Source organism: Podarcis liolepis, assembly GCF_965112155.1.
Source record: "Podarcis liolepis genome assembly, contig: HAP1_SCAFFOLD_105, whole genome shotgun sequence".
In the NCBI taxonomy this organism is placed as follows: domain Eukaryota; kingdom Metazoa; phylum Chordata; class Lepidosauria; order Squamata; family Lacertidae; genus Podarcis; species Podarcis liolepis.
Genome location: NW_028148703.1, coordinates 1 through 51,209, shown reverse-complemented (window position 1 = coordinate 51,209; position 51,209 = coordinate 1). Strand labels below are relative to the sequence as shown.

The 51,209-nt window shown below is 48.7% G+C and overlaps 2 protein-coding genes across 2 annotated transcripts; both read right to left on the bottom strand.

Moving 5' to 3' along the window:
• Positions 1-7,196: 7,196 nt before the first annotated feature.
• On the bottom strand, positions 7,197-9,524 carry LOC310699094 (leucine-rich repeat-containing protein 26-like). Its single transcript, XM_083520711.1, has 2 exons — positions 8,635-9,524; positions 7,197-7,558 (listed from the first exon to the last, which is right to left on the bottom strand). Exons 1-2 carry the CDS (start codon positions 9,317-9,319, stop codon positions 7,287-7,289), a joined length of 957 nt encoding a protein of 318 aa, XP_083376837.1. The 5' UTR covers positions 9,320-9,524; the 3' UTR covers positions 7,197-7,286.
• Positions 9,525-10,429: 905 nt separating this feature from the next.
• On the bottom strand, positions 10,430-47,602 carry LOC310699093 (uncharacterized protein). The gene is made up of 32 exons (XM_083520710.1): positions 47,370-47,602; positions 46,201-46,277; positions 45,378-45,532; positions 43,419-43,549; positions 42,873-42,997; positions 41,732-41,902; positions 40,906-41,013; positions 39,822-39,968; positions 38,455-38,865; positions 37,348-37,585; positions 35,502-35,719; positions 33,801-33,989; positions 31,688-31,872; positions 28,364-28,556; positions 27,603-27,757; positions 26,395-26,501; positions 25,579-25,703; positions 24,343-24,687; positions 23,671-23,816; positions 22,415-22,493; positions 21,631-21,849; positions 20,051-20,194; positions 18,623-18,789; positions 18,024-18,136; positions 17,100-17,218; positions 16,756-16,916; positions 16,296-16,408; positions 15,339-15,463; positions 14,705-14,923; positions 13,565-13,669; positions 11,907-11,996; positions 10,430-10,694 (listed from the first exon to the last, which is right to left on the bottom strand). The coding sequence occupies exons 2-32, from the start codon at positions 46,271-46,273 to the stop codon at positions 10,543-10,545; spliced, it is 5,028 nt and encodes a 1,675-aa protein (XP_083376836.1). The 5' UTR covers positions 46,274-46,277; positions 47,370-47,602; the 3' UTR covers positions 10,430-10,542.
• Between the last annotated feature and the right edge of the window lie 3,607 nt (positions 47,603-51,209).

The following is a 51,209-nucleotide window of genomic DNA, read 5'->3' as shown; positions in this document are numbered from 1 at the left end:
TGGAGAAGGTGCTAGGCTCATTTCCTGGCATCTCTAGCAAGGAAAGGCTGTCATCACGCAGGGGGGCACCCATAATTCACAAAGCTAAGCGGGGTCCAGTATGGTTTCAAACTGGATGGGGGACTCTATTGCAAAGGGATGGACTAGATGGCCCTCCCAACTCTTTGATTCTATGAACTGCAGTTAATTCCTTTTGGAAATTAAAGGGACAGAACTACCTAAACTGTACAGAAATGTATTCATGTGTGTGACTACAGTGGCAAGAATGTTGCTTGCCCAAAAATGGAAAGAAGAAGAAGTCCCAGCAAAAGAAGAATGTTTACAAAAACTTATGGAATATGCATAAATGGCAAAATTTGCCAAAAAAATAAGAAATTAAGATAACAAGCTTTTTATAAAAGAATGGAAATGGTTTATTGAATATTTACAAATAAACTGTAAACAGATAAGAACATTGGCAGGATTACTGTAATAACCTGCAGTCAGATCCCAATGTTTCTGCAACCTGGGGGCTGCTTCTCCACATGTGCATGTGGCAAAACCCAATCAAATACTTCTGGGTTTCCACTTTCACATCCTGAAGTTTACGTAACCAGAGGGTTACGTAACCGGAGGTACTACTGTATATGTTCAAAGTAGATGAATAAATGAGCAAATTAAGTTAATTTGTATACAGTGGTACCTCTGGTTGCGAAAGAGATCCATTCCGGAGCCCCGTTTGCAACCTGAATGGAACCCACCCCATGTCTGCACACGCATGGGTCACAAGTCGCCGCTTCTGTGCATGCGCATGACATCATTTTGCGCATCTGCGTGTGCACAAGTGGCGAAACCCAGAAGTAACCCTTTCTGGTACTTCCGGGTCGCCGCGGGACGCAGCCTGAAAAGACGTAACCCGCAGCGTTCACAACATGAGGTATGACTCTATGCAGAAAATGTAAAAAATAAATTTAGGGAACCGCAGAAAGAGGGGGAAGGAAGTCAAGTTTTGAAATGTTAATAGGATTGTAAAAGTATTGAAATGTATAAAATGGAAAATTATATATATTAGATAGATGATAGCTAGATAAACTGCAGCAGCAGGGTGGAGCTGGCACACTGCACATGCTCAGGAGCACTGCCAAACTCTATGATAATATATGATATTTATATATATGAGCTATATATCTCATTCAAGTCCAAGGTTTACGTCCCAGGAGCTCCCCGTGTGTGTGTGTGTGTGTGTGTGTGTGTGTGTGTATTAGGAATTGCACTCAATGTTCTCCAGAGGAGACAAAGATTCTTGCATGGGAAGGGCTCCTCTTTAGCAAATGTAGTACACTGCAGAGTGGAATTCACTCTGGTCAGTGACTGAAACAAATTGATGGAGTCACTGATTGATTGATTGATTGATTGATTCAGCAGAGTGGAGCTAGCACACTGCACATGCTCAGGAGCACTGCCAAGCTCTATGATAATATATGATATGTATATATATATATATATTCAGGTCCAGGGTTTAGATCCCAGGTGCTCCCCGTGGAGCTCTGGCTGAAAACAGATCCTCCTTCTCCCCTCCCGCCTCCGCTCAGCACCCTGGCCAGCTCCTTCCCCCTCCCCCCCCCCGTTGCCTCCCCTCCTGCTACTTCCGGGTTCTCCCCGCCGGCTCGCGGGAGGGGCGGGGCCGGAGAAGGAGGGAGGGAGGGAGGGCAGAGCCCGGCGAGGAGCGCCTATATGAGCGCCTGCGCAGTAGCGCTGCGGGCCATTCGAGGGATGGTGAACGGAGTCGTGTCCGAGCTCAGTGAGTAGCGGCGCCGGGAGGCAGGTGGGGAGAAGGGAGGGGGAACCGGTGCCTTCCGGCTATGATCTCGTAAATAGATGTGTGCATTTATGGAATTTTTAATTGCACATTAGTATCCAATTATTGTGAATAATAAGGTAATGGTAAAGGAGCCCTGGACGGATGAAGTCCAGTTAAAGGCGACCATGGGGTGCGGCGTTCATCTCACTTCAGGCGATTCCATTTTTTTACAAAAAGAAGTTGTATTGATTTCAAGAAGGAAGGAAGGGGCTGTTGCAGAAAACTTAGCTTTCTTGCCACCCCCGGCCTCTTAAAATAAAACTTTCTCATTGTGGGTTGGGGGGTAAGGGGTTTGAACTGCTTCTTTGTCCCTTCCCAAGATTAGCAGAATAGCAAGGGGAAGTCGTAAGCATTTTCTTAATTTACAGACGGGGTACAGGTTGCAGAATTTTAGTTACCATACACAGATTTTATTTTTTTTCAAGTGGGTCAGTAAGAACCCAACCTTGACTCTTGAAGGGCAGACTAGTCAAGAAAGGCTGCCCACAAATGTACAGATTTCGTATGGTGCTGCCATTGTTCCTTTCTCGGCTTCCAGCCTTCGAAATACAGTGGTACCTCAGGTTAAGTACTTAATTCGTTCCCGAGGTCCGTTCTTAACCTGAAACTGTTCTTAACCTGAAGCACCACTTTAGCTAAAGGGGCTCCTGCTGCCGCTGTGCCGCCGGAGCACGATTTCTGTTCTTATCATGAAGCAAAGTTCTTAACCTGAGGTACTATTTCTGAGTCAGGTTCTGTAACCTGAAGCGTATGTAACCAGTGTAGAACCAACCATTTCTTTCTGTCCTCGGCAGGATCCAGCTGTGCAGAATCTCAACAGCTAGCCGGCAACTGTGGCAACCCTAAGCCACCTCCCTCTCCATCCAGCTGCGCAGAGTGATGATTGGTTGGCCTTTCTTACGAAGCCCTTTCTCAACCCCCATCAAGCTGTAGAGTGTTGATTGCCAGGCCTTTGTGGCAGTCAGCAAACCACACATGCCTTCTTGCGCAGAGCACTGTTTCGACTTCTTCCCAGACATCCAGTTTATTTCTCTTTAAAAAGGCGCTGAACACAGGAAGTTGCCTCCCTCTACTGGTCCGTCTAGCTCAGTATTATGAGCTCTCCCGGGTTTCAGGCCAGGAATCTTTCTCACAGCCCTGCCTGGAGATGCCAGTGAAGGTTGAACCTGGGACATCCTGCAGGCAAAGCAGAGGCTATTCCACTGAGAGCCCTTCCAATGGAATGAACCTTAACTGGATAAACATACTGTATACCTGAAGCTTGGGGTGGGCGTAGATCAAAAGCAAGTTCAAAAACCAGCACTTCATTCAGGGCCTGGCACATGCTCCAAAGGAAAAGTAAAGGTTGGAGGATCAGAGAATTGGAATGGGCCCAAAGGACGATCTAGTCCAACCCTCTGCAGTGCAGAGACTGCAGGGTGAAAACACACGGGCTCTCCTTTTAATGGCTGCATTCTCTGTTTTGTGTCTGCAGAGCAATTATTATTCTGCTCACTAAATTATTGACTATGGCCAGTGAATACCCACTCTGCATAACTGTTCAACACACACACAAAACATAAATTCTGTTCTTGGGTCCATGAGATGCAGTAGTGACACAGCCCTTGCTTGCTTCCCACCTGGGATGTACCTGCACACCTTTTTACAAGTGGGCTTTTATTTTTAGGTTTTCCGTATCCACATTTACCTTTTGTCCCACTCTTTCCAGGCACTGATCTGTGCTTTAACACACCGTGTCTGAGCATGGTTTCTGCTTTGTTTTGCCCTGAGCTTTCCCCACAAAACCCTGCTCTTTAAATCTGGATCAGAGCAAATGTCAATTCAGTTTTTACTCAGATTGCTGTTTGCTTTACGATTGAGCTTTAAAGAGCAAGTTTTTGCAGGGAAAGCTCCCGAGCAAAAAAAGGGAGGGGGCATGGAGCTTTAAATCACAGACCGTTCCTGGAAAGAGAGGAGAAAGGGTCATGTGTATAAGCCCTTATATTGCACAGATGGACTTCGGAAAGTAAGGAACTGAAGTGCCTTCTGAACTGTGACTGTCTGGAAAGAGAAATGTTTGTGTGTTAGTGTTAACTGGCTGCCAGCTAATGTAGCCAAACCAGTGCAGCAGGGCCTTCGTACAGGGCTGCCTGCCAAACTCTACTGTCTGCTGTCCACATTCGTTTCTGACTCACCTCTAGTTGTCACACCCAACTTGCTGCAACTTTAAGTCTCTGTTTCCCCAAGGATAGCTCGGGGAGTGCCTGACGCTTCCTAATGTCGGCATTCAAAGTTTCTGAAACTTCAGGGAGAATGCCTGAATATGGCAAACTGAAGTTTTTCATCCAGAAGGCTCAGAGTCAGGTGACTGGAGGTGGGATGACGATGAGTGGTCTGAGGAGAAGAGGGAGAAGACTGGAAGGAGGAGGGGTTGGAAGCTGAAGGGTTAACAGGGTTTAGTAAGCAGGAAGAGAGCAGTCTAGAATCAGAGGCTGGAGAGGAGGCAGGCCAAGATGCATGGTGAGGCAGACTGCTGAAGAAGCCAGGGAATTTCCCCTTCCTGCTGGGACCAGCTCCACACCCTGAAGAGGTCAGAGCAGAGAGGGGCTGTGTGCAAGCAGTTTGTGACTGCTTGGGAAAGACCCTGGAGAGGAGGAGCCTTAGGAAGTTCTGGGAAGGCAGGGACCCCCTCACAACTGCTTTGTTGGAGCAAGACCTCCTGGGAAGAGTTGCTGGGACCACTAGGCCTGTGCCGTTTCGGTTTCTCGAATAAGGAGTTAACTTCACTGATACCGTGCTTTTCTTTGATAGCTGACCTAATGCTTGACTCTAGCTCCTGACAGCTACTGCTTTTAAAACGGCAACCCTAAGAACACCACCTGTCCCACGGCATGTGCTGGAGTGGTGTCAAGGTCGAATTGCAACAGCTGCAGGTGGTGTGAAGCAGAGATGGGAACCTGCAAAGGAGTTTGTAGCCATGAGCTGACAGCTGCATGCAGCTGAAGGACTAAGCAGGAGGCAGAAACAGGGAGCGGGTGAGATAGGCGTCCGGGAGGCAGATGGCAGGGACTAGAAACCTGGAAGTGTAGCTTTTCGCCACAAGGGTGCCCCTAGTTTGAATGGTGAGGCCAAATTTAGCTTGCTTTGCCTGAAAGGAAGTGAGGTGGCATCTTATCCTACCCTGCTGCATTCTGACCGCAGCAGATGGCTCAGACAGAGGAAGTGCTGTGGGGCCTGGGAGTAATACACAGCAGGAAGTGAAGCAGGACTGGCAATCTGGGCCACAGTGTCCCTGTCCTGGTTTCAGCTGCTATATACAAGACTTCTGCTGCACGGATGCTGTTGGCTGGCCTACTGACAGCACCTCTGAGCATGTGCAGAGCAAAGTGGACCGTGTTTTATTACTTTAAAACTTATCACATGGGAACACCCCTTCCTCAATAAATTGACAATTAATTTTAGGGAAATAGCAAGAATGCACCACTTTTCCTGGCTCTGGGAAACATGGGAGCCTGTCGTTTCCCAGGGTCAGATTATTTCCCCATGTAGCTCAGCATTGCTTACTCTGCCTGGCAGTGACGTTTCTCAGTAGGAAGCAAATTTCCTTTTGCATCACCAGCTTTAGATGCACCTCTTTTCTAGCAACCAGTGAATAAAGTGAACTTCCACCCCAAGCAGTAGAATTCTAGGCAACTGTGCAGCAGACAGGTGGGAATGTGTGCGGAAGAGTAAGATTCTGTCTCTGGTTACCCATTTGGGGGGGAGCAGCCTTTCATGGGCCCAGCTGCAGGCTGAAAGGGGTCAGCAGCTTTCCACCCCTCCCAAGTCACCATGGGAGGCATCCAGTAGACACCTCTATCTCTACCACCAGACTAGGCACAGCATCGACCCACATCCCCATCTAAGGAGCTGAATTGGCACCACATACATGCCTGCCACATCCATCCTCTCCCCTCAATATTTGTTCAGACCCTAAAGCTCTCCTAAGTGCAACAGAAACTTGTGCAGAGGTGTGTGCTGGCTCAGGCCTCACTGTATCCTTCCCGTCCTGAGAAGCCAGCCCACCCAACCAGCCATCTCCGAGTCACAGATTTGGGTGTGCCACAGGATTGGTTGCTGATCTCTGTGTTCGAACCCTACCTTTTGCTGCAGGCTTGCAGTTATTGGGCGAGTCACTTCCTCAGGGGCTTATGAGGCATCATCTCAGAACACTTGCTGTGCCACGCAAAGAGGACAAGTGCCAAGGAGGTTTCTTAAACTGAAGAGAATCAGGTCTCAGACGAAGGAGGTGGCCCAGCAGCTGATAGCTTTATAGCATGGGTAGGCAAACTAAGGTCCAGGGGCTGGATCCGGCCCAATCGCCTTCTAAATCTGGCCTACGGATGGTCCGGGAATCAGTGTGCTTTTACATGAGTAGAATGTGTCCTTTTATTTAAAATGCATCTCTGGGTTATTTGTAGGGCATAGGAATTCGTGTGGTTTTTTTTCCCTTTCAAAATATAGTCCGGCCCCCCAGAAGGTCTGAGGGACAGTGGACCGGCCCCCTGCTGAAAAGGTTTGCTGACCCCTGCTTTAGAGCGCTAGCTGGAAGCTGATTGGCTCCCCCTGACCTCTGCTGTGCTAGCGGCTGCAAAACACACTCTAGCCAGTGATGGTGCTGACACGCAGCAGAGCAGAAGAAGGGTGCTCAGCACTGCCTTTGCCCACAGCTGCAGGTGTCAACACTGCTCCACCCAGTCACATTTCTATTGGCAAGAACATGAAAAGAGCCCTGCAGGATCAGGCCAGTGGGGACCCATTTTGTCCAGAATCCGTTCTCACCTTGGAAAACCCACAGGCAGGACCTGAGCACACGGGCCTTCTCTCTTCTTGTGGTTTCCACTACCTGGTATTCAGAAGCATTTAGTGCCTCCCAACTGTGGAGGCAAAGCTTAGCCATCTCGGCTCATAGCCACCAATAGCCATGAATTTGTCCTAACCCTCTTTGAAAGCCATCTAGGTTGGTGGTCATCACTGCCTCCCAATGGAAGCGAGTTCCACAGTTTCGCTCTGTGCTGCACGAAGAAAAACTGTCTTTTGCCTGTCCTGAATCTTCCCACATTCAGCTTCATTTCTCTGTGCTGGCTATAATTTCACAAACTTCTAGCATGTTACCTTTGACTCAAGGCCGGCTTGTGATCTTGGAACTGAGCTGGTGGGGGTCACTTCTTCCAGGGTCAAAGGGTGGGGTAGGAGGAAAGGTCCAGAAGCCACTTGCTGCCACTTGACTGCAAACCTGCCTCCTGCTTTCTAGCTGCACACCCACACTCTTACCCAAGGCTTTCTCACGTTCCCATCCAGGTAAACCCTCAATACCACCAACAAACCAGGAGTAACAGTGACCCACATTGCAGGGCCACAGCGTAACCACACCATAGCGACTGAGGGGGAGCCATCAAAACAGTGGCAGTTTGGAGGTGCAGCTTGGCTAGCGAGGACTGCGCTCTGCACGCCTTGCCAGGGCTCCTGGCCGGATGGACGACACCTTGAGGATCTTTACTTGGGCCACTGCTAGCGAGCCGAAGAGGATGCAGATGCAGATGCTGGTTAAGAAGGTAGACGGGCCAATGAGCAGGAAGAAAGCATAATCTTTTACATTCAGCCAGGGCTCCCGGCAGTGAGCAAAGGACTCGTTCCCAATGGCAGCGATGGGATGTTGGGTGAGCTGTGTGGGGCGTTTGCAAGAGACAGAGTCCACCTCTGGAAAAGGGAGAGACAGAGACTCAGGGCAAGGCTGTGGTTATTGCATGGGGATGTTGGACCAGAGGATTGCTAACCAACAAGCACAAACTGGTTTAAGCTCTTAAGCTGCCTGACAAAGGAATTAACGTGGATTGCTTGGAGGTTGCTTCTGCTAGGACCTTTTAGGGAGACCAAGGCACCTGCTGTTCTAAAGTTAGCCAGAAAAGAAATCAAAACAGCAGTTCCATGTGGTGCATAACTTCCATAAAAATCCATCAATATGTCTTCTACATGATTAATTGCCAAACTGGACCCCCCCCCCGGGTGTCTGGCCGGGAAGGAATCTAATTTAGAAATAAAGATTGTATCCAATTTTAGTCCTACTCAGAGGAGACCCACTGAAACTAATGTACATGGCTAACTTAGGTTCATTTGTTCCAATGGGTCTGCTTTGAACTTTGTTGGATACAACCCTAAATGAACAAACAGATGGTTAGTCATTTCTAAAGGAGCTGATGGTGCTATAATAAAAGCCAGTTGCGTCCAGCTGCCCTGCTTCACCCACCACACACCATGTATTCTTTTTGGCAAGCTGCTTGGGGAAACTGAATCCTCCCCCTAAAAAAAATTGTTATGGCTCCAATTTATTTATTTGTTTTGAGAAACTGTGTTCACAGACTTGTATTGCTGGAACTTTGAAGGGCAGTGGAGATAACTGGTAATAAAAATTTCAACCACTTTGAGGTTTTCTACAGTCAAGCAGTACAGTCAACTCTTATCTTACATGAGGGTTACATTTCAGGGATAGTGCATAAATCCAAAATTGTGTAGAGTCAAAACACGAGTGCTGGTGGAAGCTGGTGGAATTGTCAACATCATTTTTTCCCCCAGACACCCGTTTTTTAAAAAAAGATTTAAAATATTTTTTTGCCAAGCGTATAAAGCTAAATGTGCACAAGTTAAATGTGCCTAAGTTGTGGGTCTACTGTTTATAAATTTCATGAAATAAAACAATAAATAAAGGTGATCGTTGTTGTTAAAGCCACCAGCTACAGGTGAGCTTTCCAACCCCTTCCCTGTTGAGTCCTGCTCACCTGGGACTTTCTCCACGTTGTCAGTGAGCCACTGGTAGAGGGGCTGGATGGCGCAGGTGCACCCCCAGGGGTTGTTGTGCAGCCTGAGGAAGTGCAGGGAAGGCAGGTTGCTGAAGAGGTCGGGCGAGAGTGAGACAAGTGCATTGCCCTGCAGAAACAGAGACTCGAGGTGGGGCAAGGAGCTGAGCAGCTCTGGCTCCAGCGTCAAGAGCTTGTTGTTCCCCAGGTTTAGCATCCTCAGCCTCGGCACGGGGAGGAAAGTACTGGGTTGCAGGGCAGCCAGGTAGTTCCCACTCAGGTCCAGTTCCCGCAGCTCACTAAGGCCAGCCAGGGCCTGGGGGTGGATGACCCCGAGGATGTTGCTCCGAAGGCTCAGGTGGCGCAGGGCACCGCCCTGGACGACAAAGGTGCGGTTCTGGAGGGTAGCAATGCGGTTGTAGTCCAGCAGGACGGTGGTGGCATTGGCTGGAAGGTCCTCCGGCACCCAGCGCAGCTTGTGTTCCATGCAGTTGATTTCCCCAGAGGTACAGATGCAAACAGCTGGGCAGGCAGAGCAGCTGGGGGATGGGTAGAGGAGGAGGAGGAGGAGGAGGAGGCGGGTGAAAGTGGCAAAGGTCTGAAGGCAACTGCAGCGGGTAAGGCTGGAACCTGAGGGGAGGACCTGGCTTCTACCACACCAAGCCATGGGGCCTCCTCTTCATGCCCACCCTGACTCCTGGGCCAGGATTCACAGCTTGTACCAAAAACCTCCCAACCCACCAGCCTTTCCCTGCAAAAGGAGGGCAATTCTCGGGCTCCCCTTCTTAGCAACTGCCCTTGCTCCAGCAGAGTCCTTCTGCCCAGCTATTAACTTGGCTGCTCTTCTGGGTACAGCTGATGATGGGTGGAGCTTTCACTCTTCCTTAGCAAATATTTTAACAGGGCAGCCTCGCCTGCCATGGGGCAAAGCCACAGCTTCCTCCTTGGCCCAGCCTGTCTCCTCCAAAAGAGCCACACCAGGCTGCCCCGGGATAGCCAGCTCCCAGCTTTGCCTGGCATCACCCCTCAGCTCCTGCTCTCAGGCTGCCCTGGCACATCATGCCAGGCAAGTTAACTGGTTTACTTATTAGTGTGCTTCACCCTGCCCTTCCTCCAAGGAGCTGCTCAGAGCAGCATTTCAGGCTCGCAGCGAGAAGCCTGTAAGGTAAGGTCAGCCTTGAGACACAGGGCATAGTTATAGCTGAGGGGATTCACACCACAAGAGGTGGGTGACAGTCAGCTTGGATGGCTTCAGGAGAAGGACTAGGCAAATTTGAGGAGAAGGAGGAGGAATGATGCAACAACATGCTCACGAGGCTGGAACCAGGATTCCCAAGGGCCTTGCCTACGCTTGACTCCAGCTCCTGACAGAGAGGGACTTGGCTGTCTGCTGCAGGGGACAGGACGATGGAGGAAGTGGATGAAAACTCTGACAAAGCAGCTTTTGTTCCGCCATAAGGCGGGCCAGCTACTGGACCATTTCCAGTTGCACAAGGGGTGCCCCATGGACTGCAGGTGCCAACAGCCATGAGGGGAGGGGGTGCTTCTGAATAGCCATTGCTGGAAGCCAAAGGAAAAGAGAGTTGCTCTTCCATGCAGGCCCTGTTGGTGGGTTTCCCATTGAGGCATGTGGCTGGCCAACCAGAGTGGAAAGGTGTCACAACTCCCTCCCTCTACAAATGGGACACCCAAATTTGCCACTTTGCCCTGAGCCCCTGCTGCTGCCCATCCATCCAGCCAAGCTCCCAATGGAAACAGGAACACTCAGGATGCAAGCCTCAAGATGATAGGAGGGGACGAACCCCCCCCAACCTTTTATTAGCCCCTTCCTTCCTTCCTTCCTTCCTTCCTTCCTTCCTTCCTTCCTTCCTCCAGGATGCGGAAACAGCATCATGGGTATTTGGCATCATAGATGATTTTGGAGGAGTTTCCCCGGTCCCTTTCGTCTTCTGCGGTGAGGTTGAGGGAGTGCAGCACTTTGTACTGGACCATGGTGATGAGGGCCAGCTCCTCAGGATCGAGGCCGTTCATCAGGGTCACGTCTGGGGGTAGAGGAAAAGAGAGCACACTGGGTGGCTGGTTCCATACCTGCCAACTTCTCCAAGCCCAGGCCAACCTGAAGAGGGAGGAGGGTCCTGTGCTGGACCCCTTCCTGCCAGCGCAAAGCTGTCACAGCTGAAGGAGCATTTCAGCTACACAAAGAGGGCTCCTTGCTGGGAGAGGCAGCATAGGGGAAGTACCATCTCTGCTGAAGACCTTCCTCTTCCAACAAGACTTTCAGTTTGAGACTTTTTCCAGTCTGCCTCTGCACTGGAAGGATTTTAAAATGTTTTGAAAGGTTTTTGGTAATGTTTTGTTACTCGCTGCCACCCTGGCCATCTTTGGGAGGAAAGGCAGGATATACATTTGTTAAACATAGAACTAAAGAGGAGGGGCGTGGCAGGGGCAGGAGGTGGAGCTGCTGATACAAAGCACAATCCTAACTTTTAGGGCTGGTGCTCTGGAAAAAAGGAAGCAGCCAGCAACCAGTCAGACGAAACTACCAAGGAAGTAGCCCACGAGCCCCATCAACAGGTAAGTGGCAAGGAGCTTCGCAGTTTAAGGAACTGGGCAGCCAGTGTATGGATCTAGTGTCACTGGACTTGTGCTGTACTAGTGGCCACAAGACACAGCCTGGCCACCTGTAGTGTCCCCCACCCACCCAAATAAGAGGTACTGGCTTCCAGAGGCCCCTGAGTGCTTCACCTTCTTCACATCACCAGGCCCAAATTCAACAACACTTAACATTGCATCCATTGGGATCCTACTGTAAACAACAGGCCATGGACTTCTGCTCAGCTTGCCAGCACAGCCAGTAAAGTGTCAAATACACAAATCAAATAAATGAAGAAGAATGAAGCCTGGTAAGGCCGGTTTTCAGTGGCTCAGGCAGGTTTAGCAAAATACCTCTCCATATGCAAAGAAGCCAAGGTCTGGCAAGCAGCTCTGCTTCAGTGGGGAGCTTGGGCTTTGCAATGTTTATTTTTCTTCTGTTTACCTTGCAGAAAGATTGAGGTCCTGCAAAGTGGCTTGTAAGGATATGCAGGACTATTTACGCCATGCCATGCCAAGGAATAACACACCAGGGATATTGTTTTAAGAAAGAAAGCTGTTATCCTTGGAAATCTAAGCCCAGAGACTGAGGACCCAGAGAATGCGGAGGGTTTGCCCATGTGCTCCCAACCCAACTCACGGGACAGGGGCTCTTTGCTTACCAGTACAGGCAGGCAGACAGAGAGAGCAATTGCTCCAGGTTGTCATTTGCTGGCAGTCCTCCACACACGTCTGCACTGGGACACCACAGACTGCAACAAGAAAGACCCCTTAGTTATTTGTCTCAGGCAAAATCTCAGACTCACCGCCTCCTCTTCCTACTCAGCAGGATGTAACTATGCAAATGCCTATGCTACCACCAGTGTAAACTGGTTTAAGTCAACTTCTCCCCCCCCCCACACACACACTGCAAAACCCATACTCTGTGCAAAGGAAGGATGGCAGAACCAGGAAATGGTGGGGTCAGTACACATGGTAGGAGGACTGGACAGTGCCAGACTCTGGTGAAAACACCCTCCAAGGGCTAGGGAAGGGGCTGCCCCTCAGCTCTGGAATGCCTCTCCCACCCCCAAGCATCTCAGCCTGTGGCTTTCCACCATTGCTGAAGTAACAGAGCCAAGCCCCAGGTGTACAGGGCTGAAGGCTGGGTCAGAAAGTTCCATTCTCAAGAAGATCTAAGGACTGGCTAGCATCACACACCAGGCGCAAGAGAGTCCACTGAAGTCATTCGTTGTTAACCGAAGGAGCAAATTTGCTTCCTGAATAAGTTATCTAAGAAATGCAATTGCTGCTGCCTCAAAAATGCAAGTCTGTATTTCCACCCACCCCACTTAGACCTTCCTCTACCCCTGTTTCTCCATGACTCAGTGAAGACATATTGCCCCCCTCCCATTTTGCAGGGCCCAGCATAGCATCAGGCTAACCTTCTGATGGCACCGTTCTCAAGAGGAAAAGAAAGCAGACCAGGATAGGAAGGGGCGGGGGGGGGGGGAGAGAGACCGAGCAAACAATCCAGGAGAAGGGGGAAGAAATTTGTCACCTCCAGTGTGAGAGGGCAGATCATGTTTAACAGCACCATACTAATTACAGATGGGTAGCCGTGTTGGTCTGCCATAGTCAAAATAAAAAAATTCCTTCCTGTAGCACCTTAAAGACCAACTAAGTAGTTCTTGGTATAAGCTTTCGTGTGCATGCACACTTCTTCAGATACACACTATCTGAAGAAGTGTGCATGCACACGAAAGCTTATACCAAGAACTACTTAGTTAGCACCATACTAACCATGTCTACTCAGAAATGAGTCCTGTTGAATTCAACGGAACGTACTCTCAGGTAAGCAGGGATTGGATTGCAGCTATGCCACGTCAAAAGGAAAGCATAGGAACCTGTTCCATCAGGAAAGTAAACAGACTTCTCTGTGCCCACTGTCCCCACCCGCCTCTGCAACAAGCAGGTTTCTGTCACTGGGGTTGCCCAGGACAGCTGGCAGGAACAGGATGTCCTGCTGGGAGCAGCTACACACAGGTATGTATGACTAAGATGTGTGCTCTCTCTCTCTCTCTCTCTCTCTCTCTCTCTCTCTCTCTCTCTCACACACACACACACACACACACACACACTGCTGCTAGGGTGAACCACATTCATCCAGGTTTGGTGCTCAGCAACTGAGCAGGTACTTGTGCACTCCTAAGTGGCCACAGCCTGCCAGCCATGCTATGTAACCCACTGGAATGTTGGCACAGGCCACAAAAAATGAGTTTCTTGAGCCACTGCTGCTCCCCAAGAGAGGCTCTGTGACAACGACTGCCAGCTCCCTCACCTTTCTCAGCCGTTGTCTGGAATTGGCCACTGCAGTCACAGGCAGGTCGTGGTGGGGGTGCCGAGGCCCTATGACAGGAGGGGCCGCTGAAGCCCTCTGCACAGACTGAAAGGAAACAGAGCAAATGAGTGCAGCAGGGCTCAGGCATGAGAGGGAAGGGCATGGTGGCCCCAGAAGCAGCTGACATCACACAGCTCTCTCCTCCAAGCAACCACGTTTCTGGGGCTTCGCGACATAACACACAGCATTAAAAGCCAGCAGGATGTTCTCATCAAACACCTGACTTGAGCAACTGTTGCTGTTGTTATTTCAACTTGGCTCTCAGGCAAGCCAATGAGGGCAGAGAAAGAAGGCCGAGATGGACAGTGGCTTCGCCTTTTAGGCTGGCCTACTGACTGCAGCTGGCTTGACACTTTCCCCCCATTGCTTTTCTGCTGTTCTTTCACATCAGCATGATGCACAGAAGTCCAGCAGATGAAGTTCTTCCTTTAATCAACAGGGAAAGCTACACCGGTTTTATGTCTCGCACATGGAAGCAGCTCTCGACAAAGGGCTGTCCATACCTAGGCTTAATGCAACCCATGCAGCTCTCCTGTTTGGATTTTCAAAGCACAAGGAATCTCTCGATTTAGGGAGGAGATGTTGGAGGAGAGCCCCCACGTGGATGAGGGGGGAATAAAGTAGGCGTGAGTGGTTCATGATCTGCATTAACCCCAGTTTGGACAGACCCTAAGGCCTTTGCATTGCAGATCTGGATGACCTGTTGTATGTGCTCCTCACCAGAGCAGCCAGGATGCAGGCATGTTGCAGATCGCTGGGGGTGGCACTCTGCCCCTGGGCAGGCAGTGCTGACTCCAAGGTAAATCATGGTTCAGAATTACACTTTGGTGATGCCTTTCTATCACAAGGACATAAGAAGAGCCCTGCTGATCTAGGCAAGATCTAGCCCAGCATCCCTGCTGCTCACAGGGGCTTTAGAGATCCTTCTGAAAGCCCCCAAGGAGACCTCTTCTCCCTGGAGAGAAGTGCACTGCCACTACACCTGTAAGCTCCACTCCTCTGCAAGGAGGAACCATCACGTCCTTCAGGCAGAAGACACAAAGAGGGTTCTCTTCCCGTCCCTACATAAGACCCACTTACTGGTCCACCTGTAAAGCGTTGAATCTGGCTTGGCGACAATGCTATCTGTGGAGCTTATCAGATAGAAGCCAGTCCCTGTTTGGAGGACGGCGGCACACACGCTGTGCTCCATCAGGCACTCCTGCTTCGCTTGCTCCAGGCTCTCAGCGGAGGGGTACAGCACGGACGGCTCTCCTGCCACGCCGTGGCCAGGTTGCTCATCAAACCATTCTGTGGCTGCTGGGAAGGGAAACATGGTGTGGCCAGCTTAGCTAATGCTCCACAATTAAAACCACCAACAGAGCCTGTTTACATGACATGTTGTAAAATTATTTATTTGCGGATGCATTCGAATGCGGCTTTTCATCCCCAAAACAACCCCCAAAAGTGACTCACATAAAAGCACAGTGAAAGAGCAGAGCAGAAGAAAAGACCATCATAACCAAGAAGTAAAAATAACAGCCAGACTCCAGGGTCTCAGGTAGTTTTCAAAAAGGGCATGTGCATGGGAAGGGCCTGGTTTCAGCATTCAGAAAGAGCGATGGGGATTGTGTGCTCCCTCCTCAGGGAAGGAGGGTTGGGTTGGTTGTAAGAAGCTTTGGGTTGCCCTGGGCAAGATAAAGCAGCTCACAAATTCAACAAATAAACAAATTACCTTCACTACATTTGCACAGGAAGGGCTTCTCCTCCTTGCAGCTGGCATCGCTGAGAAGCCCCGTTGATGAGTCAAACCACACACAGTCCTTCAGGCCCCCATCAGCCATATCATCCTTCAGGTACCTTTCCCCACACACAAAAGCAAAAGGAAGAGGCTTGTTTGTGTTGTGTGTGTGTGTGTGTGTGTGTGTGTGTGTGTGTGTGTGTGTGTGTGTTACAAGAGCTCCCTCCAAAAGGAATTTTGCAAATGCTCTCAACTAGGATGCCAGCACTCCAGGGCATATAAATTCAATTCATCATCAGAGGTACTGCCACATCTCATATTTCCTGGTTCAAAATGCAATGCTTTCCTCGAATATGAGATGAACACCATTACCCTCCCAACCGATTCATAGAATCATAGAGTTGGAAGAGACCACAAGGGCCATCGAGTCCAACCCCCTGCCAGTTCTTCCATGGCTCAGATTCTCATCTGAGCTAGGGCAGTGTTCACTTCCTTCCCTCCTTCCCCTAAGCTCTCATCCAACAACAGTCCTTCAAACTATGTTCCTTCCAGCCCCATTGTTCATTGGTTGCTACACTGATGGTGGCAGCAGGCAGAGGGGAGGGAGAAAGAGAGACAGACAGACAGACAGACAGACAGAAGGGATGCAGGCTGGCTATACAGCACACCAGGTACAAGGAGGAATGGAAGATGCAGTTTTGCCAGCCACTGACTCTCTGGTGGATAAGGGAGGAGGCCCACAGGAGTTGGGTTGGGATTGGATCCCATCGCATGTGCCCAGTCATCGCAATGCTGATGCTATTTTCTATTACAAAATAATGACATTGTTGGGGGGATGTCTGAGCTGATCTACTTCAAGCTTGGTGGGAATGACCTTCCCCAGCACCATTCACCCACACGGCAGTCATATCTAGGGGGAAAGGGCCCTGGAGGAACCACCCAGGTGCTCACTGTGCCATCTGCTCGTTGAGGGGCTCCTGTGTTGTCCATCGGAAGACGGATTCCTCCTTCAGGTCATTCAAGCCCGTCCAGAAGGAGCCTCCAAAGTTTGAGCGGACCCAGTCCTGGAACAAACATGGCAACCGCAACCTCAGGGTGGGTGGAAAGAAGGCAACCATCCCATGATGCCGCAGTTGACCTTTCACCTGCCTCCCTGCACGGAGAGGGGTGGGGGAGTTGGGCACGTACAGGGTGGCACAGGGTTCTCCAGAAAGGTCAATATCATGGAAGGAGAGGGCTCTGGTTTCCCTAGGGCAAGCACCACTTGGCCCCTGGTTGCAGGCTGAGGGGAGGACCAGTGAGGGAGCCGTCTTCTGAAAACTGCAGCCCAACTCCATGGGCAGCATGCCATCAGAGGTCATCATGAGGGGCCCTGTGCCTCTGGAGAGATGCTGGTACGGAAAAGCCATACCTTCTCTTGCGGAGAGGTCAGGTGCAGCAGTTCTGTATTCTTGAATCTCCGGCAGGCATGCAGGGCCTCTTGCCACCCGCTGGCCAAGGAGGGGTCCCAGAAGTAGCAGCTGCCATTCCAGTGGCTCCACCCAGGCTCTGTTGGACAGGAACTCCGGGGTGCTGAGGAGGAGGCAGGGGGATATTATCCAGAATGAGGCCCAAGCCGCTTTCCCTGATTATGACCATAGTCCATCATTCCCAAAGTCCATTCAGTGGAGCAGAGGCTCTCTGGCCAAGAGAGCCAGGTGAGAGCATTGGGACCTGATGACATTGTCCCCTTCCAAAGTCCCGCCAAGCACTTACCCAACGGCCCCTCGCACACCCACGGCTTGAGCTCGGAGCAGGAGGATGCAGCCACCTGCCCCTCTCCCTGCGGCCCAATCTCCAGGCAGCCCCCGGTAGCAAGCTGTGTGTCTGCCAACCTAGCGAGGGAAGCAAAAATGGGTCACACGTGGCTGGGACCACCAACTTCTTGACAAGGAATGGCAGGTGCCAAGGAAGCCAAAGTCACATGCCCCACAGAGAAGGAAGGACAATGGGGACCTGGACTGAGGTGCTAAGCCTTGCAAGCTAGGGGTGCAGTTCTGACAGTGTGGTGGCAGGAGATGATCACTGTCCCTCCCCAGTCTCCCTAGACAAAGACACTCCTTCAGAAGCTGCATAAGGGTTGGACTAGATGTCCCTTGGGGTCCCTTCCAACTCTACGATTCTGTGATTCCGGTTTGCAGGAGTTCTGGATAAGTTGGTTGCCAGAGGGCCAATATATCAAGGGAGCCCCTCTGTCAGTGGTGAAGGACCTGCTCTGCCTGTAGAACAGGGCCGGCCCCTCCATGAGGCAGACTGAGGTAGTTGCCTCAGGTGACAGAATCCAAGGGGCCCCTCCATGGGTGTGAATCCCACCACCACCACCACTGTCTCCACTGAATTGAAGAGAAGCAGCTGCAGCAGCAGCTTCCAGGGTGACCTTGCAAGAACAGCACGTGATCTCACGGGATGCTCGCAAGACCTTGACAGAACACAGAAGCCATAACCACACGCCTCCAGTAATTGGGGACAGCATGGGTAGCACCTCCATGTTTTGCCTCAGGCAGCGAAACAGGACAGGCCACGCCGGCTGGAGGTCCCGGGTTCAACCCTTGGCCCAGCACAGAGGGAATCTTTCCTGTCAATGCTGGCCTGGTTGCCCATGTCTGCTTGAAGGCAGCCACCTGCCCCCAAAACACTCACCAGGGAGAAGACAGACTGGCTGCTCGGCCCTCTGCCCATGTCCAAGTCCCGTCTCTATCGACATCATTCAGCCCCGTCCAGCTGTTCTTCTGCACCATGGCTGCTATCCAGGCCTGGAGGGAGAGAACATTCAGCTCTCTGGAGGCAGTAATGTGCTTCGTAGCTCCATACATTTTAACAAAATGTTTGTAGGTATAAACACCTATAAAGAGTTAGAACAGCCTCCCAAAAGTGGGAAACGTTCTCCCACCCAGTGATCTGAGGGTTGGTTGCCAGGAAAATTGTCCTTCAGCCATCAAATGCCTGGTAAACAGGAATGCTTGGAAATTTCCTCCTAAAAGTCGGTAGTGAGGAGGGCACTCCACAAAATGGGAGCCACCACTGAAAAGGCCCTGTAGTAACATCCCTGAATAGGCTTCACCTACTGATTTTGCAGAGTCCAAGATGGTTGGCAATGGGGAAGGTGCATGGGCCCAAGTCATTTAGGGCTTCATATACTGGCCTTGAACTGGGCCACGCAAGCTTACTGGCAGCTACCCCACAGTGAAGCATGGTGCGCCAGCCATGCCACCTGGGAGCATGACTAGCTCCCAACCTGCCTTTTCCTTGGCACTGCTGAGGGTCAGGAGGCCCACGTCTTTTCCATATGTCTGGCAGGTGGCTTTTGCCCCCTGCCAGTTCTTGCTGCTGTGCTCCTCCACGTAATAGCAGTGACCATCCCAGAACCACCAGCCAGGAGCATGTGGACATCTCGAGCTCACCAAACCTGGAAAACAACCATAGGCAGGGCAGTAGTAGCTTCGCAACGTGACCCTGACTCTAACCTGCCAGCCTGCCTGTTCTCTGTGAAGTTGTAGCGCTGCTGCCTCTTGACGATGTTGTTATTTCCAATGATGTATTGTTTTGTTTTTCTATGTTGACTTTCCCTTTTATCACAAAGCCACTTGGCTTATTTTATTAACAGAAAAGATGAGCGTAAATGATTAAGCTAAAGAAATGCGTCCAACAGTGGGAGTTCATGGAGCAAAAAAAGGCCTGCCTTGTACATATTTATTTCATTAAAAAAAGATACACCGCTTGATTGTATTTAAAACAAAAACAACAAAAAAACCACACACCTCAAAGTGGCTTACCAAAAGATAAAACCGTAGCATCAAGAAAATTAACAATAATACTTTTAAACATACGGAAGTTAAAGTACTAAAACAGACTGAAATTCACATCCACTTTTTCCAGTGCTGCGGAAAAAATGGATGTGAATTCACATCCACTTTCCAAACACCCGGCTAGGGTTGCCTAAACAAGGATGTTTTTAGCAGGCGCCTGCTTGACCTCAATAGGCAGTGAGTTCCAAAGTGTAGGTGCTTGGTGGAGTATGCGGAGATGGCTAAACTTCGATGGGAGGAGTAAGGAACCAGGAAGAAAGAAATTTAACTAAGATTGGGGAAAATTTACTGAGTATTTTTTTTTAAAATTGTGAACAACTTAAAACATTAGCAAGGTTAATGTAAAATGAGCAGTAAAGATAACTCAAGGAAATTATTAGAGAAAATAAATAATAAGGTATTGGTTTGGATATGCAGCAGTAAAGATAAAATGAAAGAAACCACAGATGAGAGGGGGAGGGGAGGTCAATTTGATGTTATTTTTGGTTTTGCTATAGAATTTGTATGTTTTGTTGTCAAATTGTACACACCCCCACACTGCTATAACAAAGTGTATCTGTGGCACCTGTAGCAATGCCAATTATGCCAAGTCGGTCATGACTGGACCTAATGGTCAGGGGTCCCTTTACCATTTAAGCAGTTGATAGGCACATGTAATCCCACAATCTCGTAGGTAAACTGGTCCCAAGTTGCCATGGGCTTTATATGCAAATGGCAACACCTTGAACTCGGTGCAGGAGCAAATCAGCAACCAGGGCAGATCTCTGAGCACAGGTGTCATATGCCAGCCAACAAGGCCTCACTCAGTCATGCTGCAGCATTTTTATGTCACTCATATTCCGCCCCGCCCCCCAAACTTACCATGAAGGCACGAGGGGGTGAAGCGACGGACGCAGCGCAGGTGGCGCCCATCGCATTGGCCCGTCAGGGGGTTGTAGGTCGATGTGCTCAAGCACGGAGAGCAGCGCCGCCGGCACCCATCCCCACAGAAGCTGGGGGAGCAGGCTGCAAGGACAGAGAGTTGTCGGTTAAGGCACTGAGCTACCTGGAGACACCAGCCCCTCTGACTGGCCTCACGATACTCTGGATGTCTGCTGGAGGCCCTGCAGAAGTCACTGGAGGTGTCAGGGGTCAGATCCTGCAGCCTTGAAGCTCAGCCTTTGAACCTGGCGGCACAGGCACACACCAACACACAGGAGGAATGGCCAGCCTCAACAAGGAAGCCTCTCTCAGCACTGGACTAGGGAGGAAAGTCTCAGTACTGGCCAGGTGGGGTTAGGGCTGCCTTCGTGCCTTGTGTGATGTGTTTGGCCACCAGGTCTTTGGTCCTCTCCAGCAAATCTTAAGCTTTTATTGACACCAGAGTGGGATCTCTCTTTCAAGTCAGCCTCTGAAGTCATAGAACTTTGAAGTGTCAGGGATAGCCCTATTGGCTTTAGCCCAAACGTAGCAGAGTTTTCCTGCACAGCGAAGAAGCTAGTTGAGGTGGTAATGACTAGTCAGCTAGACTCAGAATAACTATTTACAGGATTTATTAAAAGGAAAAATAAAACCAGCAGAGTTTCTGCATACAAAACAAAGCAAATAAATCCTTTCTTTCTCTCTCTCTCTTAACCATACACAGCACTTCTACTCCTTCAACACACCTAACCCCAAACTGTACTAGCATTCCTAGATAACAGAGTTGAGTGCTGGTCGTTAACCAATCAGAGTAAGTAGTTTCTAGGTCAAGCAGACCTTGGCTTTCTGCCAAGAGTAAATTGACACTGCCTTAAGTTAATTGTGTGAAGCCAGAATCTGTAAGTTCCCATGAGAATCAATTAACAGAAACTGAACATGAAGACCATCAGAGAAGGGCTGCTTCTCTTTCCCCTCCCTGTCCCTTTCCCCTTGTGTGTGTCTGTCATGATTTTTAGATTGTAAGCCTGCAGGGACTTCCTTGTTTTAACTGGAAGCCTCTTGGGCTGAAATAAATAAGCAATAAATAATGAAATTGCCTCCCAGCCCTCATTGGGGGCTCCCTGGAAGCATCTGACTGGCCACTCTTGGAAACAGGGCACAGGCACAGGCAGAGGCAGAGTGGGAGACGTCTCCTGTCTTCTCATGCAGCTGAACCTTCAAACATTCCTCAGCCCAGGTAGGATGGGTCAAAGGGCAGTAAGCCAGGCATGAATTCATTCTGGGAGAGGCTCCTGAAATCCATTGACAAAGGGGATTCTAATCCACACAAACTCAGACTGCCATACACTGGGTTGGCCTTTAACCTGCCACCACAAGACACATTTAAAGCACCTTGCTGGGCTGTGCAGTGTTCAGGGGCATCCCTGAAATGGAGGGAGGAAGGTGTTCCAGCCCCCAATCTACCAACCCACTACTATTCCCCCTTCCCAACCTCCTCCCTGTCCTCCTGCATCTCAAATGCAGCAGAAGCAGCCACTCACCTGCCTTCACGTAGAGGATGGCGTCCGAGCCAGGGCTGTCCACCAACACCGTCCCTGCCACCAGGTAATAGGCCCCGCTAAGTCTCAGCAGCCCCGTGCAGCCCTCCTTCTGCAGGTAGCAGGCGTCCTTGGCTTCCTGCAGCGACGCTCGCCTCTGCTGGGGGGCCGAGCCCTGCTGAGGAAGGAGCAGCTTCTCCCTGAAAGATGGCAGGTCCACATCTGTGTGGGGATGCCATGAAGCAGGAGAAATAAAGTGAAAGCTCTTCCTGGCAATGTACAGAACAAGGCGACTTAAGGCACATTTCCTCCACCCGAAAACTGGGAACTGTAGTTTACCCCTCACAGAGCTAGAACCCCCCAGCACCTTTAACAACATGCAGATCCCAGGGTACATTGGATAATGTGCTTTAAATATAAGGTGTGTATGCAGCCTGGAACTCAGCTCCCGGGGGCGTCCCCTGAAGTGTGACAAAGGGCAAAAGACCCCTAACATTCCCCACCTCTCCGCTATAAGGATACGTTGGCATTAAGCCCCTCCGTGCATCAAAGACAGATTGAGTGGGGACTTAGGTGCCAGGCAAAAATGTTCCTCCTTAACCAGGCCTTTGGCTGACTGACATCCAAAGCCCTTTTAAAATGTATTGGGGAGCCAGTGGGAATATTGGGTTGTTCTTGTTTTTATTATGTATATTGTGATTTTATGTTGAGAACCGCCCTGAGACCTGCGGTATACAAATTTAATAAATTCTCATCATCATATTTTCTCCCCAGAGAATACTCCCACCTTCAGGTCGCTGGCAAGCCCAGCGGAAGCTGCCTGGCTCTGAGCCTCCTCTTTCACCACCAGCAAAGCCAGCCCTGGCCTGAAAAAAAGAAAGAAAGGGGAGGGCAGCTTAGCCTGTGGGGCAGTCAGATGTTGCTGGGCTCCCATCATCACCCCCTTGATCCCTGGCCAGGTTGGTTGGGGCAAGACCAGGGGAGGTTCCGGGAGAGATCAGGCATGTCAGGTTCAAAGTACTTTGCCTGTCCCAGGATCAGTGCTTTTTTTCTGGCGGGACACAATGGTACACAAAGCCATCACCTTTTTGGAGGGGAGGAGGAGGGAGGGCTCTTGGACCCCTCAGAGCATCACGCCTCCTTTCTCAAGGAGGCAGGAGGCTGCGACAGGATTCTGGAGCCCTGCTGCCTCCTTCCCAAAGCCGGGCAGACCCCCTTAGAGCATTGTGCCTTCTTCCCTAAGCTGGGCAAATGCCTCCTGGGCTTGGGGAAGGAGATGTGAGCCCAGGTCCTGGCAAAATGCTGGGCAGTGTTACCCCTGTGGTAAAAATAGGCATGCATAATGCAGCAAGTTATTTATAATGCATCTCTATATACCAAGATAGGGACGCGGGTGGCGCTGTGGGTTAAACCACAGAGCCTAGGACCTGCTGATCAGAAGGTCGGCGGTTCGAATTCCCGCGACGGGGTGAGCTCCCGTTGCTCAGTCCCTGCTCCTGCCAACCTAGCAGTTTGAAAGCACGTCAAAGTGCAAGTAGATAAAAAGGTACCACTCTGGCGGGAAGGTAAAGGCGTTTCTGTGCACTGCTCTGGTTCGCCATGCTGGTCACATGACCCGGAAGCTGTATGTCGGCTCCCTCGGCCAATAAAGCGAGATGAGCGCCACAACCCCAGAGTCGGCCACGACTGGGCCTAACGGTCAGGGGTCCCTTTACCTTTACTATATACCAAGATCTCAATGAAGTTCCAGTAAATCATGTAATTGTTTTACATGTATTTGTTTTTCCTGGCCCTGAGGAAATTCTGCAGCCAGGGCAATTACCCAGAGTACCGGCACCTTTTTCCTAGAAAGAAAGCACTACCCAGGACCCCTTCCCACAGCCCATCTCCAGGAGGTTGGCATTAGCACACCCATTCCATGGCTATTGGGGTCCCTCTCAACTCTAGTCAAGTCAAATTATGGTGGTTCCAATGTGAGAAGTTCACCAGAACCTACCTCCTCCCCCACCCCACCCCCAGCCTCCAGCAGGGACCCCATCTCACCTTGACCTTCTGCACGGTAGCACCCAGGTACCTCTGGCAAGCAGAGGCTGCTTCGTCCTGCCTGCCGTAGCGCTCCAAGGACACGCAGGCTCCATGCTCAAACACCCAGTCATCCAGGGGCAGGCACTTCAGAGAGGCATATGCCGCTATGGAAAGGGGTTTGACCATTACTAGCTGACCGCGGTGCCAGGGGGTTACTCGGCAACCACACAGCCTTGTGCACCAAGTAACTGCAGGGTGCCCCCTGGCTCCTGGCACTCAGGAGCAGGGTTTTTAAGTCAGAAGGCATAATGCTTCCTGGCAAGCCGCTCTGAGCCCAGCCATGGCTGGGGAGGACGGGGTATAAATAAAAAATATTATTATTATTCTGGAAGAGCTACAAGCTTGAAGGCAGCTGCAATTCCATTTGCACTGGGGCAAGGGAGCAAACAGGTGACAAGGGAGGTTATGGGGGGGCAGCAGCAGAAGGTCTGAAGGGCTCCATGGTGCCAAACGAGGCCACCAGCCCTCCTTCCTCTCAGGGCTCCAGGGCTGGCGGTTGGAGCCAGTGTCACGACTGGTTTAACCCTGTTTCTCCAAATGTGACCTTTTTTTGCATGGGATTGAGGGTGGCTGCATTAGGGACGGCTCGGAGGAGAGCCCCATTAGCCCACTGCTTTGAGATGCACATACCGGCTGCCTCCCTGTAGCGCAGGAATCCATCGCAGAGGCCCGTCAGCGGGTTGCAGCTCAGGCCTGGCTCACACCGGGGGCACATCGACTGGCAGTCCTGCCCAGAGAAGCCGGGCCGGCAACTCGTCTTGACATGGACGGCAGCAGCCGAACTGGCGTCAGGGTCTTCCAGGGCCACAAGGCGTGTCCCCCTGGCAAGGCGGTGGCCCCCTGCGGAGCTGACCACGGCGTCACACCCTGTGCCCAAGGCAGAGCACTGCTGCTTGGCAGCCTCCAGCGAAGGGAAGCTCAGGTCCAAGGAGGGCGCACCATAGAAGGACTTCTCAAGGAAGGTCATGTAGGAGCCTGAGGGGAGGGGAGAATCATAGAATTGTGGGGTTGGAAGGGACCACGAGGGCTCCTTACGGGGTCCTTGCCGCGGGATCACATTCATCCAGTGCTTTACCAACTGCACTGGCTCCCGGTGGAGTACAGGGTCAGGTTCAAGGTGCTGGTTTTGACCTTTAAAGCCCTATGCGGCCTAGGACCCACGTACCTACAGGACCGCCTCTCCTGGTATGCCCCACGGAGTACCTTAAGGTCCACAAATAACAACACTTTGGAGGTCCCGAGCCTCAAGGAGGTTAGATTGGTTTCAACTAAGGCCAAGGACTTTTCAGCACTGGCCCCGACTTGGTGGAACACTCTGTCACAAGAGACTAGGGCCCTGCGGGACTTGACATCTTTCTACAGGGCCTGCAAGACAGAGCTGTTCCGCCTGGCCTTTGGTTTGGACTCAGTCCGACTCTTATGTTTCCCTCCCCTTATGGTCTTGATTTATCGGCTATTCTAAAATGAGGCTGCATTTTAAATTGCATTTTAACCTGTATTTTTTTTTAAAAAAAAATCCCTCTCTCTTTCCCCTATTATGTTTTTACTGTGATTTTATTGGTGTTAGCCGCCCTGAGCCTGGCTCTGGCTGGGGAGGGCAGGGTATAAATAAAAATTGTTGTTGTTGTTGTTATTTAGTCAAACCCCCTGCAATTCAGGAATGCCCCATAGATAACAAAATGAAAACTCAGCCTGGATAGCTCAGCTGGTTAGAGTGTGGTGCTGCTAATGCCAAGGTCGCAGGTTCGATCTCTGTATGGGACAGCTGTGTTGCAGGGGGTTGGACTGGATGACCTTCGGGGTCCCTTCCAACTCTAGGATTCTATGAAATGAAAAATGTCTGCAGCCCAAAGCAGCTCTGCTTACCACTCTGGTGGGAGGCCTGGCATATCCAGCGGTGAGGCCTGTGGCACGGCTCAGCCTTCAGGAAGCCGGAGCTCAGGGCCAGCATGCAGGTTTCTATGTCCGAGGGACCCTGTGAGAGAACAAAGCTGGCCCCAAAGAGAATGAGAGAGGGTGAGGGAAGCCAGAGACGGCGCCTGGCAGGCCTGCTGACTTGTGCCCTTTTGAGGTGCTCACTGTTACATCTCGTCCCCTTGGCTTGGCTTCAGTCCCATGTTTCTCAGACAACCTTCTTGGAAATCAAAGCAAGTTGTTCAAGACTTGCAATTGCTAGATCCAGGCAAAAATAAGCCTGGTGAATGAAACAGCTCCTCTGAACGTTTCTCTATCAGACCTTCAGGACCTGAACAGCTCCTTAGGAGACCTCAAACTCCTTTGATAATTTTTTGGGCGGGTTGAGACTTTTCAACATACAATACAATAATAAAAAGTAATTAAATAAAAATAGAACTCCTTTGAAAGTTGCTTATGATAAACTAACTGTCTCCCAGCTTCAGCCTCTCCCCATACCTTCCCCCACATGCAATATGGTGACAATGATAGTGGCCAACCTTACTGGGTTCTTGTATGGATGGCAAGATGACTTGGCAGCGAGTGTGTTCAATCTCTGCACTACAGCTGCTTCTATTATTTATTGACTGATTATTCAGAAGTGGTTCTTATTAAGTTCCGTGAGATGCACTTCTAAGCAGGTGTGCACAGGATTGCCGTCTTAACAGACAAATGGCCCCAATCCACCCATCCCGCCCCACAGTCTCTTTCTCAGGGGTTCTTACTTACCGCCGCAAGGCTTTGTTGAAGGGTGCCCCATCGGCCCAATGCCACAAGCCTCTGCCACTGCGAAGCCCAGTCCAGACACTCACCTCTAGCTCTTTCTGCAGCCAGACCTGTGGAGGAACGCAGAAGGTGATTCTCCTTCGCCAGTCAAAAACACGCAGTGGGGATCTTGCCGGTCAGCGCACCCCAAAGGATGCAAACTGTGCAAAGCCACCAGAGACAGCAGGGTGGAGAGGCCTGAGTGCCAAGAAGATGCTGGGAGGAGCGCAAAGAGCCTAGACTGGGAAGCCCAGCGCCATTACCTATGTAGGGCCGGCTCTATCATGAGGCAGAGTGATCAGTGTTAGACACTCAACTGATCTAGACCTAATTTCCAGTCGCCGCAATGGCACCAGATTTCCCCCCAGTGGGATTTATTGTTGTTGTTGTTTTATTATTATTATTATTATTATTATTATTATTATTATTATTATTATTCATTTCATTTATATACGACTTTATATTTTAAATGAAATCTCAAAGTGGTTGACAACACATTTAAACAGCCAATCAAACATGAGGAAATCCCGACCAAAGAATTGTTGCAAGAGAAACTGATGGATTACGCGGAACTGGCGAAATTGACACACAAACTACGTGATAAGGATAACTGTGACTTTAAAGAAGAATGGGAACCTTTTACAAAGTACTTAAAGAAACAACAAAATGAACTGGACTCCTTGGCAGGTTTTGAATAAACATACACATTTTTTTATTGGTAACATATTGATAGATTAATTAAGGATCTTTAACATTTTACAATATGAAGAGAATAGCATATGCTGAGAAACCAGAGAGAGGAGCTGAGGGAAGTCTGGGGGGGGGAGGGTTTTCTTTTTCTTTTTAGGGGAGGGGGGAAATGAGGATGATGTATTTTTGATAAATTGTTATTGAAATTGAAATTCCTAATATATTTTTTTTAAAAATAAAAATAAACATCCAATCCAACAATCCAGAATGAAATGAATTCAAGCAAATGTTATCGTGTTTATTATTAACATAAAAATGAGATTACAAATTTATTTTATATCCTGTGTAAATACTTTTAGCTGGCCAGCCCTTGCTGGGTGGGGGCCCCATTTGTTTTTTCTTCCCTGGGGCCCAAATGACTCTTGGCAGCCCTGGGTGCCATTTCAGATACTCCCTGTGCACAGACCAGAGCAGCTGCTTACCAGATCTTGTGGGCTGCTCAGCGTGGCCAGGCTCCCACCGTGGAACCTCTGGCAGAACTTCAGGGCCTGGCTCCACTCAAGGGCCGCATCCAAGACAAGGAAGAGGCATTTGTCCTTCCTGGATCTCCAGGCCCTGGACTGGGGGCAGTACACATCTGCAGGAGGAAATGGCAAAGAACATGATGTGCACACCATTGGAGAAAAACAAATACATTTTCTTCTCACTGAATTTCTAGCTAATACAGTACATGTGTTACTTTAAACCATACAAGGCACTGTTTGTCTAACAATCTAGTCAGCACTTGCATGTAGCCTCTGTTTACTCTGCCCCTTAACCCTGAGCTATATTGTTGTTATTCTCTCCTGACAAATGTCTTTCTCTCTCTCATCTCCACCCAACCTATAAATAGTTCTTGCATGAATAAAGCCTTTGAACTCCAGAAACTGTAAGTGATTACGCCAATCTAATTCACACAACCTGCAAAGTCTGCTAACAAACACATCAGGCTTCCTTTTGCACACACACCAGCTGGGCTCATCACAGCTCACCCCTCCCCACAGCAAAATGATGCAGTCCAAACTGTTGGCTGTGTGAGATGGGCCCCAACGAAGCACCAGGTGTTGTATCAGTCATTCTGCCTCACCCAAGTCTCCTACCATGCAGGGTTGTGGTGAAGATAAAATGTGAAAGGGGGGAGGAGTCTCCTGCCCTGAGCTCCTTGGAGGAAGGGAGGGGCAAGTATACTTTTTAAAGAACACACCCCGATCCAGCACAAAGTACAATGCCTGTGGGGTGCACTTCCCCAGGTAGAGCTTGGTGTGAATGACTCCTTGAAACACGCAGAACCCCAAGTGCAGATTCTGCAGCCGCTGGTCCGGTAAGAGGCGAAAGGAGCTCTTGGTGTCCGTGGAACAGTCTGAACTGCTCAACAAGGAGACTCCGCCTGGTGCCACCTGCACAGAGAACAGGGGAGAAGCCTGCATGAATCACAGAATCAGAGAGTTGGAAGGGACCCATTGGATCATCTAGTCCAACTCCCTGCAGTGCAGGAATATGAACCTGTACGGGGATCAAACCCATAATCTTGGCATGATTAGCATCACACTTTTAACAACTGAGCTAACCGGACAGGAAGGAACACAATGGACAGAATAATAAACACAGAAGGAATAAGGATATAGTTTGAGTGCTTCACCTACAGATTTGTTAATCATTTAATGTGTCAAGATGAACGGATGCCGTTAATATTGCAGTTGTTGTATAAGGGAGTGTTATTTTGAATGGAATGGAATTGAGATCAATAAGATTTTGGAACGCAGAAACAAAGTAAATCATCAAACCATCAATTCTAGCACATGGGAGGCCTCCTAAATTACCGTATTTTTCGCTCTATAAGACGCACCAGACCACAAGGCGCACCTAGTTTTTGGAGGAGGAAAACAAGAAAAAAAAAATTCTGAATCTCAGAAGCCAGAACAGCAAGAGGGATCGCTGTGCAGCGAAAGCAGCGATCCCTTGTGCTGTTCTGGCTTCTGGGATAGCTGTGCAGCCTGCATTCTCTCCATAAGACGCACACAAATTTCCCCTTACTTTTTAGGAGGGAAAAAGTGAGTCTTATAGAGCAAAAAATATGGTATATAATTTGGCATCTGAATGACTGGGGTTCATAATTGTATTATAACTTGGCATTGTTATAATGAGGCTACCATTGGATTATTGTAACTGAAAACTAATTATTGAAGGGGGAAAACCCACAAACAACTGAGCTCATTGGCAAGCTGGCACAAGAACTCACACAGAGATACCCCACAGGTATTAGAGCTCCTTTCTTTGTAATAATAATTTAGTAATAATTTTATTATTTTTACACCGCCCATCAGATTGGGTTGTCCCAGCTACTCTTCCAACAGAATATAAAAACACAGCAAAACAATCAAACATTTAAAAACTGCCTTGAGATGTCACCCCGAAACTACAGACTTAAATCTATTTAACTCTCATGACTCCTAAGCAAGTAGTTTTTCTGTGAAAGGGACAAGGAACACCTAAAAGAAAATAGCAGCACTCACACAAAAATGCAATTTCTAGAGCTGGGAAATGCAGGGCAGTGGATGCTGTTCCAAGCTGGTTTCAAACCGGCAGTGCTGGTGGCTGCAAGTGTGCCATATCCCTGATGCTCATCTCCTTCCTCTAAATAATCTTGGGAAGTGTAGCTCAGCCCTCACAAAGCTACAATTCCCAGCACCCTTTTGGAACGGGGGTGTTTTAAATGAAGTATGGTGGGTATACAGCTGGTGTGAGGGGAAGAGAGACGGCCTTTGCCACTGAGGCTACCTGCCACCAAGTCAAATGGTTGGTCAGCGAGTCTGCACTCAATGGGCTGTTGCATTTTTAAAACATTGTGTTGCATTTAAACAACAACAACAACACTGACCTTTTATGTATATCTGTGCAGTGAGTCTTCACCTTTCCAAAAATAACATTGTGGTGGTTTCTAGTGGTAATGTTATAAGGGAATATTAGAAAATGGTAAAAATCTAATGTTACAATATTTTAAGACTGAAGACTAGGATAAACAAAGAGGGGAGGGATTTGCTGAACTAACAAATTGAATTGGAATACAGAAAAGGGAGGCGTGAGGAGGTCCGGGAAATAAGCAAATGAAAGATAAGTGATTGAAAGACTGAATTGTTTTTAACTATTTTTATTTTTCATTTTTCTTTTTTCTTTTTTCCTTTTTTGTAATATTTTGAAAATCTTAATAAATATCTTTTTTAAACAAACAAACAAAAATAACATTGTGGGCTGATTAATATTCTACAGCCTTTTAAATGTGTTTTAAAGGCTGTTTTTGTTTTGTTTTGTTTCTGTTCAAACAATTTATTTGTGCTTTTATCCTGTTCTTTAATCTTTTGAACTGCCCTGAGATCTTCGGATGAAGCAGGGTATATCAATGTAATTAATTAATTGGTGGTTTTTTGAAACGCATGAGCAACACCCCAGGACTTAGCCAAGAGGCCCCCAGCAGCATCAGGGTGAGGAATCTCCTGCTGCCCCGTCCGTCTCCTCAGGTTCAGGCTGGAAAATAAGCAGAAGAGGCAGTGGGGTTTTTCCCCCCAAAGGTACATAGAATCATAGAATGTGGAGCTGGAAGGGACCACAAGGCTCCTCAGTAGTGGCACCTTGGCTGTTGAACTTAATCCGATCCGAAAGTCTGTTCAACTCCTGAAACCATTCGAAAACCAAGGCGCGGCTTCTGATTGGCTGCAGGAGCTTCCTTCCCCCAAGCGGAAGCTGCAGTTGACTTCCTTTAAAACATTCACAAACCAGAACACTTACTTCCGGGTTTGCAGCATTTGGGAGCCGATTTGTTCAACAAATAAGCCGTTCGAGAACCAAGGTGCCACTGTATTCCAATGCTCTGTTTTGCAAGATTATTTGGCCCACCATGGGGCTCAAAACCATGACCCTGAACTATCCCAGAGCAGGTTGTTTTGAAGCACTATCAAGCTACTCCCGGAGTCTTGCATTTCTTTTCCTAAAACATTTGGGGTGTTGGCACCCCCTGCAAAGGACCCCACCCTCTGCTTGTCTTCCTATTCATTTTTCTCAGGAGCGGAGGGGAAATAAATGTGTGTGTGTGAGAGAGAGAGAACCAATCAGCTCCTAAAAAGAAGCTTGTATACATTTAAGCTGCTTTAAGGGGTGTGAATCGAAAGCAGTCTGGGTGACCCCTTATTGCCTACAACATATTGCTTTGTTGGAACGATTCAGTGATGTGAAAACAGAGACTCTTTGTGTGTTCTACTGTGACTTAAGAAAAATTTAGTAAGAACATAAATAAAAACTGGAAAAGGAGTTGCTGTGATCTAGCAACCACTTCAAATTAACCAATATCATAAAAAAAGCTTTTTCCCTGTAGATTTGAGAGACTGGAAAGAGACGACTGAGATTAAAAGCAGTCATAGAATGCAAATAAATAAATAAATAGGGTGGCCGATTCCTCCTGCACCCCTCACTCCACCACTATCAAAGAGTTTATCCCCTGACGTCATTCAGGAGAGGGAGTGCCAGTTCCATTTACCTGAAGGCAGGAAGGAGGGTCTGCGATGTTGCGGAGTCGACCATTTGGCTGCAGCCCCCAGAAAGCACATTTGAGGCGCTGGTCCAGCGCAAGCTCAATATAGACCAGGGACTGCTCTGGATCGGTGCACAGGGCTGACTGTTTGCCTCTGAGCCGAAGGAACCCAAACCACACGAAGACAGTGCCTGTGGTGAATCACAGAATCATAGAGTTGGAAGGGACCCCGAGGGTCATCTAGCCCAACCCCCTGCAATGTAGGAATCTCAACTCAAGCATCCAACCTCTGCTTAAAAACATTCAAGGAAGGAGAGTCTACCATCTTCAGATGAAGTCCATTCCACTGTTGAGCACTCCTTATGACAGAATGCTTAGTCGGGATCTCCTTTCTTGTAACTTGAAGCCATTGCTTTGAGCCCTACCCTCCGGAGTGGGGGAAAACAAAGCTTGCTCCACCTTCCATGTGACTGCCCTTGAGATATTTGAAGATAGCTTTCATATCTCCTCTCAGTCCGGATCCCATGTCTCACAGGAGCTAAAAGCTGCTTCCCATAACCCGAGATGAAGGTCACATGGTGACATCACACTGTCCCCTTAGTAGTAGTAGTAGTAATAATAATAATAATAATAATAATAATAATAATAATAATAATAATTTATTATTTGTACCCCGCCCATCTGGCTGGGTTTCCCCAGCCACTCTGGGCGGCTTCCATAGAAACCAAAAAAACACTAAAATATCATACATTAAAAAGTTCCCTGAACAGGGCTGCCTTAACATGTCTTCTGAATGTCAGGTAGTTGTTTATCATTTTGACATCTGATAGGAGGGCGTTCCACAGGGCGGGCGCCACTACCGAAAAGGCCCTCTGCCTGGTTCCCTGTAGCTTTGCTTCTCACAATGAGAGAACCGCCAGAAGGCCCTCGGCGCTGGACCTCAGCGTCCGGGCAGAACAATGGGGGTGGAGACGCTCCTTCAGGTATAGTAGCCCAAGCTGCTGCCTGCCCTCACCCCCCCTTTGTTCCTGGGCTTCATCCAGTGTTTTAAATTCGCCAGGCACCAGGCATGTTTTGTGACTGGCACAGGTCCAGTTGCGACCATGTGGCAATCTCTGGATGCCAGGTTGGCAACTACCTCTCCATCTGGCTGGCCCTTCTTTCTTAAGCAGGTAGGTAAAGGTAAAGGTAAAGGTAAAGATACCCTGACAGTTAGGTCCAGTCGTGGACGACTCTGGGGTTGTGCGCTCATCTCGCTCTATAGGCCAAGGGAGCTGGCGTTTGTCCGCAGACAGTTTTTCTGGGTCATGTGGCCAGCATGACTAAGCCACTTCTGGCGAAACCAGAGCAGCGCACAGAAACGCCATTTACCTTCCTGCTGGAGTGGTACCTATTTATCTACTTGAACTTTGATGTGCTTTCGAATTGCTAGGTGGGCAGAAGCTGGAACTGAACAACAGGAGCTCACCCTGTCGCAGGGATTCGAACCGCCAACCTTCTGATCGGTAAGCCCTAGGCTTGGTGGTTTAGACCACAGCGCCACCTGCGTCCCAAGCAGGTAGGTAGAAGAGCTTATTTATTGCATTTATAGCCCACCGTTTCCTCCAAGGACTCCATGGTTCACTCCCTCCTCAGTCATTGCCTACAACAACCCTGTGAGGTAGGTTAAGAGGCTGCGACTGACTCCAAGGTTACTCAATGAGCTTCATGGCTGGCTGGCTGGCTGGGGATCTGAACCCTGTTCTCCCAAGGTCCTGTTTTGACACTCTAACCACTATAGCACACTGGCTTCCTAGATTTACTTCTGCTATGGAGCAGCTCTTTTAATTAAGTTGGTCGACAAGTATGGGGAAAGCTAAATGTCACTGAAAGGTTCTGAAATATTTCCCCAGGTGCTTGTATTTGTTTTATTCTGAATTGTTTGATGGGATGTTTTAATGTGTTGCCAACCGCTTTGAGATTTTTCCTTTAAAATATAAAGCGGTATAGAAATGATAACAAAAGCAATATTCATTGGGGGGGAGTTGGTGCCTAGACATTCCATTGCAGCGACTGTAACTTAGGTTTAAGGTGCCATTTGGCGATTAGCTTATATATCTGGCTGCACCAGCCCACTTACCTGGGTCTTGGCTTGCAGTGCTGATTTGCACAGAGGAAGGCTTCTTTGCTACCAGTGTGCTCCAGCTCACCACGTTCCCAGGGAACTTCCACCGAGTCCTTGAGGCTGCCAGCTGCTTTATGGAAACCTCGGGCAAGGCTCGGTCCCACAGGTTGACTTCACTCAGGTCACCCACAAAAAGGCTGGTCCCTACAATGCAGCCCCAACATGCAGGGATGTGGTAAGAGCCCCTTAGAATCATGGAATCATAGAATCATAGAGTTGGAAGAGACCACAAGGGCCATCGAGTCCAACCCCCTGCCAAGCAGGAAACACCATCAGAGCACTCCTGACATATGGTTGTCAAGCCTCTGCTTAAAGACCTCCAAAGTAGGAGACTCCACCACGCTCCTTGGCAGCAAATTCCACTGTCAAACAGCTCTTACTGTCAGGAAGTTCTTCTTAATGTTTAGGTGGAATCTTCTTTCTTGTAGTTTGGATCCATTGCTCCGTGTCCGCTTCTCTGGAGCAGAAGAAAACAACCTTTCTCCCTCCTCTATGTGACATCCTTTTATATATTTGAACATGGCTATCATATCACCCCTTAACCTCCTCTTCTCCAGGCTAAACATGCCCAGCTCCCTTAGCCGTTCCTCATAAGGCATCGTTTCCAGGCCTTTGACCATTTTGGTTGCCCTCCTCTGGACACGTTCCAGTTTGTCAGTGTCCTTCTTGAACTGTGGTGCCCAGAACTGGACACAGTACTCCAGGTGAGATCTGACCAGAGCAGAATACAGTGGCACTATTACTTCCCTTGATCTAGATGCTATACTCCTATTGATGCAGCACAGAATTGCATTGGCTTTTTTAGCTGCCGCGTCACACTGTTGGCTCATGTCAAGTTTGTGGTCAACCAAGACTCCTAGATCCTTTTCACATGTACTGCTCTCAAGCCAGGTGTCACCCATCTCGTATTTGTGCCTCTCATTTTTTTTTGCCCAAGTGCAATACTTTACATTTCTCCCTGTTAAAATTCATCTTGTTTGTTTTTGCCCAGTTCTCTAAACTGTCAAGGTCGTTTTGAAGTGTGATCCTGTCCTCTGGGGTGTTAGCCACCCCTCCTAGTTTGGTGTCATCTGCAAATTTGATCAGGATGCCCTTGAGTCCATCATCCAAGTTGTTGATAAAGATGTTGAATAAGACCGGGCCCAAGACAGAACCCTATTGCCCAGAGATGAGGACCAGTGATGTGGGGGCATGGAGGTGAGAGATGGAGGGGCTACGGCTTTTCCCCAAGTCTTTGTTATGGGCCCAGCCTTTGAGGGGGAATCTTTTGATCTATACTTCCCCAGTGGTGGCAGCGGCCTGCAGTTGGAAGATGCCATTCACCACTACCTTGACAACTTCGCCATCGGGCTGTGGGTTCAAGGTCAACCTGCTGCTGCTGCTGCCACCAGCTCCCGCAAGATGTGCCTGGTCAGCTATGCGCTGAAGTGGAGGCAGCCAGAGTTTGCCCTCTTCCTCCTCTCTCCCTCTGGGCTGGAGTTCCACATCAAGGGGTAAGCAGGAGGTCCCTCCACTGGCAATGATGGTTTTAAATGATGCTCTCCTCACAGCTTTTGGTCTTGGATGTGGGTTTGAGGTTTTATGACATTTTATATGGGGTTTCTATACTACAGCCACAGGGCAAGCCTACAGCCTCTGAGCAAAGGAGGGACTTACCTCTGCTGCCCACTTCCAGCTGTCCAATTATCAGCTTCCCCCCAAGGGAGAGCCCCTTCCTCAGGAAGCTGCTACTCTCAGCGAAGTGTGGCTCCCAGAGAAATCCATCCACGAAGACCTTGAAGGACGGGTAGCCAGGAGCGCTGGAGACCGAGACGGCCACATGGTGCCAGGATCCATCCAGAAAGGAGCCCTGGGTGCCGCTGAACATCACTGACCTGCAAAGAGAAACCGGGAAGAAGTGATAGAATCATAGAAGTGGAATGGACAGCAAGGGTCAGCTAATCCAACCCTCTGCAGTGCAGGAATATTTTGCCCATTATGGGGCTCAAACCCACAACCCTAAGATTAAGAGTCTCATGCTCTAACAACTGAGCTATCTGGGTTCTCCTTTTAATAATAATAATAATAATAATAATAATAATAATAATAATAATAATAAGAAGTTTTTATTTATACCCCACCCTCCCCAGCCAAGGCCGGGCTCAGAGCGGCTTACAAGCAATAATAAAAACAAGTTGAATGATTACAACTTAAAAACAAAATTAAAATACAGCATTAAAATACTGAAACATTAAAATATAAAAATGTAGCCTCATCGCAGGAGGAGAAGGAAAAGAAAAAAGAAAGAGAGGGAGGGAATCAAATTGGCTCCAAGCCAAAGGCCAGGCGGAACAACTCTGTCTTACAGGCCCTGCGGAAAGAAATCAGATCCTGCAGGGCCCTTGTCTCATGAGGCAGAGCGTTCCACCAGACCGGAGCCAGAGTTGAAAAGGCCCTGGCTCTGGTTGAAGGCAATCTAACTTCCTTAGGGCCCGGGACCACTAGGGTGTTGCTATTTATGGACCTTGAGGCTCTCCGTGTGGCATACCAGGAGAGGCGGTCCCGTAGGTACGAGGGTCCTAGGCCGTGAAGGGCTTTAAAGGTCAAAAGCAGCACCTTAAATCTGACCCTGTACTCCACCAGGAGCCAGTGCAGCTGGAAAAGCACTGGGTGAATATGCTCCCATGGCAGAGACCCCGTGAGGAGCCCCGCTGCAGCATTCTGCACTCGCTAGAGTTTCTGGGACAGCTTCAAGGGCAGCCCCGCATAGAGCGAATTACAGTAGTCAAGCCTGGAGATGACCGTCGCATGGATCACTGTGGATCACTTTTACCTTTCCATTCTCAGGCTGGGATGTGTGCAGATAAATCAGCAAATGCATTTCAAAGAATACATTTCATGCCAGCTTCCTGGCTTGTTCAGATCACATCATTTATAGTCATGAGGTCAAAAATTATAATTTTGGAATTGCTGTAAATTGCTTGGTAGGTGGCTCGTTGATGAAACTCTCCTTAACTGAGGCCACATCCACATCAAGCACATTTAAAGCACACGACTCCCTCCCACACCCAAAGAATACAGGGAACTGGGATAATAGAATCATAGAGCTGGAAGGGACCATGAGGGTCATCTAGTCCAACCCCTTGCAGTGCAGAAATCTTTTTCCCAATGTGGGGCTCAAACCTACGACCTTGAGATTAAGGGTCGCATGCTCTGCCAGCTGAGCTATCCCCCTCACATAATGGACATTTGGAGTACAAAGAAACTTAGTGGCTTCCTGGCAACTGGGATGGTGAGAGGGCTGCGCCACCAGCTCGAAACATTTTGGTGCCCAAGTTAGAGCGGCAGCAAAGGACATAGAATCATAGAATTGTGGAGATATGTAATATATAGCATTATACACACACAGTATAGAAACCCCATATAAAATGTCATAAAACCTCAAACCCACATCCAAGACCAAAAGCTGGGAGGGAAGCATCATTTAAAACCATCATTGCCAGTGGAGGGATCTCCTGCTTACCCCTTGATGTAGAACTCCAGCCCAGAGGGGGAGAGGAGGAAGAGGGCAAACTCTGGCTGCCTCCACTTCAGCGCATAGCTGACCAGGCACATCTTGCGGGAGCCAGCGGCAGCAGCAGCAGGTTGACTTCGAACCCACAGCCCGATGGTGAAGTTGTTGAGGTAGCGGCGTATGGCACCTTCCAGCTGCAGGCTGCTGCCACTGCTGGGGAAGTGTAGGTCAAAAGAAAGGCGATACTCTGGAAGGGAAGGCAAAGAGGTCAGCCTCTGAACTTACCCAACAATGTGAGCACCCTCCTTTGCAGATTCTCTGGGAAAGCACAAAAAGCCTTTGTAGCCTTTTCCTGCCCTCCTTCAGCTATTCCTGGAAACAATCAGTGGTGGACTTGGAGGGAACTGAGAGGGTGGGCTGCAGGTCAGTCGCACTTTGAGACTGGCACAGGTCCAATTGCGACTGCGTCAAGATCTCTGGGTGATCTCCACCTGACTCTCCAGCTTTCTTATGCAAGCAAGTTAGCAGAAAGGCTTATTTATTTCATTTATCTCCCACCTTTTTCTCCAAGGAGTCCATAGTTCACCCCCCCTCCTCAGTCAATCCCTACAACGAGCCTGCAAGGTAGGCTAAGAGGCTGCGGCTGACTCCAAGGTCACCCAGTGAGATTCATGACTGAGTGGGGAGTTGAACCCTGATCTCCCAGGTCCAAAACCTGACACTCTAACCACTACACCATGTTTGGTTGTACTGCCCCCCCCCCCCCGTTGGAGGTGATGGTGTCTGTGCATGGAAAATGGTGTCTGTGCATGCAAAAAAAGAGAAAGAAAAAGCTGGCAGTCTTGCAACATGCAAAGGAAAGGTTGCACTGCTTGCAGATTTCTGACTATCATGCTCAGCTAGCAGATATATGTCAAGGAGAGAACCTGACAGTGCAGAAACTTCATTGGCCTCTGTTGACATGAATTCCAAGGAAACCAGGTGGAAGGGGCTTGCTGCAGGGACCCCCCATGTCTCTTTACAGAAACATCAATGTTTGCCCACCTTCTGCTGGTTCAAAAGCAAGGGGGACTCTTCTTTGTGTCCCCCCCCCAAAAAAAATCCACCCCAACCTACCTAGAGACGCGTTGGCCACAGTTGCTCCTATAATCCTCAAGGAGCCGAGGTTTGCGAAGGGAATGTCTTGGGCGCTGGAGAGACGGAAATGCTCCTGGTGGTCCAAGAAGCTTGCAAGGCCGTCAGGGTAAGTGAAGAGGCTCCATGTGCTGAACAGCCCAGGCAAAAAGGGCACCCCAGAAAAGTTCTTGCGCTCCAGGGAGCCGCCGAGATCTGTGGTGACACTGCCACGCACGTGGGTGGCATTGGATTCCAGGCTTAGACGGAAATGAGTGGCATCGGTGTGAAGGCCAGCCAAGGACAGGGTGCAGGAAGAATGACCAGGGAAAGAGAAGGTGACGTCAGCTGTGGCGTGCGGACCTATCCCTCCAGGGAGGGGAAAGTACACAGGCTCCGGCGGACCACAAAAATCTGGCAACAGAGATGGGAGCAAATTAGGCCCAGGGAAGGCAAGGCGGAGGAGCCTGCTGTTATTGGCGGAGCTCGACTCAAGGACTCCCAACACCCATTTCATTCAGAGCCTGTGAGAGGAAGTATCGGAGGGCTCCATCCCACAAGAAGCCCACCCGCCTTTTGGATCAGCCCCCTAGCACTCAGCCACTGCCTCTCCCCCCACCCCCTGCCGAGGCAAAAGGGATTGGAAGGGGCAGCGACCTACAAAAATTCACATGTGGAATCTGAGGTTCCCAAACTTGTCCCCCACCCTGAGATCTTGATGAAGGGTGGCATATAATTTATATAAGGGTGGCATAATTTCAATAATTATAATTATAATTCAAGGGGATGAAAGCTATCCCCCTACATGAGGGCTTTCTTCCAAGATTTCCCATAAAAGCCTTTGGAGAGGGATTTTGTCTCAGACTGTCAGCTCAGTCCTTCACAGGTTTGTTGCCAGCCCTTTGCATAGTCTGTTCCTCTAGTCTTTCTACCTAATTTATCAGGAATTTGCTAATTAGGGGTTTGCAATTCCTTGGATCTCAGAGTGGCTGGAGCAGAGTACAATTAATAACATTGTTACTGTTACCGTTACCGTTACCATTATTGTTACCGTTATGTTTATCGTTATCGTTAATCGATATCATACTGTTACGGTTATGGTTATGGTTACAGTTCTGGTTACCGTTACCGATATTGTTATCGCTATCATTATTATCGGCTGCTTTCCTTGAGATGATGTCCAGCATTTTAGATGAAAATCCAACAGTTTCACACCTGAGTGGTGCTTTTATACTGCAAATTGCTTTGTGATTTTAGCTCCCCTTTTCTCCACTCATGAGAAGAGAGGAGTTAAGAGGCAGCTCTCTCTCTCTGTCTGCTCCAGCCTGTCTGCGGCCCCTCTGTTGCCCTTGAGCATCTATGGCACTCACCATATCTGTGCTGGCAGACAAATCCTGTTATTTCGGTCGTAGGACGCTCATTGCACGGTCTGGTTTGCCATGTCCCATGCTGGGCCATATTGGTGGGCTGCAGACTCAGCACCACACAGTGGTCCTTCACCTGTTCGGGGGCTTTTCCTAGAGAATAGAGCAGCCAGGGGTTGTAAGAGCCCATATGAGCGGCTTCTAGCTACAGCCTCCTACCTTGTCTCCAGGAAGTCCCAACACACTTCCTAATGCTACCTTCATTATCACTTCCTGCACTTCTTTCCCACCCCAAGTGGGAAATGGGCAAGAACTTTAGGCCCATTCCACACCCTTCCCCCAGCCTCAACACCCCATCCCAGAGCCCATTTGTGTGGAGAAGGAACCCCAGCTGAGTCAATGTGGTATTGCAGACTAGGGCCTGGGAGAGACCAGGGTTCAAATCTTAATTTGGGCATTGTTGTTGTGGGGATTAAGGGTGGAGGGAAAGAGCTCCTTGTAGAAAAATGTGGGATATGAATGCAATAAATAAATAAATAAATAAATAAATAAATAGGGGCAATAAAATAATAAAGAGCCCCAGGTCTTATGGAGCAAGTCTTATGAGGGACAGTAGAGAGAGTTGGGTATGTTTAGCCTGAAAAAGAGGAAACTGATGGGACAGATGAGAGCCATCTTCAAATATCTTAAGGTCATCATATGGAAGATGGAACAAGCTTGCTTTCTCCTGCTCTGGAGCCTAAGACTTGAACCAATGGATTCAAGTTACAAGAAAGAGGATTCTGACTAAATGTTAGGAACAGCTTTAGGGCAGTACGAGCTGCTCAACTGAGGACTGGACCCCCTCAGAAGGTGGTGGCCTCTCCTTCCTTGGAGGTTTTTAAGCAGAGGTTGGATGGCCATCTGTCATCATGCTTGAGTTGAGATTCCTGCATTCCAGGGGGTTGAGTTGGGGTCCCTTCCAACTCTACAAATCTATGATTCTAGTTTTTATGCAGTTCTGGACGGCAACCAAGAGTTCTGACACAGAGAACCAGCTGTGATTCAGGACCCTTCTGTTCAGGAGCGATCATGCTTAGACTCAACATACCCAGATGCCACCGGAAATAGGCTGGGGGGGCTGACGAGTCGCTCCACCTCCATGAGGTGCCAAAGCGCAGCCCGATCCACATCTGCCAGCCGTCCTCAGGAAAGGCATCTGGGGAGGAAAAGGAGAAACCATCACAGATGTTTCTTGGTAAGGATTAGATGGCCAGCTCCCCGCACCCTCTTCCAGTGCAAAACCATCACTACTACCTCCCAGTTTGAATGGGGACAATAAATGCCACCATCTCATAGAATCATAGAATTATAGGTCTGGATGGGACCCGAGGGTCATCTAGTCTGACCCCCTGCAATGCAGGCATACACAGTTGTCCCATACGGGGATCAAACCTGCAACCTTGGCATTATCAGCACCACACTGTACCAACTGAAGAGGAGGAGGAAGAGAGTTATTCGGAGGGCGGCATTTGGGTACAGGTGCTCTTTTAAGTTTTGAAAATCTCCACTGTTAGTTTCATTTTTTGCTGCTTTTGACTGTAAGCATCTTTAAAGGGGCATTTGCCCAGAAAAGCAGCCCCCAAAATATTTAAAATATAAAGAGATAAATGGCAACAGCCATCCCCTAAGGGCACTTAAAAAACTAATAAGAAGCGCATATCTCAATTGGCAGAGCATGAGATTCTTTATCTCTGGTTCGTGGGTTCGAGCCCTGTGTTGGGCAAAAGGATTCCTGCACTGTGGGGGCTGGACTACTAGATAGGTGGTCCTTGTGGTCCCTTCCAACTATGAGTCTATTATTCTAAGAGGAGCCCAGCTAGATCAGCCCAAAATGCTACTGTCTTGGCTACTGGTTTGCTGCTTCCATCCCTCACCTGACAGGAAGGTGTTCTGCTCCTCATCTCCAACAATTGCGAGGCCCTCCCCAGATTCCTGGCAAAAAGACTGGGCCTCTCTCCATGACCTCAGTTCCCGGAAGGATGGGAAATGGAAGGCGTAGCAGTGGGAGTGGAAGGGCACTTTCCTCACAGAGCCAGGGAGGGCATCTAAACAGGAAAGGCACAAGGGGAGAGAGAGAGGTACAAGAAGGTGCAGCTATGAAGTTGGTGGGCAGGTCCACATTTTAGATTAATGTAAATGGTGAACTCCTCACACTGCCTTTATTTCCCCTTCATCCACCCAGCGTTCTCCTCCACATTTTCTCCTCCTGAAATCCAGAGATCCCCTTTGCACTTCCCCCAGCAGGGCTTTCGACAAAATCCCCCATGATATTATTGTGAAGGTAAAATGTGAGCTGGACGAGGAAACCGTTAGATGGATTTGTAGCTGGTTGCCTGGCTGAACCCAAAGTGTGCTCATTAATGGTTCCTCGTCATCCTGGGGGGAAAGGGGGGCTGCCGCAGGGCTCTGTCCTGGGTCCGCTGTAGTTTAACATCTTGGATGAAGGAATTGAGGGGATGCTCATCAAATTTGCAGATGACCCCAAAATGAAAGGGGTAGCTATTGCTACAGAAGACAGAATCGGGTTTCAAGATGACCTTAACGGATTGGAGAACTGAGCCCAAACTAGCAAAATTTCAACAGGGACAAATGTAAGGTTCTGCACCTTGGTAGGAAAAACCATCTGCACAAATATAAGATGGGGGACACCTGGCTTACTAGTAGTACATGTAAAAAGGGTCTAGGGGTCTTAGTGGACAACAAGCATAACATGAGTCAACAGTGTGATGCACAGAGGAGAGGCCTGTCAATGGCTACTAAGTCTTGAAGCGTCAAGGGACCCCTTCCATGCCGACCCTGGGTGCTGGGGAGGTAAAACCCAGCCAGATGGGCAGGATATAAATACTACTACTACAACAACAATTACTACTACTACTATTAAAATTAGTGAGGGCTGCTGGGGTTGGCTCTCTCCATTCATCAGCAAAATGCAGTATTTCTATAGCCTCCCTCATTATGCCTCCTGCTGGCTGCTGAATGTCGAGGCTGGGAAGGAGACACCCTCTTTGCTCTTACCTTTCATGGGCATCTCACAGATGAAGGAGACATTGGCACCGCAATCCCAGTCCCTCCACTGGCCAGCGTAGATGCCCACGAGCTGTGTGCAACGCTCCTTCTTGGGGTATCCTTGGAGCCAGTTTCTGATAAAGCAGAAAGAGTTCAAGATCCAAAAGCAAAGAACTTGCTTCTGATCTCTTAGCAAACCACTTTTATAGCTCCTTCGGCAGAGCAGGAAGAAGAAGAAGAAGAGTTTGGATTTGATATCCTGCCTTTCACTCCCCTTCAGGAGTCTCAAAGCGGCTAACATTCTCCTTTCCCTTACTCCCCCACAACAAACACTCTGTGAGGTGAGTGGGGCTGAGAGACTTCACAGAAGTGTGAATGGCCCAAGGTCACCCAGCAGCTGCATGTGGAGGAGCGGAGACACGAACCCGGTTTCCCAGATTACGTGACTACCGCTCTTAACCACTACACCACACTGGCTCTTGATCTTGGGGTTGTGGGTTGAAGCCCCACACTGGAGCCCTCTGCCATCAGAGCCACGCATCAAGGTTCTCTTACCTGTACCAGCTCTGCGATAATGGGGTCCCATCCACCCAGGCGAGCTGACTGCTTGCCTCTCGCCATGCTAACCCGATCCAGTAGTGCAAGGCGTTTTCCCGGGTGCTCTCTGAGAGTTCCGTCAGGAACATCTGTGCAAAGGCAGCATAATAAAATCATAGAATCATAACATTGTTGAGTTGGAAGGAACCCCAAGGGTCATCTAATCTAAACCCCTGCAATGCAGGAATCTTTTTGCCCAATGTGGGGCTTGAACCCACAACCCTGAGATTAAGAGTTTCATGCTCTCAGATTGTTCTTTGCTGAAAGAAAATTATATGAAGATGATGCATAGATGGTATATAACTCCAGTGCAGTTAGGTAAAATGTATAAAACCAGTTCAAATGTGTGTTGGAAGTGTAAGGAAAAGGAGGGGACATTTCATCATATGTGGTAGGATTGTAATGAAATTAAAAAGTTTTGGGAAATGATATACAATGAACTGAAGAAAATGTTCCATCTAACATTTTTTAAGAAACCTGAAGCATTTCTGTTAGGGATTGTAGGAAAAGACCTGCCAAGGAAGCTGAAAAATATCTTCATGTATCCAACAACGGCGGCGAGAGTCTTAATAGCACAAGGATGGAAGAATGAGGAAACCCCGACTAAAGAACTATGGCAAGAGAAACTGATGGACTATGCAGAATTGGCAAAATTGACACGTAAACTATGGGACAAGGATAACTGTGACTTTAATGATGAATGGAACCTTTTACAAAGCACTTAAAGAAACAACAAAGTGAACTGGACTCCTTGGCAGGTTTTGAATAAACACTCACAAACTTTTTATGGACAATAACCAGCCAGATAAATTAAGGATTTATACAGTTTTGTAATATGCAGAGAATAGTATTTGTAGAGAAACCAGAGACTGGAGCTGAGGGAAGTCAGGGGGGGAGGGGAGGGGGGGTTATTTTATGGGGGGAGGGGGGAATGGGGGGAATTAAGGATGATATGTATTAAGATAATATGTTTTGTTTAAATTTGTAATAAAAATATTTTTTTAAAAAAAGAGTTTCATGCTCTACCGACTGAGCTGTCCTGCAGTGGGAGCAAAGGCAGGCAGCATAACTTTCGCCACTTTCCCAACAGTCTCTGCCAGGGACTTCTACAGGAAAGGGGCCATGGCTTGGTGTTAGGGCAATTGCTTTGCATGCAGAAGGCAGCATCTCTGGGTAGCGCTGGGGCAGCATCCTTGCATGAAATCTTGGAGAGCTGCTGCCAGTCAGTGCAGACAATGCTCAGCTAGTTGCACTAGCTGTTTATGTTCCTGGGCTCAGGAAATGACCTAGCCGACCTGGGACTCAAGAGCCCTCATTGGGTGCAGAATAGAAAAGGGTTCTGAACAGTGTTAGAAATTCGCCAGGTGCCAGGTGCATTTTGCAGAGATCTCTTGGTTCGCCTCCTCCTCAGTTAATCCCTACGACGACCCTGCGAAGTAGGTTAAGAGTCTGTGATTGACTCCAAGGTCACGCAGTGAGCTTCATGACTGGCTTAGTGGGTAGTTGAACCCTGATCTCCCAGGTCCTGGTTCAACTCTTCAACCACTACAGCACACTGGCTTCCTAAAGAAATTCTGCTATGGGACCACTCTATCAATTAAGTTGGTCAATAAATATGGGGAAAGCAAATTGTCACTTTGAGAAGGATCTGCAATATTTTCCTTGAAGCTTGAATTCCCCCCCCCCCTTCTGGATTGTTTGATTGGATGTTTTAGTGGGTTGTCAACCACTTTGAGATTTTTCCTTTAAAAGATAAAGCAGAAATGAAACACGGCACCTAGAGCACCTGGCCATTGCCATACCTGGGTCAGATCTGGATTCTATGCCAGGCAGTCATCCTCAAGTGAGGTTTCCCTCGCTTCCTCCCTCCCAAACTAAAGCATTCCCAGCCTGCAGCTTGCAAAATCCACCTCTTACCTGCTTGTGGTAATCCTTGATGACAACCAGGTCTGCCTTTTGGTCCCTGCAGAAGACTCTGGCTTCACTCCAGGACAGAACAAGAGAGCCAGCTGGGATGTAAAGGCAAAGCTCATTCCTGTACAGGATCCACCTTGGGGGGCACAACCCCAGCACTGTGTGGAAAGGAAAGGTGGCATCAGTAAAATGTTATCTTCTTGTTGCTAACTTTCAAAACAGTAGCTTCTTGTTCCCACCTCTCAAAGCTGGGGATTTGGACAAAGGAGGGAAGGGGCATGTCAGATGGTGTTCCTGGGCACTAGAAATGCTTTTGGGTTGGGCCTGCTTGCTGGTCTGGGAACCACAGAATCATAGAATAGGAAGGGACCCAGGGGTCATCTAGCCCAACCCCCTCCAATGCAGGAATCTCCACTCAAACATCCATGACAGATGGCCATCCAATCTTTGCTTTAAAACCTCAGTTGAGCAAAAAAGAACAATAACTCCAACTTCCCGCATTGCAGAGCGTTGGACTAGATGACCTGTGTGGTCCCTTCCAAATATATGATTCTATTATTCTAAGGAGAACTGCTCTTGCTGGTTACAGACAGCCTTTCTCTCCTTTGCCTTGCCAGCCTAACAGTTCTGGAAGGGTTGACTCTGACACCTAGGACTTTTGCATGCACACACACACACACACACACATAATTTTATCCACAGATAAAATGACTCAGAATTTGCTCAGTTGCGTCCATAAGAAGAAGAAAGAAAAGCCAGGGCACTTGAAATAAATATTGTGATCTTCCCACTTTTTATCTCTTGTCTTCCTCCAGGAACTTCCTACCAGAACTGGCGAAGAGCAACCCCAACACGACTCGGACTATCATCTCTGATCTCCTTAGAGCCGCTGACTCCATCACCCTAAAATCGAAATTACATCACAGTTAGTCTTTCTCTGGGATAGGAGATCTCCATCCCCTGCCAGGACATGTTCCCAACCCAGTCAAGGAACAGACTGCATACTGGTCTTCCTTATGCCTTCAATTCAATGCTACCAATTCATGTGGTAATGGAGCAACTTTTCTGGTCTCTGTACCCAGCAGTGTTCAAAATTCCCCAGGTGAAAAAGACGAAAGATTTATACGATCTGAGGAGAAGCCAGAGTATATTTAAGAACTATCTTAAGAAACATTGTAAAATTAATGAGTGTTAAAATGATGCGGCTTTAGAAATTAAGTGGATTACAGCTGTAAAGATTAAGTTAAAAGAAAAGAAAGGTTAACAATTAGATAAAATTAAGGGTGAGGATTTGCTGAACTAAATATTTGAAATTGGAATGCAGAAAGGGGAGGTATGAGGAGGTTGGTGAAGTAAGTTTTAAGAAAACAAGGATTTGAAATTATTTTTGTTTTGGTTTTTTTCTTGATTGTGTTTGTTTGTATTGTTGTGTTTGATTATATAATTTGTGAAACTTTAATAAATATCTTATATTAAAAAAATCCCCAGGTGAGTTTTGCAATGGGCAGAGGTCCAATTGTGACCACGTGGAGATCTCTGGGCACCAGGCTGGCAACTGACATCTCCATCTCGCTGGCCCCTCCAGCTTTCTTAAGGATGTAAGCAGAAGAGCTTATTTATTGCATTTTTATCCTACTTTTTCCTCCAAGGAATACATGGTTCACCCCCAACCATAAAAAAACAAACAATCCAGAATAAAACAAAGTCAAGCTTCAAAGGAAGTATTTCAGATCCTTCTCAAAGTTACACTTGGCTTTCCCCATATATATTGACTGGCTTAATTTATAGAGCTGCCCTGTAGCAGAAAGACTCTAGGAGTGGTTAAAGCACCCAGTATGGATGCTTACAAAATGGCCTCTGTGCTCTCACAAAAGACACACACACACAAAAAAAAAACCCAGGATGGTTGAGGAGCAGTTGAGGGGTCTGAAATAGGCAACCTTTCCTATGTGTGTGTAAGAGAGAGTGGCAACGCCCACAGCATCGCACACACACCCAAAAATCCCGCTTGCTTTGGGGCGCTGCCGAGCAACTGATAACTCTAGGCAGGCTTGGTTTAAAGGTTCCAGCCACTAGGCCGAAACACAGCCTGCCTTTTGTTACTAGTTGTTGCTGCTGGTCATAGATCATAGAATGGTCTAGTTCTGATGAGATGAAGAGTCTCGTGGTCTACTGGTGATGATCAGTGCTGGGGGGAAACAAGGCATTAGGAAATAAATTTTGACTCAAAAACAATAACTACGGGGGGGGGGGGACCACACACACACCAAAAACACCCATAGTCGGACAGGTGAAAAAATGGATGAGGCAAAAGCAGCACCTCCCTTGGTCAAGAAGAGAGCAGAATGGTGGCCCTTTTGCAGAATGACCATGTTTTTGCGGCAGACCTCAACAGATTTGTTCAACAACATCTGGTTAGGATGGGGAGACAGCTGCCCCTGTTGAATTTCTGCCTGCCAATGCAGGAATCGTTTGCCCAATATGGGGCTTGAATCCACAACTCCGGATTAAGAGTTTCATGCTCTTACCAACTGAGCTTTCCCATTGTCCTACCTGGGGATGAAGGAATTTTTTGCCCAATGTGGGTTTGAACCCACAACCCTGAGATGAAGCACCTTGTGCTTTACTGACAGAGCTATCACACCTATTTAGCTCTCTGAAGCAGTATGTTTCTGATGCTGAATTTTTTTCCAGTTGCTTTTGCTTCATGAAAGCTCAGTCAGTAGAACATGAGACTATTAATCTCAGGGTGGTGGGACTAGATGACTATTAATCTCATGGCAGGGGGTTGGACTAGATGACACTTGCGGTCCCTTCCAGCCATACGATTCTATGATTCTAACGCTGCAATCCTAAGGCTCATATAAGACAAGAGCACCTCACCTAATTGACCGACACAATACTTTGGGGCATTACCATGAATGAATGGTTCTTTTATGCGCTGACAGTGAGATGTCTGAAGAAGGGGAAATGTACCAGGCCAAAAAATCAGTGAACAATGGCTGCATTGACTCGACTGTATGTGTTGAAATCCTGTTTGCGTCAAGAGGAGCAGGAACGACGGAAGCTGCTTTAAGTGACCCTGGAGCAGCAGGCTTTGATGTGTTGACTTTATATCAAAAGATTTATATCGAAAGATGGCCCCTTTCCAAGACTAGCCTAAAAAGTGAGAACAATCTGTCATTTCTCAACCTGAGATAGCTCAGTTGGTGGAGCATGAAACTCTTCTTCTGTGGGTCGTGGGTTCGAGCCCCGCATTAGGGGACAGATTCATGACTTGTGGGGAGTTGGATTAGATTATCCTTGGGCTCTACAGTTCCATGATTCTAAGCTTAACGCTGAAACAAGCTCATAATCCAGTGCTATTCCATGGACTAGGTAGACCACTGTTTCAGCTCCGTTGGTTAGAGCGAGGAGCTGGTAATGCCAAGGTTTGATCCTGTATTGGCAACCTGCATATTCTGCATTGCAGAGAGTTGAACTAGATGACCCTTGGGAGGAGAGGGGGCCAGGAGACAGACATGCTGTCAGGGGTTCAGGAGCAGAGGCAAGGGCAAGGGAGGAAACAGAGAGCGAGGGGGAGGAGGCAGAAGAAAAGATGAGTGATGACGACGACCCGAGATCTCCGAGTCTTTCCAGTGAATCAGAAGATTCACAGGAAGGAGCACCAGTGGCCAGGGCAAGGGGGGAGCCTAGGGGGACACCCCAGGAAGAAAGGGCCAGAGGGGACTCAGAGGGGAGCAGTTGGAAATCGGGACCAGCGTCACCGACAGAGAGCAGGGGAGAGGAAGGGCGCCAGGTATCAAGCGCTGGCAGCTCACAACAGGAGGGAGGGCACGAGTCAGGAGTGGCCACACCTCCATCGGGGAGCGAAGAAACGGTTAAGCGGAAAGTGGAAGGTTGGGCGCGCGCGCCAAGTTCAAATGCACAGGAAGGTGGCGCAGTAAGTAGCCCGGAAAGGGAGCCAGGTCCTAAAGCCCGGCGCAAGGAGACAGGAGGGTCCGGGGGGTCAGCGTCAGAAGAATCCCGGAAGGAAGAGACCCCGGGGGGCAGAGGGACCCAGAGAAGAATGGTCAGGCGGAAAAGGTGGAGTAAGGCTAGGTTAGTAAGCTGGTGCACAGGGGGCGGAGACTCAGACGGAGCTTCGCCGGTCTAACCCTTAAGACGTAGAGCTGCGCGCAGCAGCTTGAGAATGGAAACTGTAACTCAATAAAAGACTTTTACAAGTGACCGCTGGCTAGCGTGATCCTCTGTGAGCTAGGATCGGGAAGCAGCTCTGACACATGCGCTCCCCACCCCCAGTCTTCCAGAAAACACAGAGAAATGAAAAGATCAGAGGAGAGATTGGTTGCGTACAGACACAGTCTACGATAGCTTGGGAAAAAACCCAGAGAGGAAGGGAAGACAGGGACCTTCAGTCCTCACAACTGGCTCACCTCAGAACTGGCTCATTCTCTTACTGAGAAGAGTTGCTAGCATCACTAGGACTGTGTAGTTTTAGTTTCTTTGAATGAAGAGTTAACTTCACTGAGACTGGTGTTTTCTATTACAGACCAACACCTGACTCAGGCTCCTGACATGCCAACAGGACAGCAGCAAGGCATGCAATGTCATAGAGACTATGATACCCATCTCTACAAGTAGTCATGAAATGACTCAGCAAGTCATACACTTGACCTCCCAGGTATCACAATGGTAACCCAGTGCCACATGGCTCCCTTATCTCAGATCATCCAGACATGGGGGATTGGTCTCAAGACATGAGACCATTTAATTTTAACCCATAGTTCACAATGTCCATCAGCTCAAACCCACCCCTGACAGAGAACCCCATATGCAGGAAGATGACAACATCTTCCTGTGGCCCAGGAAAAGTGACCTTTAGAGCCAAAAAGGAGAGGCCTAAAGACTATAGGTCTGGCACAACAGCACACCCCACTCTAAGGATGGGTGAATCCCTACATGTCACCCTCCGAACCTCTCAGGAAGGTGGGACATAGAGAAGGGCCTCAGATGACAAGCACAGGGTCTGGGATGGTTTGTATGGGGAGAGTTGTTTCTTTAAGGCACTGGGGTCCTGAGCTGTGTAAGACTTTATAGGTCAACACCAGTAAGTGACACCTGTCAGTCCAGTCAGCTTCTGTGTACATGAAACAGGTAGGAGGTGCCATCCTATCCATTGCTACAGGTGGCAAAATGTCTTGGGCCAGCCACGCATGTACTCATCCACCAGAAAGGACCCACACAGAAATGCCACCTCTCACATCCCTGGACGTATGGGGTAGTATTCAGCTATGTTTCACTTGACCCACTGAAATTAATGGACCTACAGTAACAGTCATTTTCATTTATTTCAATGACAATACTCAGAGTAAAACTTAGTTGAAAACCATCCAGGGTGCTGCGCATTACTAGCTAAGTTGCACATAAAAAAAAACACTCGAAGGTACAGTGTTTTTAAAAACTGCTCCAATTATAGTAGGTTGTTTGTTTTTCCCCAGAGGCTTATCATGCAGTTGTGATTGGTATCTAATCCAATATTTGAGTAATAAAGGCTGCAGTGGCAGATAACTGTTACAGGTTACGGCCCTTGTTATGGTTCATGCAGACAATATTTCCAGACCAGAATAAACGTTGCTATTTGTTTATTCCTTCAGAAGAGTAGAGACTTGGGTCTTTTTGCCACAATCAATTTATTATGCAATACATATTTGTTTATCATCTGTTACACTGTGGGCACATCTCTTTCTCCACCGCACTGCAGGATATTGCATTTTCACTGTGGGGATATTGTATTTTCAAAACTCTCAGAAAGTAATATTTCTATCTGCCATT

What these genes read in the sequence shown, in the direction of transcription:
- LOC310699094 (XM_083520711.1), bottom strand. Translation starts at nt 9,319, where the DNA reads ATGGCTTGGTGTGGTAGAAGCCAGGTCCTCCCCTCAGGTTCCAGCCTT. An exon ending in CAACGTGGAGAAAGTCCCAG is followed by an intron (nt 7,559 to 8,634) that starts GTGAGCAGGACT and finishes TCCCTTTTCCAG; the next exon opens with AGGTGGACTCTGTCTCTTGC.
- LOC310699093 (XM_083520710.1), bottom strand. Translation starts at nt 46,273, where the DNA reads ATGGAGTCAGCGGCTCTAAGGAGATCAGAGATGATAGTCCGAGTCGTG. An exon ending in CCAGGCCTCCCACCAGAGTG is followed by an intron (nt 24,688 to 25,578) that starts GTAAGCAGAGCT and finishes CCCTCCCCTCAG; the next exon opens with GCTCCTACATGACCTTCCTT. An exon ending in CCAGACAACGGCTGAGAAAG is followed by an intron (nt 11,997 to 13,564) that starts GTGAGGGAGCTG and finishes TTCTTGTTGCAG; the next exon opens with TCTGTGGTGTCCCAGTGCAG.